Source organism: Rana temporaria, chromosome 2, assembly GCF_905171775.1.
Source record: "Rana temporaria chromosome 2, aRanTem1.1, whole genome shotgun sequence".
NCBI lineage: Eukaryota > Metazoa > Chordata > Amphibia > Anura > Ranidae > Rana > Rana temporaria.
The window spans coordinates 538,251,724-538,313,290 of NC_053490.1; the positions used below are offsets into that span (position 1 = coordinate 538,251,724).

Sequence of the window (61,567 nt, forward strand, 5' to 3'; positions counted from 1 at the left end):
TGGGGGCTGCAGAATGTAACCATACACATCCACATAGAGGGAGGAGTTGGGATCTGGGGATCCCCCTTTGTTAAAGATTCCGATAAGCCCCCTGCAGACCCCGACAACCACCGGCCAGGGTTGTGGGGAAGAGGCCCTTGTCCCTATCAACATTACAGCACCCTATCCCATGCTGCATGCTCGGATAAGGGTCTGGTATGGATTTTGGGACAACCCTTGAGACAGGTGGGGTCATGGCCAGGGGCGGACTGACAACTCATAGGGCCCCCGGGCAACAGGAGATTATGGGGCCCCCGGGAAATAGGAGATTATGGGGCCCCCGGGCAATAGGAGATTATGGCTCCCCCGGGCAATAGGAGATGATGGGGCCCCAGGGCCATAGGAGATGATGGGGCCCCCAGGCAATAGAAGATTAATGGGGCTCCTGGGCAATAGGAGATTTTGGGGCCCCCGGGCAATAGGAGATTATGGGGCCCCCGGGCAATAGGAGATTATGGGGCCCCCGGGCAATAGGAGATTATGGGGCCCCCGGGCAATAGGAAATTATGGGGCTCCCGGGCAATAGGAGATTATGGGGCTCCCGGGCAATAGGAGATTATGGGGCCTCCAGGCAATAGATTATGGGACCACACAGTATACACACACACACACACACACACACACACACATACAGTATACATACACAGTATACGGACACACAATATACACACACACACACACACACACACTGGTCAATAGGAGATTATGGGGCTCCTGGGCAATAGGAGATTATGGGGCCCCCGGGCAATAGGAGATTATGGGGCATCCGGGCAATAGGAGATTATGGGGCTCCCATTTTTTTAACACAATTTTTTACACACTGTCCCTAGTTTTACTGAGGCTGGCAACCCTGATGGGGCCCGCTAGTGGTATAGGGCCTTCGGGCAGTGCCCAAATGGTTAGTCCGCCCCTGGTCATGGATTAGTGCTGACTCCCACAGTGGGGTGCCAAACCCATAGTTATACTAAGCGCACCTCCTGGCCCCCTCCCGGGGAGGAAGAACCTTCCCCTGAGTCCATTAGGTGTCTAAATCTCCATATAGGAGAAGGCGCTCTGGTCCACCTAGCCAAAAGGCAGAAAAATAAATACTGTGGACCTAAAGAAATTGCAATGATGGCAATTTTATTCCCTATAATGTTTGGGGGTTAGAAGTAACTTTCTAGCAAAAAATACGGATTTTAACTTGCAAACCAAAAATTGCCAGGAAAGGGCCTGGTCTTCAAGTGGTTTATGGACTCCATGGCTTCTGTGGAGTACGGCTTGGGACCCAGTAAGACAGTAACTGCTATACATGTGCAATTCGTTTAGTTCCGAGTTAGTTTAACGAATTTTGACAAATTCGTTAATTCTGAAATCTCAGAATTTCCGAATTTTTCAATTTCTGAATTTTCTGATTACTCGAAATTTCAAATTTCGGAAATTTCAAATTTTCGGAAATTCGGAATTTCGGAAATTTGAAAATTCTACATTTTAAATTTTAAAACCCTAACCTTCGAAGATCTGAAATTTCAAATTTCCAAATTTTTGAATTTCCGAATTTTCGGAATTTCGGAAATTCGAAATTTTGGAATTTTGAAATTGGAATTTCGGAATATTTAAATTTCGGAAATTTGAAAATTCTAAATTAGGACATTTTGAAAATTCTAAATTAGAAAATCGGAGATTAGAAAATTCGGAAATTCAAGAATTTAAAAAAATCGGAAATTCAGAATTAGAAATTTCGGAAATTCGAGATTTTGGAAATTCTAAATTTCGGAAATTGGAATTTCAGAATATTAAAATTTTGGAAATTTCGGAAATTCGACATTTTAAATTTTAAAACCCCTAACCCGAATTTTTCAATTTCCGAAATTTCAAATTTCCACATTTTTGAATTTCTGAATTTTCGGAAACTCGAAAATTCAAAATTTAGGAAATTCAAGTTTTTGGAAATTTGAAATGTTGGAAATTGGAATTTTGGAATATTTAAATTTCGGAAATTTGGAAATTTGAAAATTCTAAATTAGGACATTTCGAAAATTCGAAATTCCAAAATTCAAAATTCAAGAATTTAAAAAAATCGGAAATTCAGAATTGGAAATTTCGGAAATTCGAGATTTTGGAAATTTGGAATTTCGGAATATTAAAATTTTGGAAATTGGAAAATTATTAAAATTAGGACATTTTGAAAATTAAAAATTCGAAAATCGAAGATTAGAAAATTCCAAATTCGGAAATTCGAGAGTTAAAAAAAATCGGAAATTCAGAATTAGAAAAATCGGAAATTCGAAAATCGGAAAATTTAGATTTTCGAATTTCCGAAATTCAGAATTTGCGCAATTCAGAAATTCTGAATCTTCGAATTTCCAGAAATTCCGAAAAATGCAAAAAAAACGAATGTAGCGGTAACAAACAGATAAAACATTTTCGGCAGTGCAGATGTCTAGTGACTGCGCCGATGATGGCCATAAAGCCCGGAACAGCTGTAGGCAATTTGGAACAAATGGCTCTATAAAATGTGGGGAATATTTTGCATTGTACACCATTGTCCTGGGTGTCCGTGTGGCTGATGGGGTGTAAAGTGATGGTTTCTACTCTCCCGGAAGGAGGAATATTCCTCTTATGTATTGGAATGAGACGAGCGTTCTCCTTCTTCAGGCTCTAAACTGGACGGTGAGGAAAGACTGGCGGAGTGCAAGGATGGAGAACGAGCCGCGGTGCTAAGCACATCACCAGATCAGGAGACAGGTGAGGGTATTATGGGGATTTCTGGTCATTGTGGAGCCCCTTAGTTGTATTGCATTTCTCTTAGGGTTCATATTGTGGTGGTGGGGGGAGGAGGTAAAACACTCAAATGAACCACGTTTTTACTGCCATCCAGTGCCGGAACAAGGACACCCAGAGCCCAGGGCAAACATGCCAAACTGCGCCCCCCCCCCAAGATGTATGACCAATATGTGTCAGCAAAAATCCCCCCCCCCACCAAAACTGAGCATGAATCTGAATGCCCCCCCTATCCCCAGTACAAATACACCCCCCTGCTGAAATCCCCCACTCCCAGCACAAATCTCTCCCCCCACCCATCCCCCCAGCTCAAATACCCCTCCACCCCTTTAAAAAAAATTACCCCTCCTAGCACAAATCCTCTACCCCTAAAATTTCCCCTCCTAGTACACATCTCCCCCCCCCACACACTTCAAATCTCCCCTCCCAGCACCAATCCCCCCCCCCCCAATCCCCCATCCTAGCGCAAAACTTCTTCCTACCATCCCTCCTCCTGACACAAATCTCCCTAAATCACCACCATGTATGACCAACATCTATCAGCAACCCCCCCCCCCCCAAAAAAACAGAGCACAAATCTGCATGCTTTCCCCCTCCCTGCACAAATCTTCCCCCCCCCTGCACAAATCTTCCCCCCCCTTTCCCCATCACAGATGCCCCTTTCCCCCTTAAAAAAAATCGCCCCCCCCCAGCACAGATCCTCTACCCCTAAAATTTCCCCTCCTAGTACACATCTCCCCCCCCACTCTCCAAATCCCCCCTCCCATCACAAACCCCCCCAATACCTCATCCTAGCGCAAAACTTCTTCCTACCATCCCTCTTCCTGACACAAATCTCCCTAAATCACCAGTCTTGGCACACCCCCCAGCCCAGGACGTACATGTCAAACTGTGCCCCCCCCCCCAAGATGTATGACCAACATCTGTCAGCAAACCCCCCCCCCCCAAAAAAAAAACGAGCACGAATCTGAATGCTTTCCCTCTATCCCCAGTACAAATCCACCCCCCGGCTGAAATCCCCCTCTCTGCACAAATTCCCCCCCCCCATTCTCCATCTCAGATGCCCCTTCCCCCCTTAAAAAAAATCAGCCCATCCCAGCACACATGTACTGCCCCTAAAATGTCCCCTCCTAGTACACATCTCCCCCCCCACCTCTCTAAGCCCCCCCTCCCAGCACAAATCCCCCCAATACCCCATCCTAGTGCAAAACTTCTTCCTACCATCCCTCCTCTTGACACAAATCTCCTTAAATCACAACTCTTAGCACACACCCCCCTAAATTTCCTTTCCTAGAACAATAATTGCCCCCTGTGCCCCCCAAATTTCCTGTTCCAACACAATCCCCTCCCCGTCCCCCAATATGTTTGCGGGACCCCCCACCTCACATGATACCACATGCCCAGGGCAGCCCACCCCTTGTCGTTGGCTGGTGGGAGGGGCCAGCAGGGGGCTGTACACAGTTTCCTAAAAACATCCCAGCCCCCGGCCTCAGTACTCCTCTTAGTCCTGATTCAAGCAGTGGGCGGGGTATTGGGAGGAGTTATGCAAATATCTAAACGCCTTGAAACATCCACAATGCTCTTTGTCCAGCCTTATGCCGTGTACACTCTACAGGTTTTTTTTTCTTTTTTGGGGGGGGTTTGCTCAAAAAAAAACTGACCGCTCCGGTCGGGAGCCACTGTACTCAGGGCCACCATCAGAAATTATGGGGCCCCTCACACAGCTTCAGGCATGGGCCACCTGGAGCAGAGAACCGGGAGGGGGGGTGCTGCCACCTCAAATTGAGAAGCGGGGAGGGTGCCACCGCTAATTGAGAAAATTGAGAAGCAAGGGGGGCCGTGAATTTAGAAGCGGGGGGTGCCACGAATTAGGGGGGGGGGGGCGGTTCCCTGGGGACCTCTGGGTCCCTTTTAAAAAAAAAAAAAAAAATGAATATATATATATATATATATAAAAAAATGGGGGGGGGGGTAGCCATCCGGGGCCCTGGAGACCTCTGGGCCCTTTAATAAAAATAAAAAGGAAAATATATATATATATATATAGGAAAAAAAACATGTTATAAAAATGCAGGGCCTTGGGGACCTCTGGACCCTTTGATAAAAAAATAATAATAAAAAAATATATTAAAAAAAAATTATAAAAAAAGTATTTTTATATAAAAAATATAAAAAAAGGGGAGTTGCCATCTGGGGCCCTGGGGACCTCGGGGGCCTTTAGTAAAAAGAAAAAATTTAAAAGAAAATTTATTTATTTTTTATAAAAAAAGGGGGGGTTGCCACCTCCGGGCCTCTGGGCCCTTTAATAAAAATAAAAAGGAAATAAAATAAAAAAATAAATAAATAAATATATATATATATGAAAGCAAAGAAGCAAGGCGGGCCGTGAATTGAGAAGCGGGGGGGTTGCACGAATTGGGGGGGGGGGGGGTCCTGGGACCTCTGGGCCCCTTACAAAAAAAAATGTATAATATGTTTTTGTTTCCCGACAATAATGACGATGATGATGGTGGGAATGTAAATGAAAGGAAAATGTCCACCTTAACCAAACGTACGTTTCGTCCTCCAGACGGGGTGAACTTTGTCTGGCCAGAGATGATCCCGCCTCCGACGTATCCCCCACCCAGCCGAAACCTGAATACGGATGTGACGGGGCGCCCCCGGAGGGAGAAAGTGAGACTACCCGCGTCCATCCTCAGCGGGAAACCGGCATCTGTACTGAATACCAAGGTGAGTGTAAGCTCCTCTGGTGACGGGCTCAGTGTCCTCTGTACAGCGCTGCGGTATATGTCAGAGCTATGTACAGTGGAACCTCGGATTGGCGAGTAACGCGTTTACTGAGCGTTTCGCAATACGAGACATTTTTAATTTTTTTTAATCCTGATTCGCTTTGCGAGGTTTGTCTCGTAAGATGAGTAGGATTCAAGCCACTGGGGTGTGCAGTACCGCATTTGGCCAGAGGTGCGGGGGCGCACTTGGAGTGTCTCAGAGCGTCACCAGCGCCCCCCGCACCTCTGGCCAAATGCGGTACTGCATAGACAAGCAGTGGCTGTGGAACGGATTATCTGAGTTTCCATTATTTCCTATGGGGAAACTCGCTTTGATATAAGAGCGCTTTGGATTACAAGCATTCTTCTGGAACGAATTGTCCTCGTAATCCAAGATATTACTGTAATGTGTGACTTTGGAGGGACATTAGAGTGTGAGCTCTTCTGGTACAGAGACTGGTATGCAGGGCCGGACTTACCATTGGCCTGGACTGGGCTCAAACCCATGGGCCCCGCCCAGCTACTGTGAACGTGCCGCAGCCTCCCCACTGCTCAACAACTATGGTCGGTCAGCGGCACAACCCCACCCGCCCCCCCCAACAACTTAGATTACTGTCGGTCTCGCCCCCCCCCAACAACTTAGATTACTGTCAGTCTCGCCGCCCCCCAACAACTTATATTACGGTGGGTCTCGCCCCCCCAATAACAATTTAGATTACGGTCAGTCTCGCCCCCCCCAATAACAATTTAGATTACGGTCGGTCTCGCCCCCCCCCCAACAACTTAGATTACGGTCGGTCTCGCCCCCCCCCAACAACTTAGATTACGGTGGGTCTCGCCCCCCCAACAATTTAGATTACGGTCAGTCTCGCCGCCCCCCAACAACTTAGATTACGGTCAGTCTCGCCCCCCCAATAACAATTTAGATTACGGTCGGTCTCGCCCCCCCCCCAACAACTTAGATTACGGTCGGTCTCGCCCCGCCCCCAACAACTTAGATTACGGTCAGTCTCGTCCCCCCCCCCAACAACTTATATTACGGTGGGTCTCGCCCCCCCCCCCCCAACAACTTAGATTACGGTCAGTCTCGCCCCCCCCAATAACAATTTAGATTACGGTCGGTCTCGCCCCCCCCCAACAACTTAGATTACGGTCGGTCTCGCCCCCCCCCAACAACTTAGATTACGGTGGGTCTCGCCCCCCCAACAATTTAGATTACGGTCAGTCTCGCCCCCCCCCAACAACTTAGATTACGGTCAGTCTCGCCCCCCCAATAACAATTTAGATTACGGTCGGTCTCGCCCCCCCCCCAACAACTTAGATTACGGTCAGTCTCGTCCCCCCCCCCAACAACTTATATTACGGTGGGTCTCGCCCCCCCCCCCCAACAACTTAGATTACGGTCGGTCTCGCCCACCCCCCCTACAATTTAGATTACGGTCGGTCTGCCCCCCCCCCCCCAACAATTTAGATTACGGTCAGTCTCGCCCCGCCCCCAACAACTTAGATTACGATCAGTCTCCCCCCCCCCAAAACTTAGATTATGGTCAGGCCCGCCCCCCCCCAACAACTTAGATTACGGTCGGTCTCGCCCCCCGGTCAACAACTTTGATCGTCCCCTGCTGAACAACTACGATCCCCCCCTTTTCTCGGCTCCAGGGGCCCCTTCAAGCAACACTCAAAGTCTAGGGGCCACCACCACCCTAAGTCCTGCCCTGCTGGTATGACTGGCTCAGTGATCTCTGTACAGCACTCACCGGCCACTTTATTAGGTACACCTGTTCAGTTGCTCGGTAACACAAATTGCTAATCAGCCAATCCCATGGCAGCAACTCAATGCATTTAGGCATCTAGACGTGGTGAAGACGACTTGCTGAAGTTCAGACTGAGCATCGGAATGGCGAAGAAAGGGGATCTCAGTGACTTTGAACGTGGCATGGTTGTTGGTGGCAGGCGGGCCGGTCTGAGTATTTCTGGGATTTTCACACAAAACCATCTCTCGGGATTACAGAGAATGGAGGGGGAAAGAGAAAATATCCAGTGAGTTGTGTGGAGGAAAATGTCTTGTTGAGGTCAGAGGAGAGTGGGCAGACTGTTTCCAGATGATAGAAAGGCAACAGTAACTCAAATAACCACTTGTCACACCCAAGGTATGCAGAATACCATCTCTAGCAAGGGGGCCCTAATAAAGGGGGTCCAATCCGCTACTAGCAAGGGGGCCCTAATAAAGGGGGTCCAATCCGCTACTAGCAAGGGGGCCCTAATAAAGGGGATCCAACCTGCTACTAGCAAGGGGGCCCTAATGAAGGGGGTCCAACCCGCTACTAGCAAGGGGGACCTAATAAAGGGGGTCCAACCCGCTACTAGCAAGGGGGCCCTAATAAAGGGGGTCCAACCCACTACTAGCAAGGGGGCCCTAATAAAGGGGGTCCAATCCGCTACTAGCAAGGGGGCCCTAATGAAGGGGGTCCAACCCGCTACTAGCAAGGGGGCCCTAATAAAGGGGGTCCAATCCGCTACTAGCAAGAAGGACCTAATAAAGGGGGTCCAACCCGGGACTAGCAAGAGGGACCTAATAAAGGGGGTCCAACCCGCTACTAGCAAGGGGGACCTAATAAAAGGGGTCCAAACCGGGACTAGCAAGGGGACCTAATAAAGTGTCCGGTGAGTGTATATAAATGTATAATAATAATAGTGTGTGACTATGGGGGGGACATTAGAGTGTAAGCTCCTCTTGCTGGAGGTGTTTGTGGTCCCCATACACATATGTTGAATCATTTTGTCTCCTCCAGTTTGCAGTGGTGGAAGATCCAGTGAGACGCGCAGTGCGCACTTCCTCCACCTCGCCTTCAAACAGCGCTGCGAAACGCGTCCCGCGAGGATTCCACCTCACCCCGGCGGTGGCGCTTTTCGGGGTGCTCAGAGAGGGGCACACGTACGCCCTGACAGTGATAATGAAGAATGTCGGAGTAGACTTCTGCAGGTAACCCCTCAATAATAGATGAATATTACTGACAAGAATGGAGTACGGGGTTTATAAACCCTTCACAGCCTGGGGGGGGGGAGGAGCAATAACAATTGTGTATAATAGTGTTATGTGTTAAGCTGAGTACAGATGATCAACATTTTGGGGGGTTCAGCAGTGCCAGTCAATTTTCGATATTTGTTTAGCCTTCCCTGTTAGTCCCCCTTCACAGCTGAGCAATGCGGCACGTTTTTTGTGCGTTTAACCCTTTGATCTCCCCTGATGTTAACCCCTTCCCTACCAGTGTCATTAGTACAGTGACAGTGCATAGTTACAGCACTAATCACTGTATTGGTGTCACTGGTCCCCAACAAAACTGTCAGGTGTTCAATTTGTCCACCGCAATGTCGCATTAAAATATCCCATAGTTTGTAGAGGCGATAACTTTTGCACAAACCAATCAATATACGCTTATTGGGATTTATTTTATTTTTTTAACAAAAATATATAGCAGAATACATATTGGCCTAAATTGATGAAGACATTTTTGATATGTGTGTGGATATATGTATATATATATATATATATATATATATATATATATATATATATATATATATATATATATAGATATCTATATATATAGATATATATATTTATATATATATTTTTTTAATAGTCAATCTTTTAAATTATATATAATATATTATATATATTTTTTATATTAAATATATATATATATTTAATATTTGTCAATCTTTTAAATTATATATATATATATATATATATATATATATATAATGTGTATATATATTTTTTAGTTGTCTGTCTTTTTGATTATATATTAAAAAATATAGATATATATGTATATATCTATTTTTTTTTAAATTGCCAGTCTTTTAAATTATATATTAAAAATATATATATATATAAATATTAATTATATATATATATATATATATATATATATATATATATATATATATATATATATATATATATATATATTAATTGTCAGTCTTTTAAAGGATACATTAAATATATATATATATTTTTATATTAAATATATATTTTTTTTACATTTTCAATCTTTTAAATTCTATATTAAAAATATATATATATATATATATATATATTTTTTTTAATTGTCAGTCTTTGAAATTATATATAAAAAAAATATATATATCTATATTTTTTTTAAATTGTCAGTCTTTTAAATTCTATATTAAAAAATATATATTTTATAAAAAAAAATTAATTGTCAGTCTTTTAAATTATATATTAAAAATATATATATTTTTTATATTAAATATATAAATATATTTTTTAAATTGTCAGTCTTGCATTAAGGTGAAAAAACTTCTGGCAGTGACCGGCCCCCCAGCCAACCCCCCCTCCCCACCTCACCTGAATATGTTCGTTCCCTCGCCGGAGATGCGCTCTTCCTCTCTACCCGGGGTTCTCGGCTCTTGATTGGATAGATTGATAGCCATTGGCTCCCGCTGATGTCAATCAAATCCAATGACGCGGACGCCGGGGGGCCGGCATTCTATGTCTATGGACGCAAATGCCGGACTCGGGAGCGCGCCTGCATGGTATCCCCCCTGGAGTGCGATTCTCCTAATGGGGTTTATGGATGCGGGGAGGAGCCACCAGCGCCACCGAGGGACCCCAGAAGACGAGGATAGGGGGACACTTCCGGACTGCCCACCGTCGTTGTACGTCGCTAATTTGAAGAGGAATACCGTTGTTATGGTGGCAGCTATCTATCATAACCCCGGTATGCTCTTCAAGAGCAGGCGGTCCGCTTTCAGATAAAAGTGGTCTCTGCGACAAATAACGTTTATTGGCCGCGGGAGAGGACCCCCCCCCACTCTTCAGTGCCCACCAGTGCCGATCCTGACCTCCCTGGGGCGTCGCTTTAACTGACAATTGCGCGGTCGTGCGACGTGGCTCCCAAACAAAATTGGCGTCCTTTTTTCCCCACAAGTAGAGCTTTCTTTTGGTGGTATTTGATCACCTCTGCGGTTTTTATTTTTTGCGCTATAAACAAAAATAGAGCGACAATTTTGAAAAAAAAACAATATTTTTTATTTTTTCCTATAACAAATATCCCCCCAAAAAGATATAAAAAAGTATTTTTTTTCCTCAGTTTAGGCCGATACGTATTCTTCTACATATTTTTGGTAAAAAAAATCGCAATAAGCGTTTATCGGTTGGTTTGCGCAAAATTTATAGCGTTTACAAAATAGGGGATAGTTTTATTGCATTTTTATTAATTATTTTTTTTTTTACTACTAATGGCGGCGATCCGCGATTTTTTTCATGACTGCGACATTATGGCGGACACATCGGACAATTTTGACACATTTTTGGGACCATTGTCATTTTCACAGCAAAAAATGCATTTAAATTGCATTGTTTATTGTGAAAATGACAGTTGCAGTTTGGGAGTTAACCACAGGGGGCGCTGAATGGGGTTATGTTTCACCTAATGTGTGTTTACAACTGTAGGGGGGTGTGGCTGTAGGACTGACGTCATCGATCGAGTCTCCCTATAAAAGGGATCACACGATCGATGCAGCCGCCCCAGTGAAGCACGGGGAAGCTGTGTTTACATACGGCTCTGCCCGTTCTTCAGTTCCGGGGACCGATCGCGGGACCCCAACGGCGATCGGGTCCGCGGGTCCCACAGTACCGGTCCCGAAGCTTCGGACTGGGTCGCAGGCGCGCGCCCGCGACCCACGGCTGGGTAGATGTACAGGACGTGCTGGTACGTCCATCTGCCCAGCCGTGCCATTCTGTGGACGTATATATACAGTGGGCGGTCTTTAAGTGGTTAAAGTGAGAAGCTGGCTTCTTACCTCTTCTCCCATGCAGCCAGCGAGTTGAGACACGGGTGAGGGGCTGAAAATGACTTCTCACCAGGCGGGCCTCTAGTAATTTGGGGGGCCCTCCGCAACTTTGCGGGGCCCTAAGCGGCTTGCATAGTGAGCATCTATAGGGCGGATCGGCCCTGGTGCCCACAGCCGCTTATCGGAGCGGCGGAGGTGATCAGATGCAGTCCCTGCCTGGGTATGGAGACGAGTGAGGGGGAAGATGTGGCCCCCACCCGTCTCCATATCACTGCAGGGCAGAAGCAACGCCAAAATGTCACTTCCGCCTTTTTTTTTTAGAATGACATAAAAAATATATATATTTTTTATTGCATTTTAGTGTAAATATGAGATGTGACGTCTTTTTACCCCCAGATCTCATATATAAGAGGACCTGTCATGCTTTTTTCTATTACAAGGGATGTCTACAGTCCTTGTAATAGGAATAAAAGTGACCCAATTTTTTTTTTAAAACCGTGTTAAAATAAAAAAATAGAGTCAAATAAATTAGAAAAAAAAAAATGTCAAGTGCCCTGTCTCGACGAACTTGTGCGTAGAAGCAAACGCCCGCATATGTGTTCAAACCACACATGTGAGGTGTCGCCGCAATCGTTAAAGCGAGAGCAATAATTCTAGCCCTAGTCCTCCTCTGTATCTCAAAACATGCAACCTGTAGACATTTTTTTAAACGTCGCCTATGGAGATTTTTAAGGTGTAAAAGTTTGTCGCCATTCCACGAGCGGGCGCAATTTTGAAGCGTGACATGTTGGGTATCAATTTACTCGGCGTAACATTATCTTTCACAATATAAAAAAAGTGGGATTTTTTTCAAAAAAAGTGCGTTTGTTAGACCGCTGCGCAAATACGATGTGAGAAAAAGTATTGCAATGACCGCCATTTTATTCTCTAGGGTGTTAGAAAAAAATATATATAATGTTTGGGGCTTCTAAGTAATTTTCTAGCAAAAAAAATAAATGTTTTTAACTTGTAAACCCAAACCACACAAGTGAGGTATCGCCGCGATCGTTAGAGTGAGAGCAATAATTCTAGCCCTAGACCTCCTCTGTAACTCAAAAGATGCAACCTGTAGAATTTTTTTTTTAAACGTCGCCTATGGATATTTTTAAGGGTAAAAGTTTGTCGCTATTCCACGAGCGGAGTGCAACTTTGAAGCGTGACATGTTGGGTATCAATTTACTCGGCGTAACATTATCTTTCACAATATATAAAAAAAAAATTGGGCTAACTTTACTGTTGTCTTATTTTTTAATTCAAAATGTGTTTTTTTTTTTTAAAGTGCGCTTGTAAGACCGCTGCGCAAATACGGTGTGACAAAAAGTATTTGCAACGACCCCCATGATATTCTCTAGGGTGTTAGAAAAAAATATATATATAATGTTTGGGGGTTCTAAGTAATTTTCTAGCAAAAAAAAAACAGTTTTTAAACTGTAAACAACAAGTTTGAAAAAGAGTCTCGGTTCTTAAGTGGTTAAGGACAAAAGTTTGTCGCCATTCCACGAGCGGGCGCAAATTTGAAGCGTGACATGTTGGGGTATCAATTTACTCGGCGTAACATTATCTTTCAAAAATTTGATTTTTTACCGAGAAAAAACGTTCTTTTCCTGATATTTTCTTGCAACAATGATTTATTTCTTTTCGCAATAAAATAAACAATTCGACAATAAAATGCAACAAAACGGAACAAAAATGTTGTCCAGTATTAAAAATAAATAGTGTTACTGAACATACGAGTGCATTTTATTCTCTAATTTATGGGCCGGTTCACATTAATTTGCTGCAAATCAAAATCGCATCCTATTCATGCAAACCGATTGCGGAATGTATGTTAACCACTTAAGGACCGCCTCCTGCACATATACGTCGGCAGAATGGCACAGCTGGGCACAAGCACGTACATGTACGTCCTCTTTAAGTGCCCAGCCGTGGGTCGCGCGTGACCGCGACCCGGTCCTAAGCTCCGTGACAGCGGGACCCGATCGCCGCTGGAGTCCCGCGATCGGTCCCCGGAGCTGAAGAACGGGGAGAGGTGAGTGTAAACACGGCTTCCCCGTTCTTCACTGTGGCGCTGTCACTGATCGTGTGTTTCCTGATATAGGGAAACACGATCAATGATGTCACACGTTCAGCCCCGCCCCCCTACAGTTAGAAACACAGATGAGGTCACACATAACCCCTTCAGCGCCCCCTGTGGTTAACTCCCAAACTGCAATTGTCATTTTCACAGTAATCAGCGCATTTTTAATGCATTTTTTGCTGTGAAAATGACAATGGTCCCAAAAATGTGTCAAAATTGTCCGAAGTGTCCGCCATAATGTCGCAGTCACGAAAAAAATTGCTGATCGCCGCCAATAGTAGTAAACAAAAATTTTTTTTTATAAAAATGCAATAAAACTATCCCCTATTTTGTTAACGCTATAAATTTTGCGCAAACCAATCGATAAACGCTTATTACGATTTTTTTTACCAAAAATATGTAGAATAATACGTATCGGCCTAAACTGAGGAAATTTTTTTTTTTATATATATATATATATATATATATTTTTTGGGGGGATATTTATTATCGCAAAAAGTAAAAAAAAATTATTTTTTTTCAAAATTGTCGCTCTATTTTTGTTTATAGCGCAAAAAATAAAAACAGCAGAGGTGATCAAATACCAGCAAAAGAAAGCTCTATTTGTGGGGAAAAAAGGACGCCAATTTTGTTTGGGAGCCACGTCGCACGACCGCGCAATTGTCAGTCAAAGCGACGCAGTGCCGAATCGCAAAAACTGGCCAGGTCCTTTACCTGCCTAAAGGTCCGGGTCTTAAGTGGTTAACTTAACGACACTCAACAATCAGTTTGCAAGTTGCAGCGCGATTTCCAGAATCGCATTGCATGGGTGTGTGAAGGAGTTTTGGTCTGAAGGCGATGCAAATCTGTATGGCTGAATTCGCATTCGCGTCAGTGCTGCGTTACGAAACGCGGCGTTCCCTCTCCTGCAGCTTCCAGATGAAGAGAATTCTGACATTTCTGATCTCTAATGTAAGCCGAAAGAATTGGGAGACATTCCCCCCCCCCCCCCCCCAAAAAAACTCATCCATATCCATGTGTCAGTGATGGCGGCAACCTCCCTTCCATCGCAGCAACCTCGCCGCCCTCTTGTGACCCGCCGACTGGAAATCATTAATGCGCTTCCCATGCATCTCAGCCAGAGCTCTATGGGAAGAGCGCAGTACAGGAGCTCCCCCTGGTGGCCGAACCTCAGCACTGCCACCCAGTTGGTGCTGTGCATAAGAAAAGTCCTAAAATAGCTTATATTTCCGTTCAATGTGTCTGATTTAAAGTTTAAGTTTAACCACTTAAGATCCGGACCTTTAGGCAGGTAAAGGACCCGGCCAGTTTTTGTTATTCGGCAATGCGCCGATTTAACTGACAATTGCGCGGTCGTGCGACGTGGCTCCCAAATAAAATTGGCACCCTTTTTTCCCCACAAATAGAGCTTTCTTTTGGTGGTATTTGATCACCTCTGCGTTTTTTTTTGCGATATAAACAAAAATAGAGCGACAATTTTGAAAAAAAAAACAATATTTTTTACTTTATGCTATAATAAATATCCCCCAAAAACATATAAAAAAAAACGTTTTTTTTCCTCAGTTTAGGCCGATACGCATTCTTCTACCTATTTTTGGTAAAAAACAATTGCAATAAGCGTTTATTGATTGGTTTGCGCAAAATTTATAGTGTTTACAAAATAGGGGATAGATTTATGGCATTTTTATTAATAATTTATTTTTTACTACTAATGGCGGCGATCAGCGATTTTTTTCGTGACTGCGACATTATGGCGGACACTTCGGACAATTTTGACACATTTTTGGGACCATTGTCATTTTCACAGCAAAAAATGCATTAAAAATACATTGTTTATTGTGAAAATGACAATTGCAGTTTGGGAGTTAACCACTAGGGGGCGCTGAAGGGGTTAAGTGTGACCTCATATGTGTTTCTAACTGTAGGGGGGTGGGGCTGGACATGTGACGTCATTGATCGTCTTTCCCTATAACAGGGAACACACGATCAATTACAGCGCCACAGTGAAGAACGGGGAAGGTGTGTTTACACACAGCTCTCCCCGTTCTTCAGCTCTGGGGACCGATCGCGGGACTCCAGCGGCGATCGGGTCCGCGGGGGGGGGCACTAATAGTCGGATGTTTTTTCACCTTAATACATAGGATGCATTAAGGTGAAAAAACATGAACCTTTTACAACCCCTTTAAGAGTACATTACTGCTGGTGGGCTGATCCCCAATGGCACCGTGATATACCCGTACATCGCGCTGCTCATGCGCGCTACACATCCCCCCATGGGCTGGGGATTGCATTGCTTGGTATCAGATCCAGGGCTGCTGTTAGAAACCATGGGGCCCCGCTCACTCGCTCAGACAAAATGACTCGGGGGCCCCATACAGACAAGAAGAAGCCGTGATTTATTTAAAGATTACGTTAATTGTTTTGTTTCACATGACATTTCTTCATTGGACAAAACAAATGTATACTTAATATGACATCACAGAGAACTTGTGTTTCTTCCGGCAGGTTCCGGGTGAAGTCTCCACCCCCCAGCAGTGGCCTGAGAGTCACCTACACCCCCGGGCCGGTAAGTGTCCCAGATGTCCTTCTGTAGGGCTAAGACTGGTATGAGCGTTCATCTGATACTGCGCCCCCCCCCCCCCCCCCCCCCCATGGTACAGATCCGATACATACAGATATTCATTTTCTTTCTCCAACTTTCTAATTTAATTTGTGTGTTTATTCGCTATTCTCCTACAATATAAAGGAGCTTCTGAAAACGACTTAAAGGCTGTGCCCATTATGAGGAGTTCCCACCATCCCTGTGCTGAGTTCCCGGGTCTGTACACCCGCTGTGCCCATTATGAGGGGTTCCCACCATCCCTGTGCTGAGCTCCTGAGTCTGTACACCCGCTGTGCCCATTATGAGGAGTTCCCACCATCCCTGTGCTGAGTTCCCGGGTCTGTACACCCGCTGTGCCCATTATGAGGGGTTCCCACCATCCCTGTGCTGAGTTCCCGGGTCTGTACACCCGCTGTGCCCATTATGAGGGGTTCCCACCATCCCTGTGCTGAGTTCCCGGGTCTGTACACCCGCTGTGCCCATTATGAGGGGTTCCCACCATCCCTGTGCTGAGCTCCTGAGTCTGTACACCCGCTGTGCCCATTATGAAGGGTTCACACCATCCCTGTGCTGAGTTCCCGGGTCTGTACACCCGCTGTGCCCATTATGAGGGGTTAATTTTGTTTATTGAAAAAATCTTACAAACAACAACGTACAGTGAGGAAAATAAGTATTTGAACACCCTGCTATTTTGCAAGTTCTCCCACTTGGAAATCATGGAGGGGTCTGAAATTGTCATCGTAGGTGCATGTCCACTGTGAGAGACATAATCAAAAAAAAAAAAAATCCAGAAATCACAATGTATGATTTTTTTAACTATTTATTTGTATGATACAGCTGCAAATAAGTATTTGAACACCTGAGAAAATCAATGTTAATATTTGGTACAGTAGCCTTTGTTTGCAATTACAGAGGTCAAACTTTTCTTGTAGTTTTTCACCAGCTTTGCACACACTGGAGGAGGGATTTTGGCCCACTCCTCCACACAGATCTTCTCTACATCAGTCAGGTTTCTGGGCTGTCGCTGAGAAACACAGAGTTTGAGCTCCCTCCAAAGATTCTCTATTGGGTTTAGGTCTGGAGACTGGCTAGGCCACGCCAGAACCTTGATATGCTTCTTACAGAGCCACTCCTTGGTTATCCTGGCTGTGTGCTTCGGGTCATTGTCATGTTGGAAGACCCAGCCTCGACCCATCTTCAAAGCTCTAACTGAGGGAAGGAGGTTGTTGCCCAAAATCTCGCAATACATGGCCCCGGTCATCCTCTCCTACAGTGCAGTCGCCCTGTCCCATGTGCAGAAAAACACCCCCAAAGCATGATGCTACCACCCCCATGCTTCACAGTAGGGATGGTGTTCTTGGGATGGTACTCATCATTCTTCTTCCTCCAAACACGGTTAGTGGAATTATGACCAAAAAGTTATATTTTGGTCTCATCTGACCACATGACTTTCTCCCATGACTCCTCTGAATCATCCAAATGGTCATTGGCAAACTTAAGACGGGCCTTGACATGTGCTGGTTTAAGCAGCGGAATCTTCCGTGCCATGCATGATTTCAAACAATGACGTCTTAATGTATTACCAACAGTAACCTTGGAAACGGTGGTCCCAGCTCTTTTCAGGTCATTGACCAGCTCCTCCCGTGTAGTCCTGGGCTGATTTCTCACCTTTCTTAGGATCATTGAGACCCCACGAGGTGAGATTTTGCATGGAGCCCCAGTCCGAGGGAGATTGACAGTCATGTTTAGCTTCTTCCATTTTCTAATGATTGCTCCAACAGTGGACCTTTTTTCACCAAGCTGCTTGGCAATTTCCCCGTAGCCCTTTCCAGCCTTGTGGAGGTGTACAATTTTGTCTCTAGTGTCTTTGGACAGCTCTTTGGTCTTGGCCATGTTAGTAGTTGGATTCTTACTGATTGTATGGGGTGGACAGGTGTCTTTATGCAGCTAATGACCTCAAACAGGTGCATCTAATTTAGGATAATAAATGGAGTGGAGGTGGACATTTTAAAGGCAGACTAACAGGTCTTTGAGGGTCAGAATTCTAGCTGATAGACAGGTGTTCAAATACTTATTTGCAGCTGTATCATACAAATAAATAGTTAAAAAATCATAAATTGTGATTTCTGGAATATTTTTTTTTGATTATGTCTCTCACAGTGGACATGCACCTACGATGACAATTTCAGACCCCTCCATGATTTCCAAGTGGGAGAACTTGCAAAATAGCAGGGTGTTCAAATACTTATTTTCCTCACTGTATATACAATAAAACAAAATAATTGAATATGAATATACAAAACAGAAACAAACACAAGAACATAATAAACGGTGCAAACCAAATTGCGCACAACATAATCCCTACGGGAGAGCCAGACTAAAGAGCATCACCATGCATGTCACCTTTTATATAAAGTGAGTGGGAACTGCCATTAAGGTGGCTGAGGCTGTTTCCCAGCCTGGCTCCTCCCTCTCCCTGGAGAACCAGCGCGCTTCGTTGCACCCTGGCACTCTTCATCCATAGAGGATGCAGAACTGAACGAGTCCCATTCATAGTCATCCTCAGACAGTACCGTAAATTTATTCGCCAAAGGCAAAACCTCAGGACTTAAGGTAACTGTACCTCCTTTTTTCCCCTTCTTTTTGCCTCTCCTCCTTTTATCCTCCAACCACTCCATATCATCCTTGGACAACCCGGAGTCAGCAGCCTCCCCACACCCTTCACCCCCCTCCCCCCCATACTCCCATCCCTTATCTACCCCCAGGCCAGCCTCTTCACCATCCTCCCCACTCCTCTGCACCCCACGATCCTTAACAGGAACCCTGCAGCATCGAGGGAGGGGGACTGGCACCGCACCTGATGCACCAGCCTCAGCACCTCTTGCTGCCTCTGCAATTTTAGAAGACACAGAAGGATTGGACACATTCTCTGCAACTGACACCTTACTTACAGACTGGGAAGACACTGACACATTGGGAATTGGCACAGTCTGGGGCACCACGGACACATTGGGAATTGGCACAGTCTGGGGCACCACGGACACATTGGGAATTGGCACAGACTCAGATGGACTCACAGGCCCTCCAGCTGTTGAGCTCCGAGCATCCTCCATGTCCAGGCGGAAGAACTCCCTCATGAGCTCAGGCTTATTGTGCATTGCCTCAGGACACTGACTATAAGGATGTCCCACCGCATTGCACAGATTGCACCTTATGATGTTACAATCCTTAGCCAGATGTCCTATACCCTGGCACAGAGAGCACTTCATCACTGGACAGGAGGACGCAAGGTGACTCTTGTCTCCACATTTATTGCAGAGCTTTGGCTGGCCTGGATAGAAGATGGTCAGCCTGTCCCTCCCCAGGAAAGCTGAGGATGGCAGATGCTGGACGACATTATCAATGACTTTTAGTTTCAACTGAGCAGACCATCCCCCCGTCCATATTCCCCGATCATCCAGAATCTTCTTTAGGGGGCCCAGGACGTCTCCATACCTCCTCAGCCATATACATAGATCCCCCGGTGGTATGGACTCATTACGGACCAGAATCGTGACCACTTTAATGAGTGGCTGGCGGGAGACAAGTTTGGGCATGAGCCCCTTCCAGTCCGGCAGGCCCCTACACACGTGTTCATATTTCTCCCAAAAAATGTCCAAAGACTCCGGGCGGAGAAAGGACAAATCATACTCATAGGAACCTGCCGGACTGATCAGGGCGAAGATATCTGCGGGCGTGAACCCCATCTGTAGAATCTTATCCACCACCGCCCTCCTATGTGGGGGGATTCCACCGCCTTCCCACCTCAGCTGCACAACATTCCTCCTTTTAAACAGGGAGGAAGACAACCCATTCCCATGCTCCTTCCCTGCTTGTTCCCCCTTCCCAGATCCTGCAGCAGCAACACCAGCATAGGATTTCCTTCCACCCCCAGCATTTGCAGTCCTGTCCTTAGACACAGTCACACCTGCCGGCAAAGCGTCTGATTTAGCTGGGATAGCAGAGGCAGGACCCACCCCCTCCCCCCGCTCTGTACACACAGCTCCAGTCCCGTCCAATGCAGACTTCTGCTGAGTTGTGGCACCACTGCACCCAGCATCTCCTCCATCATTCGCAGGTACAGCCGCTGTGCCTGGTCCAGGCAAAGTCACTGTATTGTCCATGGACCTCTCCGCAGACTGGCAGTTATCAGGTGTATGCTGTACATTGTCCATGGGCTGACTGCCTGCAGCACTACAACCCTCAGCAAGCTTATTGTCAATAATAAAGTTCCCACCACCATCTTGCACACACACTGTACCTGCTTGCTGGGTTGTCACCTGTGCGATTTTATGGCTGGGATCAGAGCTTCCCTCAGCTGCTGCAGACTCCATGGTGGATCTTGCTCTCTCCACAGGATTGGAAACTGCATCCATCTTGACATCACCATCCGGGGAAACCGCATCTGGAGGGGATTCCAACTTGGTTATGAAATCCAGCATGGCAGGACCTTCACCCTCCTGAGACATTCCACATTGCTGGGGTGTGAAGGGGGCAGAGGGCTCAGCGGATGTCTGAGGTGCCTGCACCTGCATCTCCTCGCTGGCTTCCCCATCCTCCATGCATGAAGCGGCTCCTCTTCTCATGCGATTAAATCGCTCCTCATTCTTATATATTTTTTTAAATATTCCGCTCTTCTCCTTCAGAGAATACAGCAAATCCTTCTGTTTCCTCACAGCTTGTTCCAGGTCCTTCAGCTCAGGCCTCAGAGCCGGTCTTTTCTTACTGTATACTTTAGCACAGATCTGTTTTTTCTTTCTGAACTCGGCCATCAAAACCATCAATTTCTCCTCCTCCTTCTCAATCCGCTTCAACTTACTGACAGTCCTCTGTCTGGAGGCTGACAGGGACTCATCTTTCCTTTGGGTAGGCCCAGAATCTTCCACAGGCCTATCCAGGGGGGCCCCGCCCGGCTCTTCCCCAGGATCCAGCATCCCTCCTGGGGCAGAGAAGCCACTCTAGCCCCTGGTCTCTGGAGCACAGGAGCAAAGGAACCAGCAACCACACCCTTCACTGACAAGGAGTGGAATGGCAGTTTCCCACCATCCCTGTGCTGAGTTCCCGGGTCTGTACACTTGCTGTGCCCATTATGAGGAGTTCCCACCATCCCTGTGCTGAGTTCCTGGGTCTGTACACCCGCTGTGCCCATTATGAGGGGTTTCCACCATCCCTGTGCTGAGTTCCCGGTTCTGTACACCCGCTGTGCCCATTATGAGGAGTTCCCACCATCCCTGTGCTGAGTTCCCGGGTCTGTCCACCCGCTGTGTCCATTATGAGGAGTTCCCACCATCCTTGTGCTGAGTTCCCGGGTCTGTACACCCGCTGTGCCCATTATGAGGGGTTCCCACCATCCCTGTGCTGAGTTCCTGGGTCTGTACACCCGCTGTGCCCATTATGAGGAGTTCCCACCATCCCTGTGCTGAGTTCCCGGGTCTGTCCACCCACTGTGCCCATTATGAGGGGTTCCCACCATCCCTGTGCTGAGTTCCCGGGTCTGTACACCCGCTGTGCCCATTATGAGGGGTTCCCACCATCCCTGTGCTGAGTTCCCGGGTCTGTACACCCGCTGTATCCATTATGAGGAGTTCCCACCATCCCTGTGCTGAGTTCCCGGGTCTGTACACCCGCTGTGCCCATTATGAGAGGTTCCCATCATCCCTGTGCTGAGTTCCCGGGTCTGTACACCCGCTGTGCCCATTATGAGGGGTTCCCACCATCCCTGTGCTGAGTTCCCAGGTCTGTACACCCGCTGTGCCCATTATGAGGGGGTTCCCACCATCCCTGTGCTGAGTTCCCGGGTCTGTACACCCACTGTGCCCATTATGAGGAGTTCCCACCATCCCTGTGCTGAGTTCCCGGGTCTGTACACCCGCTGTGCCCATTATGAGAGGTTCCCACCATCCCTGTGCTGAGTTCCCGGGTCTGTACACCCACTGTGCCCATTATGAGGGGTTCCCACCATCCCTATGCTGAGTTCCCGGGTCTGTACACTTGTTGTGCCTGTTATAAGGGGTTCCCACCATCCCTGTGCTGAGTTCCCAGGTCTGTACACTTGTTGTGCCTGTTATAAGGTGCTTCCACTAGGGATGAGCTTCATTTTCAGACCTAAATGGGGTGTTTTCCCACCCGCCAACTCTATATGTGACAGCTTCCCACTCAGACTGGTTGCTAGGGAGCTTATGACCGTCGGCTTCCTAGCAACCAGAGACGTATCCCCACCCTGGCTAGTCTTCCGGGATCACACCTTTGCTCTATAGATGAATAAAATTAGAACTACAATAAAATGACACATTGCTACATTGTATTTATGACACTTCCAGACGTGATGGATGGAAGCCATGTGTCCTCCTACGTTGTTGAAGCTCGAAGGACGGATCTCTTACATCCTCGGTAAGATTTGACTTCCATTTTTCTGGTCACTAAATCTTCACACAGATTTCTCCATCTCATGTCACATGTGCAGGTGGCGGCGGGAATGCAGACCAGGCTGGAAGTAGAATTGTTTGCTATGGCCATCGGATTGGAAGGTCCGGAGGGGGCCGCTGAATGTTCACATTGTATCGAGATCCAGAGTGAGGTGGAGACCCTCTTCCTACCGGTCACTGCAAATATCCTTTACTGGAGAGCAGAGTTACCTCCAAGCATCATCTGTTGTCACATGACCCGGTGTCCCCACCCGTCACACGACCCCGCGGTGTCCCCACCCGTCGTACGACCCCGCGGTGTCCCCACCCGTCGTACGACCCCGCGGTGTCCCCACCCGTCGTACGACCCCGCGGTGTCCCCACCCGTCGTACAACCCCGCGGTGTCCCCACCCGTCGTACAACCCCGCGGTGTCCCCACCCGTCGTACAACCCCGCGGTGTCCCCACCCGTCGTACAACCCCGCGGTGTCCCCACCCAATGTCCCCACCTGCCATACAACCCCACAGTGTCCCCACCCAATGTCCCCACCTGCCATACAACCCCACAGTGTCCCCACCCGTCATAAACCCCGCGGTGTCCCCACCCGTCATACAACCCCACGGTGTCCCCACCTGCCATACAACCCCACAGTGTCCCCACCCGTCATAAACCCCGCGGTGTCCCCACCCGTCATACAACCCCACGGTGTCCCCACCCGCCATACAACCCCACGGTGTCCCCACCCGTCATAAACCCCGCGGTGTCCCCACCCGTCATAAACCCCGCGGTGTCCCCACCCGTCATAAACCCCGCGGTGTCCCCACCCGTCATAAACCCCACAGTGTCCCCACCTGCCATACAACCCCACAGTGTCCCCACCTGCCATACAACCCCACAGTGTCCCCACCTGCCATACATCCCCACGGTGTCCCCACCCGTCACACAACCCCGCGGTGTCCCCACCCGTCACACAACCCCGCGGTGTCCCCACCCGTCACACAACCCCGCGGTGTCCCCACCCGTCACACAACCCCGCGGTGTCCCCACCCGTCACACAACCCCGCGGTGTCCCCACCCGTCACACAACCCCGCGGTGTCCCCACCCGTCACACAACCCCGCGGTGTCCCCACCCGTCACACAACCCCGCGGTGTCCCCACCCGTCATACAACCCCGCGGTGTCCCCACCCCAAAAATTTGGAATTCGTTAGAAAATTCACTAAATAAAATTCAACAAATTTAAAGCTAAACAAATTTGTAACCTTATGAATCTGAAGCTAAACAAATGTTTCCAGGGCTGTCTTAATGAGAGGGCACTGCCCAGGGGCCCCAGCTGCATGGAGGGCCCTACACTTTCCCCGAAGCAGCTGGTCCTTGTGCCGACACTGCCCTGAAATTGGGGGCCCCCATGATGACACTGATAGTGATAGATACACAGGGGAGGCAGTCTGCCTGATACCTACTTGATGTCTGTTTACTTGCATTGTCATCATTGTAGGGGCCCCAGAGCATTACTTTGCCCAGGGGCCCATGATGCTATTAAGACGGCCCTGAATGTTTCGTTCTGTACATCTAGTTTAGGAGCTGGAGCCAAGCACAGCGGCCACACTGATATCACCATCACAGTGTATACACAGTGTTGTATTACGATTGTTGTATCCTTAACCCCACCCCACCAGTCCTCACAGAGGGCGTGTACGAGAGCCGCATGGAGGGTGCAGAAAACAGAGATTTGGGGTCGGGAGTGAAGCTGATCAGTAGCAGCCTCCAGTCCAGACTGGAACTTCTCAGACCAAGGAAAATGACAGAAACAGGTATGTACCCTCCAGAAGGAGCAACTAATGGGGGGCGTTAAATCTGGGTGTCGCTGAGGTACCAGGCAGAGAATGGGTGGCACAGGATGGATAAGAGAATAACCAGCTCTACTGTAAAATTATATATTCATTTATTATAGATACCATTTGTAACGACACTCTGAGTATGTAAGGGGTTAAAGTCGTTTAGGACATTCCATTCCTGAACACAAAGACAGCTACCGACACTCCAATCAGCCGAACAAGAAACCCATACGAATAATTCTCCTCCTAATACGAGACGAGGCTCTGTGTTGAGGGCCAAGCAGGAATCAGATTTATTAGCACCACCAGACTACAAGTCTTAAATACAGTAGCAGAGGAGGTGTATACCTCCTGCTCATATTACTCTGAAAATACATCTGTGACCAGAAACCTAATTAACATGAGCTAATTAACTAATCCCTTTAAGCAGCCTGATCTGTGCAGCTGAGTTGCCATTCTTATCTGTGAAGCTCCCTGGTTGGAACTGCAACACATTAACCAGCTACACATTGCGCAGATCATATCGGTGTGTAAAGGAATCAGATTTCAGCTACAGTGTGTGCGGAGGAGATCTGCTTCACAGGTCAGAACTGCAACACAGTAACCATCTAAGCCAGGGTTGTCAAACTGAATTTCATTGTGGGCCACATTAGCATTATGATTGCCCTCAAACGGGCCAGGCTTGCTCATATTACTCTGAAAATACACCTCTGACCATAAACCTAACTAACATGAGCTAATTAACTAATCCCTTTAAGCAGCCTGGTCATTGTTATGACAAATCAGGATTTCAGTACAGCAAGTAGGGACTACATCTCCTCTGAATGGAGGAAACGATTGGCAGAGAGACTTCCTTGCTTTCAGAGGGTTTTTGGTGAAGTGTTTCCTGCTGGAGGAGATGCCTACCCCTCGGTCACGTGCTGTCCTGGGAGATGATTCAGGAAAAACACATTTTGGATTTAGAAGCGAGGAAGGGAGATGTCGATTCTAAACTTGTCATTTTGTTCTCTTCCAGGTCGATCTTCAGGACTCTGATTCACATTTATTACCACCATAGAAATTTCTAAAATCTATTTTGCTACCTTGTAATATTTAAATAAAGTTTAAGAATTATTGTTTTTGTCTGATCGATCACTTCAATGTGGGCCGAGACATTAGACTGAGATAGCACCAGCCAGGAATGTCGCATAAAGATGATCTACTGGGGTCTACTCAACCTCTCCATGGCCGGATCTAGGGGAGGTGCTGGGGTGGGCTGCGCTCCCCAGTTTTCAGTTGTGCCTCCCTTGCTGCTGTGCTGGCCATCTCCGATTCCCGGACCTTTCCCCCATCCTGAACACAGGCACGAAGATCTCCTCTTCCCCCTTACGTACCGCTATGATCTGTGCAGTGTGCAGCTGAGTTGCCATTCTGATCTTTGAAGCTGCCTGGTTGTAACACAGTAACCAGCTACACATTGTGCAGATCATAGCGGTGTGTAAAGGAATCAGATTTCAGCTACAGTGTGTGCAGAGGACATCTGCTTCACAGGTCAGAACTGCAACACAGTAACCAGCTACACCAGGGTTGTCAAACTCAAATTTCATTGTGGGCCCTCAAAAGGGCCGGTTGTATCTGTAAGATTAAATGTACAGCGCATCCCCTCCCCATATATTAGATGTCGAGAGCCACCCCACCATCAGAAGTTGAGTTCCCCACTCTCCCTTACATCACAGAACACCCCCCTTTCCTTATGCTGCTGCTGGATGCATTGCTTGAAAGCAGAAAGTAAGGGTCTGGAATAGGACCAGAGGGCTGGAGCTCTTCTGCAGTTGCAGGAGAGGTGCAAGGGCCACATGAAATGGCCTGGGGGGGAGGGGAATCAGATTTCAGCTACAGTGTGTGTGGAGATGTTAGTGCCTGTATCCTGTGCGGGGATGAAAAAAAAAAAAAAAAAAAAAAGAACAGTGGTGACCCTTGTCCTCAGCCTCACCGATTTCTTTACACTCCCCCACTCTGCTGATACCATCTACACTGCCCTAGCCTCTGCCACTGAGATTTTTTTACTGCACCCCCACCTTAGACAGGCAAGATGTGGCCCTAATCTCCTCCAGTCTAGTCTAAGTTCCTTGAATTGTATCCAACATCAGAGCTCCAGACGTTCCATCCAACATCTGTACATTATACACAACATCCTTACATTGTATCCATTGACAGAGCTCCAGACATTATACCCATCTATAGAGATCCTTACACTGCATCCGCAGAGATCCCCACTCTACGCGTCCGACCGCAGAGATCCCCACTCTACGCGTCCGACCGCAGAGATCCCCACTCTACGCGTCCGAGATCCCCACTCTACGCGTCCGAGATCCCCACTCTACGCGTCCGAGATCCCCACTCTACGCGTCCGAGATCCCCACTCTACGCGTCCGAGATCCCCACTCTACGCGTCCGAGATCCCCACTCTACGCGTCCGAGATCCCCACTCTACGCGTCCGAGATCCCCACTCTACGCGTCCGAGATCCCCACTCTACGCGTCCGAGATCCCCACTCTACGCGTCTGACCCCAGCCAGATACCCACTTGCCCTCAAGTCGGAATCCGATTGTTGGTTGAGGTGAAATAGCTCCACCTCTTTAGTACCGAGACACACCATTACACATATATTCAGGAAACGCCGAAATAGAACTTTGATGTAACACACGGCCTATGGGTGATGACCCTCATGCACAGGTTTTTATCTGAAATTGGGGGGGGGGGAGGGGTTAGGGACAAAGATTGTTTCTGCAGTAGGGCCCTTTAGGCCATTGCCCACCACTCCAAGGGGCCCATTCACATTTCAGGTTCCTTATGGTGTATTGGCTGACCGTTGCATAGAAGTAGGCCATGTTCTGGTCCACATGACAGTGAGCGAGCTCCCAACACCCACCCATCCCAGTCAAAACAGGTCCTAGGCCAGTGATGGGGAACCTTGGCACCCCAGATGTTTTGGAACTGCATTTCCCATGATGCTAATGCACTCTGCAGTGTAGTTGAGAATCATGGGAAATGTAGTTCCAAAACATCCGGGTTGCCAAGGTTCCCCATCACTGTCCTAGATGGCCCTTCTGGAGGGTCTGCACAAATGGTATGTCCACCGCTGGGCTCATGGTGTGGCCAAGCGCAATACTATCTTGTCCCTTTTCACTAAAATGATTGTATCAGATTCTCTCCATCCAGGAACAGCATCATCAGCCACACTTATAAAATATTTTTATTAAAATATGTTTTTCCAAAAGTGAGGTCTCTGTACATAGCAAGCAGGGCCTCCTGAATCTCCTCCCCCACACAATATGTGTGAATGGTATGGTCCAAGTCTCTACACTCAGAGTAGAACAGCCCTGACCAATCACAAAGTCTCTATTTCGGAAGCTCTCGAGGTGAATGGTGAGGCCGTGATTGGATGACACATAAGGGCAGGGGGGTTATCATGCTACGGTCAGCATCAGCTTCTCCTTTTTCTTCCGCTTCCTCCTCTTGTCCTCGAACTTCTCGGTGGCGTCGGCAAAGAACAGGACTTCCTCCTTGTCTTCAATTTCTCGCTTTAAGAAGTGCAGGGCGGCCATGTTTACCCCCATGACGTCCTAGAGGAATGGAGAGGCAACAAAAATCAGTATAGAGATGATTTGTGGGGAAAAAAGCCCCCCGATCATGTGACAATCACAGTGATCACATGATCGAGAAGTTCAATCAGAGAAATGGAGCTGCAAAGCAAGCAGCATCTACTGGCGATACCAATACTAAAAATGAAAAGTTCTTCACTGCACATCGCTACAAAGACCCGTGTGTGAAAAACAGCCTCAGCCCGGCTCCATCCGGGGCCACCGCCCCACCCACAGGGCCCAATCATGATCAATCCCTGTGGAAAGGGGTGGCCCCGGACGGAGCTGGGCTGAGACTTTTTCACACACGGGTCTTTGTAGTGAGGTGCAGTGAAGGACTTTAATATTGGTATCCACAGAGCTAGGACGAGCTTCATCCTCGCCGGCACTACCAGCGGTTTATCAAAAGAGAACCCGTTGGAAGCCTCGAGCAACACCCTCAGTTCAGTATTGGTTCACAGCATCCACTGTGATGTTTTAGGTAACCCATAGTGCTCTAGCCCAGCAGGCTCCAAACTGTGGCCCTTTGCCTGCCTTTATCTAGCCCTGGGGCACTATTCCTCCCACCGACGCCAATGATGGGACACTATTCCTCCCACCGACGCCAATGATAGGGCACTATTCCTCCCACCGACACCAATGATGGGACATTATTCCTCCCACCGACACCAATGATGGGACACTATTCCTCCCACCGACACCAATGATGGGACACTATTCCTCCCACCGACACCAATGATGGGACACTATTCCTCCCACCCACACCAATGATGGGACACTATTCCTCCCACTGATATCAATGATGGGACACTATTCTTCCCACTGACACCAATGATGGGACACTATTCCTCCCACTGACACCAATGATGGGACACTATTCCCCCCACTGACACCAATGATGGGACACTATTCCTTCCACAGCAGTGTATTTCAGAGTGTTTCTTACCCGAACCTCCGACACCCGGGAGATGGTGCAGTTCTTCAGGTCTTCCATGACACCCAGCAGCATCTGGTTGCTTGTGATTTGTCCAAAATGAATCCTGAATACAAGAGGAAGAGGGATCTCAGGTCACATGTGGGTGTTACCTAGGGAGGTCTACATGCAAATTCAGTCTATCAGGGGAACACCCACTCCTCTAGACTAACACCCACCCATTAAGGCATTTTAATATTTACATAACTCCTCCCAAGCACCCACCCACTGCTCCAGACCCCACCCATGAATGCTGTTTGATATTTGCATAACTCCTCCCAAGGGTCCGCCCACTGCTCCAGACACACCCACCCATAAGGGCACTTCAATATTTGCATAACTCCTCCCAAAAGCCAACTCACTGCTCCCGAGACCCACCTGTCAATGAATTTTGATATTTGTATAACTCCTCCCAAGGGCCTGCCCTCTGTTCCAGACACACCCATCAGGGCATTTCAATATTTGCATAACTCCTCCCACTGCTTGCATCAGGACCAAGTTGATTCCCTTACCTGAGCAGGAAGAAGAGGCAGCGGCAGATAAGCTCCACCTCCAGACTGCGGAGGATGTAATCCCTGAAGAGGGTCAGCAGGTCGGGGACGTAGGAGAACGGCAGGACAAGCAGCGACTCCTCCAACTCACTGCAACACAGACAACAATTCCAGGAAAAAATCAGTCCATATCCATCCCAAGACTGCCCTCCCCCACTCCCACACTGGCCCTCCCCCATTCCCACACTGTCCCTCCCCCATTCCCCGCTCTTATATTTTAGTGATATTCACTGTATGAGACGACTGCAGAAAGTCTACAAAACGCTGTTTGCCTCTGCAGCCAGAAGGTGTCGCTGTTCCAGCTGCTATGTATGAGCTGCGGCGTCAGACTGCTACAACAGTGACAGCGAGGTAGGCTGCACAGGGCCCTATGATTTCTAATGGGGAGGGGGACACACCTGTGAGGTAGGCTGCATGGGGCCCTATGATTTCTAATAGAGGGGGGGGGGGGGACACCTGCGAGGTATGCTGCATAGGGCCCTATGATTTCTAATGGGGGGGGGGGGGACACACACCTGTGAGGTAGGCTGCATAGGGCCCTATGATTTCTAATGGGGGGAGGGGGACACACCTGTGAGGTAGGCTGCATGGGGCCCTATGATTTCTAATGGGGAGGGGGACACACACACACCTGTGAGGTAGGCTGCATGGGGCCCTATGATTTCTAATGGGGGGAGGGGGACACACCTGTGAGGTAGGCTGCATGGGGCCCTATGATTTCCAATGGGGGGAGACACACACACCTGCGAGGTAGACAGCATGGGGCCCTATGATTTCTAATTGGGGGGGGACCACCTGGGAGGTAGGCTGCATGGGGCCCTATGATTTCTAATTGGGGGGGGGGACACCTGTGAGGTAGGCTGCATGGGGCCCTATGATTTCTAATGGAGGGGGGAATCTAGTATGTTTTTCCCGAGGAGGGAGTAATTATGTAATCCTGCACTCTGCATGCACAAAGCACAGAAATGGGAGGCAGGGGACCCTTTCTGTCCAAATCCCCCCCCCCCCATACATACAGATACACAACTCAGGAGGGGACACCTACCTGGATCTCACTTTCTTTACGACATCCAGAACATATTCCGAGGACTGCGGAGGAGACGGGAAGGTTAGTAACAGAAATGTACAGCTTGATATAAAACCTGATCATTTACCCTCTATGGGGGGGGGGGGGGGGGGGGGGTATAATAAAAATCTGCCCCCCCCCCAGGGTGGGAGAATTATCCCTTCTGCCCCTCCCTAGAAGAGTTTTTATACCGGTGATGATTTATAGAATGTTCCCAACTCTGGAAGCTTCAGAATCCGAAGAGATACAACGAAGTTCTTATAGAAATGGGGTAACAGCGCCATCTAGTGGTCATTACAGTGGCGGCGCTGGAATTTAGGTTTTCATTGACTGACAGCAACAATTCTGTAATACGCAAATACCGGGCGTTCCAGCGACACATCCGGGGGAACTCGGGGGAGGGGCCACCAGCTGATAGGTAGATGGACTGAACCCCCCCAGAGAAAGGTTTATTATTCCCCCCCACCCCTGTATATGACTTGGTCTCTCCCACACTTACCGAGATGTTCCCGTAAGCCTGCAGGACGGGGTGAATCCTCCGGGGGAGCTGCGAGTGAAGAACACAAGGTGGCAATTATTAGTCGTTCGGTATTTACCCCTCCCCCAATGTACCATGTGACTTGTCATTAACTCTACCCTTTAAAATAGTTTGTTTGGGCCAGCTTGGCCCGAACTATTTAAAAAAGGGGAGTTAGGCTTTAAGCCCCTCCTCCTCGCATTTTATAAACCACTTCAGCCCCGGTAGGATTTGGCTGCCCAATGACCAGGTCACTTTTTTTTTGCGATTCGGCACTGCGTCGCTTTAACTGACAATTGCGCGGTCGTGCGACGTGGCTCCCAAAACGAAATTGGCGTCCTTTTTTTCCCCCCACAAACAGAGGTTTCATTTGATCACCTCTGCGGTTTTTATTTTTTGCGCTATAAACAAAAATAGAGCGACAATAAAAAAAAAAAAAAAATGTATATTATATATATATAAAAAATTTTTTTGCTAGAATAAATACCCCCAAAAATACATTAAAAAAATAATTTTTTCCCTCAGTTTAGGTCGATTCGTATTCTTCTACATATTTTTGGTAAAAAAAAAAAAATTGCAATAAGCGTTTGATTGGCTTGCGCAAAAGTTATAGGGCCAGATTCACGTAAAATCGCGGCAGCGTAACGTATCTTAGATACGTTTTGATCATACCGTAGATACGTTACACCGCCGCAAGTTTTCATCGCAAGTGCCTGATTCACCAAGCACTTGCGTGAAAACTTACGCCGGCGGCCTCCGGCGTAAGCCCGCGTAATTCAAAGGGGCGTGTGCCATTTAAATTAGGCGCGCTCCCGCGCCGGACCTACTGCGCATGCTCCGTTTTGAAATTCCCGCCGTGCTTTGCGCGAAGTGACGTCATTTTTTTCGAACGGCGACGTGCGTAGCGTACTTTCGTATTCCCGGACGTCTTACGCAAGAAGAAAACATTTTTAAATTTCGACGCGGGAACGACAGCCATACTTTATACAGCACATACGTTTGCTGTGTAAAGTTAGGGCAGGTAAGACGACTAAAATTGCGACGGGAAACTAGACTAGCGACGACGTAGCGAACGCGAAAATCCGTCGGGAATCGCCGTAACTGCTAATTTGCATACCCGACGCTGGTTTACGACGCAAACTCCCCCCAGCGGCGGCCGCGGTATTGCACCCTAAGATCCGACAGTGTAAAACAATTACACCTGTTGGATCTTAGGGATATCTATGCGTAACTGGTTCTATGAATCCGCCGCATAGATAGAAACAGAGATACGACGGCGTATCTCTGCTGTGAATCTGGCCCATAGCATCTAGAAAATAGGGGGTATTTTTATGGCATTTTGATTAGTATATATTTTTTTTTCTACTAGTAATGGCGGCGATCAGCGATTTTTATCATGACTGCGACATTGTGGCGGACACATCGGACTCTTTCGGCGCTATTTTGGGACCATTGCCATTTATACAGCGATCGGTGCTATAAAAATGCACCGATTACTGTATAAATGTCATTTGCAGGGAAGGGGTTAACCACTAGGGGGGGGGGGCGATCAAGGGGTTTAGTGTGTCCTAGGGAGTGATTCTAACTGTGTGGGGGCGGGGATTACTGTGACACGACACTGATCACTGCTCCCGATCACAGAGAGCAGTAGATCAGTGTCCTGTCACTAGGCAGAACAGGGAACTGCCTGGTTTACATTGATATCTCCCCGTTCTGCCTCTCCATGAGACAATCGCGGGACATTGAGTCCGCGGGTCCCGCAGGCACGGCCACGGAGCTTGCGGCGGCCGCCCACACGGTGGGAATTTCAAAGAAACGTTGCTTTGCGCACACCAGCCATTCTGCCGACGTATATCTACTGGCGGCGGTCGGCAAGTGGTTAAAGCCCAACTCTACATTTTAACTTAAAATGGTTTGGCCCAAACCGCTCGCCGACCAGCCACCGTCATTATACTGCGGCAGGTTGGCACGACCGCGCGAATCGCCATAGGTGTACGTTGGCCGCTTTTTAGAGCGATAGGAGACGCGTGCGCGCCCGCTGCACCAATGAGCGTGGCCGCGATGTGGAAGGATTATTATCGGATTAGTTGTATTCTGTAGAACAGAAGTCGGGTTGTCGGCTCTCATCACCTCTTTCCCAGCCGCTCTGCACAGCGCCTCGTGTTCCCGCACTTTGGTGGTCTCCTCTCGGTGGAGCTCCACGGCCTCCATGATGCGCTCCGTCTGAAAGAGATAAAAAAAGGACGGTGAGATCCATACTGGGGAAAGGTGGGAACCCCGATGACTATCCTCCATTGCAGACAACTCGGGGGCAGGCAATGCACTTAGCAAAGCAGGAATGGCTAGGACTAAGCAATAGTTTCAGTGCGAAACGCGTCAGATGTCAGGTTTTATTTTATTTTGCTGTGACTTGTAGTGCTGTCCTTTTAATAAAAGGCTACAACTTGTTCAGAGTGCGGCTGTCCAGAGACAATCTTTGTTCCTGCTGAGATCCATACTGGTCACTTTTTTTTTTTTTACCTTTTTCTTAATTTTTTCTTACAAAAGTCAAAGTAAAAAAAAAAAAAAAAAAAAAAAAAAAACAACAAATAGAATTTTTTTTTTTATAAAAAAAACTTGTCTCTTTACCTTTTTTTTTTTTTATACTTGCAAAGTAAAGAACAAAGTTTGTATATTTTTTTAATTTTATTATATATATATATATACACACACACACACACATATACATATACACACATATATACATACACACACACACACACACACACACACACACATATACATACACACACATATATACATACACATACACACACACACACACACACACACACACAAACTGTTTTCTTTACTTTGCATGTATAAAAAAATTAAAATAAAAAGTAAAAAGAGAAAAGTTATATTTTTTTATTTTATTTGTACTTTTTTCTTTACTTTGCAAGTATAAAAAAAAAAAAAAAGAAGAAGTAAAAAAGAGAAAAGTTACTGTATTTATCGGCGTATACCGCGCACTTTTTTGCCCTGAAAGTCAGGGCAAAATCGTGGGTGCGCGATATATGCCGATACCCGCGCCGAGTTTGAACCACTGCGCCGGCATATACCGAGCGCAGTACACTTGGGTATAGTCGGGCAGGCTCGGCTCCTCTCGCGGTCACGTCCTGGACGCACAGGACGTGACCGCGAGAGGAGCCGAGCCTGCCCAACTATACGCGAGTGTACTGCGCAGTGTTTCAAACTAGCGCGGGAAGCTGGGATCGAGCGGGGAGGACGCCGCAGAAGGACGCCGGACCCGACGAGGACGACACCACCGAAGCCGCAGACGGACCCGACGAGGCCGCCGATGGACGCCGCGCAAGACACCAAAACTAAGTACTAAAATGTTTTTTTTTTTACAGGAATGCGGGTCTACTTTAGGGGTGCGCGCTAATTCGCCGGAGCGCGCAATATCCAGATAAATATGATATATTTTTTTATTATTTTTATTTTGTTTGTACTTTTTTCTTTACTATGTAAAAAATAAAGAGGAAAATAAAAAATATATACATTATTATTATTATTATTCTACACGATTCTTTACGCATCGCTTTACAATGTAGAAAGGGGGGCGGGGACAGCACAATTACAGTACAATACAGAAGGTACAGGAGGGCCCGACTCATAGAGCTTACATTCTAAAGGGAGGGGCTGGTGGTACAAAAGGTAATAGTTGCAGAGAATGATGATTTGAGGGGGGGGGGGGGGGGGACATATATTTATTATTTTACATACTGCCACCAGTCAGTGTCCCTGATCACCAACACCAGTCATATGCTGAAGCTGTACTGTGCTGGTGATAGGATGTAAAAAATAAATAAAAAATAAATAAAATAATTGTGACCAAAAAAATGAAAAAAACGCCAAAAAACGCCCCATGGCTCTTACTAAATACTTTGGGGACGTTTTTCTTTCCAAAAAAGGAGTGATTTGTCTTTTGTTTTTTTTACTGTCCTGGCATTTTCGGGTCTCAAGAAATTAGATCAGCCATCAGGATTGATAATGGGTTGTTATATATATATATATATATAAATATAATCAAAAGTAAAAAAAATAAAAAATAAGTACAATTATATTTATGGCATTTAAAGAAAAATGATAATAATAAATAAATTATATTATAATATATACATAAAAAAAATGCTTTTTTTTCAAATGACATAAACATAATTTTTTTTTGTTTTTTTTGCTTATTTTTTTTACAAAAGTTAAAGTGGAGTTCCACCCATAAATATAACCTTACGTCAGTAGTTTTAAAAAAATGTCATTAGTCCTTTACGAAAAAAAATTAGTTTTTAGATGCCTTCAAAGTGTTGTTGCTAGGCAGAATAGTTAATCTTCCCACTTCCTGCACCTAGGTGCTTAATGCTTCCTAAACTACACCGCACAGACTCCTGGGAATGTAGTGGGTGTAACTTTCCAGGAGTCTGTGCACTCCCCAGTCTCAAAGAATCATGTGACTTGGACAGCACAGGTGCTGAAACCTGATCTGACACTGCTTGTGCAGCACTGAGCATGTGCGAGATCTGCAAGGCTGAAATCCAGGAAGTCATACAGTCTGGCTTCATGATGCCCACACTTAAGATGGCCCCAGTCAATTTCTATTTTATAAAGTGTCTAAATGCTGTAACAACCTAACAAAACGGACCTTAGTTTACAGACTAACTTTACTAGAATACATTAAGCTTGTGTATTACAGGGGTATTTATATTTAAAAAGTGAAATTGTGGCCGGAACTCCACTTTAAGAAAAAAAGTAAAACACATATATATATAACTGTATAGGGAAACACAAGTACTGGGGCAGATGCTGTATGAGATTGGGGGGGATGGGCCAATAAAGAGGAGGAAACAGATTTCACTTACGGCTTTCACGGTCTCGATGGTCTTCTTTCCCGCCAGCCCCGTCTCTCCTTCCTTCTCTCCCGCCACCTGCCGAGAAAGGAACGCCATCATTATTATGGACCCAGTTTGGACCCTTCGTTACCACAAGGTGAGAAAACATGGACATCCAACTTACCACCGGCTGGTCTCCTTTCCCTACGCTCGCCTCAAACTCGGCTTCACGTTGCTGGAATGGGAGAAATACAAACAGTTATCAGCAATTCATCCATACAGAGAGCCCAGCCCACCAATCCTAACTGTGAGTGGTGGCGGTGGCACTCGCTCTACAATTATTTATGGCAAAACTATTCTGTGAGGGGGTGTGGCCTCACAGCACACATCTGAAACACTGCCGTCATTACCCACATGCTGGGGAAGGGCTCCGCACACAGCTGCCACACGGGGGCAGTGCAGAGGTGGGTATTAACAGCTACCTTCACACATGAGGCCTCGCCTCTCCTCCCGTAGCACAGGCCTCGCCTCTCCTCCCGTCACGCAGCAGGGGCCTCGCCTCTCCTCCCGTCCCGCAGCAGGGGCCTCGCCTCTCCTCCCGTCCCGCAGCACAGGCCTCGCCTCTCCTCCCGTCCCGCAGCACAGGCCTCGCCTCTCCTCCCGTCCCGCAGCACAGGCCTCGCCTCTCCTCCCGTCCCGCAGCACAGGCCTCGCCTCTCCTCCCGTCCCGCAGCACAGGCCTCGCCTCTCCTCCCGCAGCACAGGCCTCGCCTCTCCTCCCGTCCCGCAGCACAGGCCTCGCCTCGCCTCCCGTCCCGCAGCACAGGCCTCGCCTCTCCTCCCGTCCCGCAGCACAGGCCTCGCCTCTCCTCCCGTCCCGCAGCACAGGCCTCGCCTCTCCTCCCGTCCCGCAGCACAGGCCTCGCCTCTCCTCCCGCCCCGCAGCACAGGCCTCGCCTCTCCTCCCGCAGCAGAGGCCTCGCCTCTCCTCCCGCCCCGCAGCAGAGGCCTCGCCTCTCCTCCCGCAGCAGAGGCCTCGCCTCTCCTCCCGTCACACAGCAGAGGCCTCGCCTCTCCTCCCGCCACACAGCAGAGGCCCCGTCTCTCCTCCCGTCACACAGCAGAGGCCCCGTCTCTCCTCCCGTCACACAGCAGAGGCCCCGTCTCTCCTCCCGTCACACAGCAGAGGCCCCGTCTCTCCTCCCGTCACACAGCAGAGGCCCCGTCTCTCCTCCCGTCACACAGCAGAGGCCTCGTCTCTCCTCCCGTCACACAGCAGAGGCCTCGTCGCTCCTCCCATCCCATCACACAGCAGAGGCCTCGTCTCTCCTCCCATCCCATCACACAGCAGAGGCCTCGTCTCTCCTCCCGTCCCGCAGCAGAGGCCCCGCCTCTCCTCCCGTCCCGCAGCTGAGGCCTCGCCTCTCCTCCCGTCTCACAGCTGAGGCCTCGTCTCTCCTCCCGTCTCACAGCTGAGGCCTCGCCTCTCCTCCCGTCTCACAGCAGAGGGCTCGTCTCTCCTCCCACCACACAGCAGAGGGCTCGTCTCTCCTCCCACCACACAGCAGAGGCCTCGTCTCTCCTCCCGCCACACAGCAGAGTCCCCCACCCCCCATTACAAGCCTCATTATGCCTACTTCATCTCTTTCTCCTCAGTAGTAGTTCCTCTGTCCCCAAACCATAACCAACTAAGCTTTGTTTAGCAATACAAACCTGAAAGAGGGGCCCCTGTGAACCCTCCATGGCACAGGGCCCCCATCACATAACCTGGGGCCCCCCCCCCCCTCTCACCATCTCTTGCTCCTCCTCCAGGATGAGCGGATCCCTCGTCCGTTCCCACAGCCGCAGCGACTTGTCATGCGACGACGAGACAATGTGGTCACCATTGGGACTGATGGCCAAACACCAAACTTCTCCATGGTGGCCCTGAGGGACCAAAAAAAAGGGGAGGAGACATTTTCATTCGCCGATTCGGACGTATTGACCGACAAACATATGGAAAGCAAATGTTACTTGATATGAAGGGTCAGACTTCACTCACCTCCAGAGTCTGAATCTGCTGGAAGTGATCGGCGTCCCATTGTTTCACCTTCCGATCCTTCCCGCCGCTGAAGAACAAATGCGTCTTCGGAACAAACTGCAGAAACATGACGCTGCAAGGAGGAGGAGGAAATACTTAGAGAGACCCCGGCGAGAGATCTTTTATTTTAACAATCTTCCCGAAAAGATTATGTGTGCGTTTAACCCCTTGCCGACTGCCCAACGTAGGATATGCGTTGGCAGAATGGCACGGGCAGGCAAAGCCACGTACAGGTACGTAGCTTTGAATCTGCCGCCTAGCAGGCGACCGCGGGACCCGATGTCCGCCGGTGACCTGTGATCGTGTCACGGAGAGGCAGAACGGGGGGATGCCGTTGTAAACAAGGCATTTCCCTGTTCTGCCTAGTGACAGGACACTGATCTACTGTTCCCCGTCATCGTGATCAGTGTCGTGTCACATGTAGCCACGCCCCCCCCCCCCCACAGTTAGAATCACTCCCTAGGACACACTAAAAGCGGTGTTCCAGCCACAAACACTGTAGCTGCTGACTTCTAATAAGGACACTTACCTGTCCTGGGTGCCCACGATGTCGCCCCCCCCCCCCCAAAGGCCGATCCGTCCTACGGATCGTGTGCCTGCACCGTCATCTTCACTGCGCGAGTTGTGAGGTGCTTTGTGAACGGGTGACTGTCTTCTGGGACACACACAGGTCGCAGAAGACGGCTCGCCCCCACAGAAGACAACGCGAGGAGGAGAAGAATGAAGACTACCGCTGTATAGGAAGTGGCAGATTAGGATGATCTGCCTAGCAACAGCCATTTTTTTTCATTACATTTTTTTAAAGAGCATGTTTATGTAATTTTTTTAGGGTAGACCTCTGCTTTAACCCCTTCCCTGCCCCCTAGTGGTTAACCCTCTCACTGCAATTTACACAGTAATCAGTGCATTTTTATAGCACTGATCGCTGTATAAATGACAATGGTCCCAAAAATAGTTTTAAACGTGTCCGAGGTGTCCGCCATAATGTCGCAGTCACAAAAAAATAAAAAAATAAATCGCAGATCGCCATTTATAATAATAATAATATTATTATTATTAATAATAATAATAAAAATTATAAGAATGCCAAAAAAATATCCCTCATTTTGTAGACGCTATAACTTTCGCGCAAACCAATCAATATTGCGATTTTTACCAAAAATATGTCGAAGAATATGTATCGGCCTAAACTGAGGGAAAACATTTTTTTTATATATATTTGCTGGGGATATTATAGCAAAAAGTTAAAAAATATTATTTTTTTTTCTTAAAAAATTTCGCTCTTTTTTTTATAGCCCACAAAAAAAAAAAAAAAAAAAAAAAGAGGCAGAAATGATCAAATACCACAAAAGAAAGCTCTATTTCTGGGGGGAAAAAAATGACGTCAATTTTGTTTGGGAGCTACGTCGCACGACCGCTCAATTGTCAGTTAGGCTCCATTCACACCTAGGCGTTTTAATGCCTAAAGCCCGACGCTATTGCAGCCTAAAAAACGCTGGAGGGGTGATTTAACATTGTTCTCTATGAAGATGGTTCACATCTCCACGCCGAACGCCGTACGCCTAAAGCTCAAAACAAGTCCCTGACCCTTTTTTTCAGGCGGCTTCGGCGTTCGGCATAGCCGACAATGTGTAATCACCCCTAGCGAAAACAAGGTTAAAAAACGACGCGTTTTGTCGCAGCAAATCGCGGTACAAAACGCCGCGCTAAGGTGTGAATGCAGCCTTAAAGCGACGCAGCGCTGAATCGCAAAAAAAAAATGGCCCGGTCATTGGGCAGACAAATCCTCCGGGGCTGAAGTGGTTAAAGATTATGGGCCAGATTCTCAAAAAAGAGTTACGACGGTGTATCTCAGGATACTCCATCGTATATCTGTTTTTTGGCCCCGGGTATCTATGCGAGTGATTCCTAGAATCATTTTCGCATAGATACGGCCAAGATCCGACAGGTGTAAGTCACTTACACTGTCGGATCTTAAATGTAATTCGCCGCCGGCCGCTAGGTGGCGTTTACGTTCTTGAATACGACTTTACGTCAATGACGCACACGTCGGCGTCATTGACGTTTTCCGTCGTGAGCTGGAGCATGCGCACTGGGCTATTTTTCAGCCCGGCGCATGCGCAGTTCGATCGGCACGGGGGCGCGCTTAATTTAAATACAAGCCGCCCCCTTTGAATTACGCGTGGATACGCCGGGCCTTTTACACTACGCCGCCGCAAACTACGGAGCAAGTGCTTGAGGAATACGGCACTTGCTCCAGTAAGTTGCGGCGGCGTAGTGTAAATGGCTTACGCTACGCCCGCCGCAAAAGTACGAGAATCTGGCCCTATATGTGCGTTGAATGTATTTTATGGATATTTGCCTGTAAAATTCCCGCTTGTGTAGACAGCCAAAGGTCTGCTGCCAGGTGCCGCCATCTTGGATGTGATGTCAGCAGCCCCAGCAGACTCAAAGTTGTCACAAGTGACCCTCTAATATTCCCTTTTGCTCCTTGTGAAGAAAGGTGAGGGGGAGGAGCTTGGGCAGTTTTATCCCTTGTTAGACACTTTTGTACCGTGAAACCCCCCTCCCCCCACAGCGGAGAAGGTGCGCCGCAATCACCTGTCATCGTGGGCGAAGAGCGAGCGGTGACAGTCCCCAAAGTCCAGACCCCAGATCTTTATATTCCGATCGGCAGAGCCGGTGACAATGATAGCGCTGTCCTGCAAAGATTAATAATAAACAGGATTTATTTGGCGCCAACAATTTGCACAGAGCTCTACAATAGAAGGGGAGGCGGTACAATTGCAATACAGAAGCACTACGAGGGCCCCGATCATGAAGCTTACAATCTAAAAGGGAGGGGGGGAGGTGATACAAAAAAAAAAAAATAATAGCTGCAGAGGATGATCGGATGGAGGTGGCCCAAGTGCAGTTTTTAGGTGGAGTAGGCTTCCCTGAATAAATTCGTTTTCAAGGAGTGCCTGAAGGCGGATGGGGGGGGACGGTGCTTCAATGGTGGGGGGGGAAACCTGTGCTTCAAAGGTGGGGGGGGCTGTGCTTCAATGGTGGGGGAGGGGGACGACTGTGCTTCAATGGTGGGGGAGGGGGACGACTGTGCTTCAATGGTGGGGACGGGGGACGACTGTGCTTCAATGGTGGGGACGGGGGACGACTGTGCTTCAATGGTGGGGACGGGGGACGACTGTGCTTCAATGGTGGGGACGGGGGGCGACTGTGCTTCAATGGTGGGGACGGGGGACGACTGTGCTTCAATGGTGGGGACGGGGGACGACTGTGCTTCAATGGTGGGGACGGGGGACGACTGTGCTTCAATGGTGGGGACGGGGGACGACTGTGCTTCAATGGTGGGGACGGGGGACGACTGTGCTTCAATGGTGGGGACGGGGGACGACTGTGCTTCAATGGTGGGGACGGGGGACGACTGTGCTTCAATGGTGGGGACGGGGGACGACTGTGCTTCAATGGTGGGGACGGGGGACGACTGTGCTTCAATGGTGGGGACGGGGGACGACTGTGCTTCAATGGTGGGGACGGGGGACGACTGTGCTTCAATGGTGGGGACGGGGGACGACTGTGCTTCAATGGTGGGGACGGGGGACGACTGTGCTTCAATGGTGGGGACGACGAATGTGCTTCAATGGGGGGGGGACGACGACTGTGCTTCAATGGTGGGGACGACGACTGTGCTTCAATGGTGGGGGGGGGACGGTGCTTCAATGGTGGGGGGGGACTGTGCTTCAAATATTGGGGTAGGGAGTTCCATAGGATGGGAGAGGTTTTAGAAAAGTCCTGGGAGCCGAGTATGAGAGGAGATAACAAGGAAGAGATTCTGATAAGTCCCCCACCCACAGATCCCCACAACCACCAGCCAGGGTGGTCCAGGCCAAAGCATATGCCCCCCCAAAGCATGTTGGGGGGCATATGACCTGGTATGGTTCGGCAAGGAGGGGGCCTCCCTCACAACCCCCCCCCTTCCTGAAGTGAAAAGTCTGCTTTCAGTAGTTCTAAAGGGAAAAAACCTTCATATATCTGTATGACCTTTGGGGGGGGGCTGTAATTTAAAGATGGGGGATGATGACTGACATAAGGTAGGGAACCACGTTGTAAAGGGAAGGCTGTGATATAAAGATGAGGGACTACGTTGAAGAGGGGGGGGCCTGTGATATAAAGATAGGGGACTGAGATGCAAAGTGGGGGGAGGTTATATAAAGATGGGGAAACTGATATAAAGATAGGGGGGGGGGAGATGCAAAGATGGGGGGACTATGTTGAAAGAAGGGCCTGTATTATAAAGATGGGGGACCGAGATCTAAAAGGGGGAATTGTGATGCAAAAGGGGGGGGTGTGATATAAAGATGGGGACGACATTGAAAGGGGGGGGGGGGGGGGAACCTGTGATATAAAAATGGGGGACTACGTTGAAAAGGGGCGACTGATATAAAGATGGGGGACGTTGAAGGGGAGAAACTGATATCTGCCTCCTACATTTGGGGCACTATATAATTTGCCCCTTTCCCCCCCCCCCCCCCCGATACTTACATAGGAGATGTCCATACACAGGACGGGCAGCTTGTGTCCATACAAAGCCAGGAAGAACTGCAGAGACACAAGGAGATTGTTAGAGTGAGAATTACAATGCGACGGCCTGGAATCATTCCTCGGGGGCCGGCTTTACCTTCAATGTGTCCACAAAGAAGATTTTCACTGTGCAATCCAGCAGAGACACGGCGAGGAGACGGCCGTCCGGACTATAACGCACGCACAGCACATCCTCGTCCATCTGCAACACGCGAGCCGGCTTCACCGACAGGCGGCGGCTGGAGAGGGGGTGGAAATTATTAATTCGTTCATGGGGGGGGGGGAACGACGACGACACAGCACAGCTCCATGGATTACTGAATTCCGTTCTCCACCAATCCTTATCTACCAAATTGTCTGCAGGATGAACTAATCCTCCAACCAATTACATCTTCCCAAATGATGGGTGAAGGAAGACTCTAGTCTGGTACAACCCTATACATCGACATATAAAGCCAAACTCCTGTTACTTTCTTTGGTGCTCTTCCTACTAGGATAGGGCATACACCCCTGAGGTCTGCCAATACAGAAGATCTATTCTCTTAGGAGAGGCAACACCTCTGAGGTTTGCTATTACAAAATATCTATTCTCATAGTAAAAGGGAACACCCCTGAGGTCCTCCACTGTCCTAGGAGAATAGATCTGCTGTATTGGAGGACCTCAGGGGTGTTCCCTTTACTATGAGAATAGATCTTCTGTATTAGCAGACCTCAGGGGTGTTGTTCACTGTCCTAGGAGAATAGATCTGCTGTATTGAACGACACCCCTGAGGTCTTCTAATACAGAAGATCTATTCTCCTAGGAGAGGGAACACCCCTGAGGTCTGCTAATACAGAAGATCTATTCTCATAGTAAAGGGAACACCCCTGAGGTCTGCCGATACAAAAGATCCATTCTTTTAGGAAAGGAAACACCCCTGATGTCTGCCGACAGAGGAGATCTATTCCCCTAGGACAGGGAACACCCCCGAGGTCTGCTAAGACAGATCTATTCCCCTAGGACAGGGAACACCCCCGAGGTCTGCTAATACAGATCTATTCCCCTAGAACAGGGAACACCCCCGAGGTCTGCTAATACAGAAGATCTATTCTCCTAGGACAGGGAACACCCCAGAGTTCTGCTAATACAGAAGATCTATTCTCCTAGGACAGGGAACACCCCCGAGGTCTGCTAAGACAGATCTATTCCCCTAGGACAGGGAACACCCCCGAGGTCTGCTAATACAGATCTATTCCCCTAGAACAGGGAACACCCCCGAGGTCTGCTAATACAGATCTATTCTCCTAGGACAGGGAACACCCCCGAGGTCTGCTAATACAGATCTATTCTCCTAGGACAGGGAACACCCCCGAGGTCTGCTAATACAGATCTATTCTCCTAGGACAGGGAACACCCCCGAGGTCTGCTAATACAGATCTATTCTCCTAGGACAGGGAACACCCCCGAGGTCTGCTAATACAGATCTATTCTCCTAGGACAGGGAACACCCCCGAGGTCTGCTAATACAGATCTATTCTCCTAGGACAGGGAACACCCCCGAGGTCTGCTAATACAGATCTATTCTCCTAGGACAGGGAACACCCCCGAGGTCTGCTAATACAGATCTATTCTCCTAGGACAGGGAACACCCCCGAGGTCTGCTAATACAGATCTATTCTCCTAGGACAGGGAACACCCCCGAGGTCTGCTAATACAGATCTATTCTCCTAGGACAGGGAACACCCCCGAGGTCTGCCAATACAGATCTATTCTCCTAGGACAGGGAACACCGCCCGAGGTCTGCTAATACAGAAGATCTGTTCTCCAAGGACAGACTCCTTTGAGGTCTGCTAATACAGAAGATCTGTTCTCCTAGGACATGGCATACACCCCTGAGGTCTGCTAATACAGATCTATTCTCCTATGACAGGGAACACCCCCGAAGTCTGCTAATACAGAAGATCTGTTCTCCTAGGAAAGGGAACACCCCTGAGGTCTGCTAATACAGAAGATCTGTTCTCCAAGGACAGACTCCTTTGAGGTCTGCTGATACAATAGATCCATTCTCCTAGGACATGGCATACACCCCTGAGGTCTGCTAATACAGATATCCATGAAGGACGCTTACAATGCAAAAAAAAATAAAAAATCTGTAAAGTTGGGAAGGGTTAGACCAGACATAGTCAACCCCTGGCAGAGGGGCTGGACAGGACACCTATGCCCTCCGCCCGCAGATAAACACTACAACACCCCGTGCACCGGATCTAAACCCCCAGGGCCTGAATCTTAGATTTTCTCATCACCTCCTGTAGATACCTTCCATACAACCCACGGCCAGGATTCTCACCTGCTTTGAGCCTCAGAGTCATCATTGACCAATTCAAACTCCCAGAACTTCACAGCTTTATCAGCGCCTCCGGTCACAAATCCTCTCTGAAAATAGAACAGGAGAGATGATCATAAAATATCCGACTGGTGACATGGGGCGACCCCAGTTCCTGCCTCCTCTACCCCAACACATTACCTGGTCAGGTGACAGGGAAATGGACCACAACGCCCCTTCGTGGGCGGGTATCGAGTCCATCTCATTCCCAGAGGACAAATCAAACAGCTGCAGCTTCCCAGACTGAAAAACACAAAAAGACAAAATGTTTTATACAAGAAAAGCGTGACGAGGCATTGCGTACACACACACACACACACACACACACACACACACACACACACACACACAGTCCTATTTAACAGGGCTTCCGTTTTATCTGAACCGCCCTGACGCAGAGGAAAGAAAGATGTTTTTTTTTTTTTATTTCAATCTTTCTAGCCTGAAATAGAGATGGGGGGGGGGGATGTTTAAAAAAAAATGTAAAGAGAAAAAGGTGTAAAACTTTATTTTAAAGTAAAATAAAACAAAAAAAGCCTGCATATGTAAAAAGCGTCGCATTTGTGAGGTATCGCTGCGTGCGTTAAGAGCGAGAGCAATAATTCTAGCACTAGACCTCCTCTAACTCAAAACTGGTAACCTGTAAAAAAAAAAAAAAAATGTAAGCGTCGACTATGGAGACTTATAGGTAGATTCAGGTACCTTGACCTAACTTTGCGGCGGCGTAGCTTAAGGAATTTAAGCTACGCCGCCATAAGTTAGCGAGGCAAGTACATGATTCTCAATGTACTTGCCTGCTAATATACGGCGGCGTAGCTTAAATCGGGCGGGCGTAAGGGCGGCGGATTCAAATGTCTAGGAGGGAGGCGTGTTGTATGGTAATGAGGCTTGACCTCACGTTTTTTGGCTACTGCGCATGCGCCTACATTTCCCAGTGCGCATTGCGGCTAAGTACGCCGTACGGGCCTATTGATTTCGACGTGGACGTAATTCCCGATTTGCGGACGACTTACGCAAACGTTGTAAAAAATTCGAACCTCGCGGCGGGAACGGCGGCCATACTTTAACATTGTTATTCCACCTAATAGGTGGAATAACTTTAGGCCGCCTAAGGCCTTACGGAAACGGCGTAAATCGACTGCGGCGGCCGGGCGTACGTTCGTGAATCGGCGTATCTTCTCATTTACATATTCTACGTCGACCGCAATGGAAGCGCCACCTAGCGGCCATCCGGAAAATTGCAATCTAAGATAGGACGGCGTAAGCCGTTGTGCCTTAGATATGTTTAAGCGTATCTCTGTTTGAGCATATGCTTAAACTTAGGTCGGCGTAGATTCTGAGTTAGGTCGGCTTATCTACTGATAAGCCGGCCTAACTCTTACTGAATCTACCTATTAGAACTACCAAAGTTTGGCGCCATTTCACAAGTGTGCGCAATTTTAAAAGAGTGATAAGTTGGGTGTCTATTTACTCGGCGTAACATAATCTTTCACATTATGCAAAGAAAATTGGGCTAACTTTGCTGTTTTGTTATATTTTTTTAATCCATGAAAAAAAAAAAAAACATGCGTTTGAAAAATTGCTGTGCAAATAATGTGGAACATAAAAAAGTAGCAACGACAGCCATTTTATTCCTCGGGGGTCTCTGCTAAAAAAAAAAAATATATACAATGTTTGGGGGGTCCTAAGTAATTTTCTAGCAAAAGAAAAATGATGATTTTTTTACATGTAGGAGAGAAGTGTCAGCATAGGCCCGGTATGGAGGTGGGTAATAGAAAAAAAAAAAAAAAAAAAAGTTAACCACTTGCCGCCCGCCAATGACAAATTGACGTCGGCAAAGTGGTTGTAGAATCCTGAGTGGACGTCATATGACGTCCTCAGGATTCTGAGCCGCTGCGCTCCCCCGGGGGTGCGCATCGCAGCGATCGTTGTTGCAGGGTGTCAGTCTGACCCCCCGCAACACCGATCAAGGTAAAGAGTCTCTCACGGAGACTCTTTACCACGTGATCAGCCGTGTCCAATCACGGCTGATCACAATGTAAACAGGAAGAGCCGTTGATGGCTCTTCCTCACTCGCGTCTGACAGACATGAGTAGAGGAGAGCCGATCGGCGGCTCTCCTGACAGGGGGGGTTCGCGCTGATTGTTTATCAGCGCAGCCCCCCCTCGGATCGCCACACTGGACCACCAGGGAAGCCCACCCTGGACCAGGGAAAGGCAAAAAAAAAAAAAAAAAGATGCCAATCAGTGCCCACAAATGGGCACTGACTGGCAACATGGGTAAATCAGTGCCACCCCACAGTGTCCACCAGTGCCACCCCACAGTGTCCACCAGTGCCACCCCACAGTGTCCACCAGTGCCACCCCACAGTGTCCACCAGTGCCACCCCACAGTGTCCACCAGTGCCACCCCACAGTGTCCACCAGTGCCGCCCATGAGTGCCCATCAGTGCCGCCTATGTGTGCCCATCATTCCCGCCTATCTGTGCCTGTCAGTACTACCTCATTGATGTCCATCAGTGCCATCTCATCGGTGCCCATCAGTGCCGCCATATCAGTGCCCATAATTGAAAGAGAAAACTTACTTATTTACAAAAAAATTAACAGAAAAAAATAAAAACGTATATTTTTTTCAAAATTTTCAGTCTTTTTTTTTTTTTTTTTGCGCAACAACTAAAAAAACGCAGAGGTGATCAAATACCACCAAAAGAAAGCTCTATCTGTGGGGAAAAAAGGAAGCCAATTTTGTTTGGGTACAGTGTAGCACGACCGCGCAATTGCCATTCAAAGTGCGACAGCGCTGAAAGCTGAAAATTGGTTTGGGCAGGAAGGTGCGTAAGTGCCCCCCGGTATGGAAGTGGTTAAACAACAAGTGCAGCATACTTCTCACACAGAGCAGTGAGTGTAGAGAAAATGCTGCAAAGAGCGCCTCCAAGAGAAATCTGTATATATAAAGCTTGGCATGCCGTGAACAGAGGACGGAACGTGACATGGGGGGGGCGACATGGCGGACTCACCTTGGTCCCCACAATGACGTGCCGGTCTCCCGGTACAAAGAGCGAGCAGAGGGCGTATTCGCACATCATCGTCCGGATGCACTGCAATGTTGATCTACAGAAAGAGAAAATACAAATGACGTCACCGCCATACTTTGTGACATCAGAAGCAGCCAATCGTGAAAAGAAATGAATATCAGTTGGATTCAAGCGACCGTACTGATCCTAGACGGTGGGGGGTAATAAAGCACAACCGGGGAATAACCAATAAAAAAATATAAATAAAATGACCCCCTATGAAAGGCGACTTTTACCTGTTCCAGACTTTGGCAGACTCGGCGGACGCCGAAAGCACGGCGATATTATCCGAGCTGAACGTCAGAGTGCGCACGTCGCTGCGATGACCCCCGAGGGTGAGCCGGGCGCTCTTGTTGCACTCGATGGGGCCGGGCTGGGACGGGTCCGCCGGGAGCGTGAAACACTCCACGCTGTTGTTCTGGAGCAAGACCACCACCTTCAGCTCCGCCGTGCCGCATGTCAGCAGGTCACATGATCTGCGGGAGAAGAAAATGGCGCAAAACGTCATTCAGATGTTACACCGAAAGGAGCAAAAACACAATACTAGGGGGTGCATTTATGAAAACAAAAAATAAAAAAAATGACCTAGCGATTTGTCCAGCGACATTACATGTACGTTCATTCTGTGTGAAAGAACTAAAGGTTGTAAAAAAAAAAAAAATATGTCGTAATCAAATGTTCTTAGGCTATTCCCTCTTGTGGTCGAATGTTCTTTACATTTTCAGTTATCGCTTTACTGCTAGAGTGTGGGGTGGGGGTGCAGAATTACATATTATATACACACACACACATTATATATTATACACACACCACTCGGCTCTCCCGGGTAGGGGGCGTGCGTGTGCGCCGCTTCTGCTGTGATTAGTTACAGCAGAAGCCGATGAGCGAGTGCCGGGCAATGGATGACCGCCGGTGTTCCGTCAGATTAGGCAACCCGTCAGATTTTGTAACTGAAGTGACGTTATTTATTTTTTCGCTTAGCTAGTTTCCTGCAGTCTATTAGCACCTATTTCTCTGTTATAGGTTTAATATAATTTTTTTTATTATTTTTTTTTATTATACATTTATTCAAAAACAATTTTTTCTCACTCAGCTAGTCTCCTGCAGTCTATTAGCACCTATTTCCCTCCTACATTATTTTTTTTTCTCCTGGCTAGTTTCTTGCAGTCTATTAGCACCCATTTCTCTCGTTATTATAAATTATAAAAATGTATTGATTTTTATTTTTTCATTTTTTTAAGCTAGTTTCCTGCAGTCTATTCGCACTTATTTCTCTCCTAAAATTTTTTTATTTTTTATTCTCTTTTAGCTAGTTTCCTGCAGTCTATTAGCACCCATTTCTCTTGTTTTTATATTTATAATAATTTATTTTTATTTATTTATTATCTCATCTTTTTTAGCTAGTTTCCTGCATTCTATTCGCACCTCCTAATTTTTTATTCATTTATTTATATTTTCTTCTCTCTTGTCTAGTTTCCTTTAGTCCATTGGCACAAATTTCTACGCTATATGTTTATTATATATTTTTTTATTCTTATACATTTATTCAAAATGTATTTATTTTTTTCTCGCTCGTCTATTTTTCTGCAGTCTATTTCGCTCCTACATTAAAAAATGTTATTAATTTTTTCTTCTCTCTTGGCTAGTTTCCTGCAGTCTATTAGCACCCATTTATCTTGTTTTTATATTTATAATAATTTATTGATTTATTGTTATTTATTTTTAATCTCATCTTTTTTAGCTAGTTTCCTGCAGTCTATTCACACCTCCTAATTTTATTTTTTTTAATTCATTTATTTATATTTTCTTCTCTCTTGTCTAGTTTCCTGCAGTCTATTGGCACCTATTTCTCCGTTATATGTTTATTACATTTTTTATTTTATTCTTATACATTTATTCAAAATGTATTTATTTTTTCTCTCTCGTCTTTTTTTCTGCAGTCTATTTCTCTCCTACATTAAAAACGTTAATTTTTTCTTCTCTCTTGGCTAGTTTCCTGCAGTCTATTTGCACCTATTTCTCTTGTTTTTATATTTATAATAATTTATTTTTATTTATTTATTATCTCATCTTTTTTAGCTAGTTTCCTGCAGTCTATTCGCACCTCCTAATTTTTTTTTTTTTTATTTTTTTTTTTAATTCATTTATTTATATATTTTCTTCTCTCTTGTCTAGTTTCCTGCAGTCTATTTCTCTCCTACATTAAAAAATGTTATTCATTTTTTTTTCTCCTGGCTAGTTTCCTGCAGTCTATTTGCACCCATTTCTCTCTTACAAAATTACTTTTATTTTTTTAATAAATTTTTTCTTCTCTCTGGTCTAGTTTCCTGCAGTCTATTAGCACCAATTTCTCTGTTATATGTTTATTATTTTTTATTTTATTCTTATACATTTATTCAAAATGTTTTTATAATTATATTTATTTTTATTGATTTATTTTTAATCTCATCTTTTTTAGCTAGTTTTCTGCAGTCTATTCGCACTTATTTCTCTCCTAAAAAAATGTTTTTTATTCATTTATTTATTTATATTTTCTTCTCTTTTGGCTAGTTTCCTGCAGTCTATTAGCACCAACTTCTCTGTGCTATGTTTATTATTTTTTATTCTTATACATTTATTCAAAATGTTTTTATATTTATAATAATTTATTTATTTATTTTTATTTATTTATTTATTATCTCATCTTTTTTAGCTAGTTTCCTGCAGTCTATTAGCACCTATTTCTACGTTATATGTTTATTATATATTTTTTTATTCTTATACATTTATTAAAAATGTATTTTTTTTTTCTCTCGTCTATTTTTCTGCAGTCTATTTCTCTCCTACATTAAAAAAATGCCCAGGCCAGGTTTTGCGATTCGGCACTGCGTCGCTTTAACTGACAATTGCGCGGTCGTGCGACGTGGCTCCCAAACAAAATTGGCGTCCTTTTTTCCCCACAAATAGAGCTTTCTTTTGGTGGTATTTGATCACCTCTGCGGTTTTTATTTTTTGCGCTATAAACAAAAATAGAGCGACAATTTTGAAAAAAATTCAATATTTTTTACTAATTATATTACTAAGTAAATAGTCGTGCGGCGGGTGTTAAGTGGTTAATCTCATCTTTTTTAGCTAGTTTCCCGCAGTCTATTAGCACCTATTTCTCTCCTATATATTTATACATTTTATTTTTATTTTATTTATGGACGCTCTCCCTATAGCGTTTTATTTTACACAGAACGAATGGACAGTACACGCAGCTTTGCAAATAATTACACCATTTTTTTTAAACCCCCTTTGCGTCTTCTTACTTGATTTTTGAGGAGGCCTTGACGTTGGTGAGCTTCTGAATTTCGTCTTGGAGCGTCCTCTCCACCGTCACCTCTTCTGGCTCCTCCCCTTCCTTCGGTCTGAAAAATTCAAAAACATTACTGTCTACACACACTGGGCCAGATTCACGAATATCTACGGCGGCGTAACGTATCCCCTTTACGTTACGCCGCCGCAAGTTTTCGGCGTAAGTGCGTGATTCACAAAGCACTTGCCTGTAAACTTGCGGCGGCGTAGCGTAAAGCCGTCCGGCAGCAAGCCCGCCTAAATCAAATGGGGCGTGTACCATTTAAATTAGGCGCGTTCCCGCGCCGAACGTTCTGCGCATGCTCCGTTAGGAAATTTCCCGCCGTGCCTTGCGCGAAATTACGGCGCCCTGACGTGTTTTTTAAACGGCAACGTGCGTAACGTACTTTCGTATTCCCGGACGTCTTACGCAAAAAATAAAATAAAAATAAATAAATTTAAAAATTCGACGCAGGAACGACGGCCATACTTTAACATGGATGGTGTAATTTTACACCATCTAAATAGCACTGTTAACTTTACGATGGGAAAAGCCGACTAGCGACGACGTAAGAGATTGCGACGAACGCGCGTATCTTCGTGGATCGCCGTAATCAGCTAATTTGCACACCCGACGCTGGAAAACGACGCAAACTCCACCCAGCGGCCGCCGGAAAATTACACCTAAGATCCGAAGCCGTACGCCTGTCGGATCTTAGCCAAAAGCCGTCGTATCTTTGTTTGTGAATGACAAATAAAGATACGACGCGGCAAATTTGAAAGTACGCCGGAGTATCAGCAGATACTCCGGCGTACTTCTTCTGTGAATCTGGCCCATTGTGTACGCTCATTAATACTACCAGGTGTCTAATTTATATAAAAAGAAGAGACAGCCAATCATAGGTCAGCTGTCATTTTCTAACTGTACCGGATAAAAGACAGCTGCTGTCCGATTGGCTGCTAGAAGGACCTCCCTGACTTTGCTGCAGCCACATTTCCCGGGCTCATCCTTCTATACCGGTAACAATTTATGTCTCCACAATCTGTAAAAATTATTTTCCTTCAGAGTCACCGATTGTCACAGCAGCCAGAGGACGTCGCCTTACTGTGCACGTCCAGACCCCTCCCCCAAATTTACTCCCAAGCGTCCTTCTCCCTCAAAATCACGGCCTGACATTTTTGTTCTACTTTTACTTTATCCCTGCAGTGAGAAACCGCTCTTATTACTCCTCTTGCCGCAGGAGCGGCTGCATGGAGGCACGCCCCCAGAACTACGCCACCCGAGAGCCATTGCCCCGTATACAGTGTGCGTGTGTGGGCTGCTGGGAGTTAATGCAGAAGCATGATTTTGCTGGGAAAGAAAATTAATGCATTTATGGGGCGAGAGATGGGAGGAGTTATGCAGAGAGACGGAAGATGGGAGGAGCTATGTAGGGGAACAGAGGGGCAGGGGATGGGAGGAGTTATGTACAGGGATATGGGATGGTAGGAGTTATGTAGAGGGACAGAGAGGGGCGGAAGATGGGAGGAGCTATGAAGGGGAACAGAGAGGGGCGGAAAGATAGGAGTTATGTAGAGGGACAGAGAGGGGCAGGGTATGGGAGGAGTTATGTAGAGGGACCGAAAGGGGAGGAGTTATGCAGAGGGGCAGAGAGAGGCAGGGGATGGAAGGAGTTATGTAGAGGGGGCCAGAGAAGGGAGGAGTTATGTAGAGGGAGACAGACAGGGGATGGGAGGAGTTAGGTAGGGAGACAGACAGGGGATGGGAGGAGTTAGGTAGGGAGACAGACAGGGGATGGGGAGGAGTTAGGTAGCGAGACAGACAGACAGGGGATGGGGAGGAGTTAGGTAGCGAGACAGACAGACAGGGGATGGGGAAGAGTTAGGTAGCGAGACAGACAGACAGGGGATGGGGAGGAGTTAGGTAGCGAGACAGACAGACAGGGGATGGGGAGGAGTTAGGTAGCGAGACAGACAGACAGGGGATGGGGAGGAGTTAGGTAGCGAGACAGACAGACAGGGGATGGGGAGGAGTTAGGTAGGGAGACAGACAGACAGGGGATGGGGAGGAGTTAGGTAGCGAGACAGACAGACAGGGGATAGGGAGGAGTTAGGTAGCGAGACAGACAGACAGGGGATGGGGAGGAGTTAGGTAGCGAGACAGACAGACAGGGGATGGGGAGGAGTTAGGTAGCGAGACAGACAGACAGGGGATGGGGAGGAGTTAGGTAGCGAGACAGACAGACAGGGGATGGGGAGGAGTTAGGTAGCGAGACAGACAGACAGGGGATGGGGAGGAGTTAGGTAGCGAGACAGACAGACAGGGGATGGGGAGGAGTTAGGTAGCGAGACAGACAGACAGGGGATGGGGAGGAGTTAGGTAGCGAGACAGACAGACAGGGGATGGGGAGGAGTTAGGTAGCGAGACAGACAGACAGGGGATAGGGAGGAGTTAGGTAGCGAGACAGACAGACAGGGGATAGGGAGGAGTTAGGTAGGGAGGCAGACAGGGGAGGAGTTAGGTAGGGAGACAGAGAGGGGAGGAGTTGGGTAGGGAGACAGAGAGGGGAGGAGTTGGGTAGGGAGACAGAGAGAGGCAGGGGATAGAGAAGGGAGGAGTTATGTAGAGGGGGACAGGGGATGGGAGGAGTTATGTAGGGGACAGAGTGGCAGAAATTTGAGAAATTCTGTAGATAGAGAGGGCAGGGATGGGAGGAGTTATGTAGAGGGCAAGAGAGGGGCGGGATGGGAGGAGTTATGTAGGCTGACAACACTGCTTGGCATTATAGGGCAGCAGAGGCAGCGTTGTCGGCTCACTACAGGAACTGGGAGCTCACAGGATTTCCGGCAGATCGCCGGGTATTATTTTAGTACTTGTAGAATTTAGAGGGGAATGAGTTCTAGTTCTCATTAGAATGAAATCAGAGAGCCTCTTTTCTGCCCCTCCTCCGCACTCCTGTACTACACCACAGCCGTGGCACCCAACACTGATTCTCCACCAGCACGGCGGCTCCCCCACCCCCCACCGCACCGGATGGCTCCTCCCAGCATTGAACCTTTATAGTCGGTCTCCCTCCCGCCGACACTTACTTCACTTTCTTCTTGGCCCGTTTCAGCTTCTTCTCCATCTTCTTGCCAATCTCATTCTCATTCAGAACACAGAAGATCTCCAGCTGGGAGTCGTTGCCCTGCACACAGACAATGGGAGGAGTCAGTCTGGAGAAGTGGGCGTTTCCTAGGCAGGCTGTATTTGCATAGCCAACGCCCACATGCGATGCTGAGCCTCCATGATTGAAAAAAACGGACATAAAAAGAATAAAAGGGGCGAAACGCTCCTTATGACGTCAGACGATACCACAGCTCCGCCCATTTTCAGAGGCGTCGGGAACTCACATGACAAGCCAGGAACCTTCTAGTACGGTCGGTCCCCAGAGTCACCACTCGGTCCCTCCCTTCCCTCATGATGGATCCGTAGCGCCGGCAGGTCAGGATGCGCTGAAAACAGAAGCAGATGATGATTGGCTATAGAATTCTGCGAAGATGGACAGTTCCCAGGGGCCCCGGGCCCTTCACTTACCTCCTCTGTCGCCTCCTCCTTCCCTTCCTCCTCATCATCTTCCACCTCTGCAGAAGGAACTTTAGATTTTTTCACCTGAGGCTCCTCTGAGTTTTCATGCTGTGTGGACAGAATGGAGGAAACCATCAACACACATAATGGGGGGGGGATCAGAGCAGAAGAGAAAAGGCGAAAGCAGAAGCAAGAGTAATACATACTCCCATCTTCCTTTGTGACCTGAAGTGTGCCCTCAGCGCAGCCTGCCCCCGACCTGTGCGCCTCAACGCAGCCTGCCCCGACATGTGCGCCTCAACGCAGCCTGCCCCGACATGTGCCCTCAATGCTCGCTGTCCTCAAGGTTGCCTACTCCGACCTATGCCCTAAATGCTACATTCCTAGTCAAGCGGGCGGTGGTGCCCGTCAGGGGGGCGCTGGTTAGCGCTCATGGGCTGGCCAGTGTTTGGGCGCCGTTTAGGGGGACAGCCAGGGCTTAGGGGTGGCCAGCTCTTGGGTGCCCAGGGTCACTTACACCCCCCCCCATCTACACAGGACAGTCCAGGGTCACTTACACCCCCCCCCCATCTACACAGGACAGTCCAGGGTCACTTACACCCCCCCCCATCTACACAGGACAGTCCAGGGTCACTTACACCCCCCCCCATCTACACAGGACAGTCCAGGGTCACTTACCCCCCCCCCCCATCTACACAGGACAGTCCAGGGTCACTTACCCCCCCCCCATCTACACAGGACAGTCCAGGGTCACTTACCCCCCCCCCATCTACACAGGACAGTCCAGGGTCACTTACCCCCCCCCATCTACACAGGACAGTCCAGGGTCACTTACCCCCCCCCCCCCATCTACACAGGACAGTCCAGGGTCACTTACCCCCCCCCCCATCTACACAGGACAGTCCAGGGTCACTTACCCCCCCCCATCTACACAGGACAGTCCAGGGTCACTTACCCCCCCCCCCCCCATCTACACAGGACAGTCCAGGGTCACTTACCCCCCCCCCCCATCTACACAGGACAGTCCAGGGTCACTTACCCCCCCCCCCATCTACACAGGACAGTCCAGGGTCACTTACCCCCCCCCCCCCATCTACACAGGACAGTCCAGGGTCACTTACCCCCCCCCCCCATCTACACAGGACAGTCCAGGGTCACTTACCCCCCCCCCCCCCCATCTACACAGGACAGTCCAGGGTCACTTACCCCCCCATCTACACAGGACAGTCCAGGGTCACTTACCCCCCCCCCATCTACACAGGACAGTCCAGGGTCACTTACCCCCCCCCCCCATCTACACAGGACAGTCCAGGGTCACTTACCCCCCCCCCCATCTACACAGGACAGTCCAGGGTCACTTACCCCCCCCCCCCCCATCTACACAGGACAGTCCAGGGTCACTTACCCCCCCCCCCCCCATCTACACAGAACAGTCCAGGGTCACTTACCCTCCCCATCTACACAGGACAGTCCAGGGTCACTTACCCCCCCCCCCATCTACACAGAACAGTCCAGGGTCACTTACCCTCCCCATCTACACAGGACAGTCCAGGGGGTCACTTACCCCCCCCCATCTACACAGGACAGTCCAGGGGGTCACTTCCCCCCCCCCCATCTACACAGGACAGTCCAGGGGGTCACTTACCCCCCCCCCCATCTACACAGGACAGTCCAGGGGGTCACTTACCCCCCCCCCCCCATCTACACAGGACAGTCCAGGGGGTCACTTACCCCCCCCCCCCCATCTACACAGGACAGTCCAGGGGGTCACTTACCCCCCCCCCATCTACACAGGACAGTCCAGGGGGTCACTTACCCCCCCCCCATCTACACAGGACAGTCCAGGGGGTCACTTACCCCCCCCATCTACACAGGACAGTCCAGGGGGTCACTTACCCCCCCCCCATCTACACAGGACAGTCCAGGGGGTCACTTACCCCCCCATCTACACAGGACAGTCCAGGGGGTCACTTACCCCCCCCATCTACACAGGACAGTCCAGGGGGTCACTTACCCCCCCCCATCTACACAGGACAGTCCAGGGGGTCACTTACCCCCCCCCCCCCCCATCTACACAGGACAGTCCAGGGGGTCACTTACCCCCCCCCATCTACACAGGACAGTCCAGGGGGTCACTTACCCCCCCCCATCTACACAGGACAGTCCAGGGGGTCACTTACCCCCCATCTACACAGGACAGTCCAGGGGGTCACTTACCCCCCCATCTACACAGGACAGTCCAGGGGGTCACTTACCCCCCCCCATCTACACAGGACAGTCCAGGGGGTCACTTACCCCCCATCTACACAGGACAGTCCAGGGGGTCACTTACCCCCCATCTACACAGGACAGTCCAGGGGGTCACTTACCCCCCCCATCTACACAGGACAGTCCAGGGGGTCACTTACCCCCCCCCATCTACACAGGACAGTCCAGGGGGGTCACTTACCCCCCCATCTACACAGGACAGTCCAGGGGGTCACTTACCCCCCCCCCATCTACACAGGACAGTCCAGGGGGGTCACTTACCCCCCCCCCCATCTACACAGGACAGTCCAGGGTCACTTACCCCATCTACATAGGAGATGTTCCACGCCCTCAGCTCGCTGTCTGCTGAGCCGGTGAGAAGTCGAGTCTCCTCTGAAAGAACCGTCAGACCCCAAACCTAACAAGGGCAGCAAACGGCAGTTAGACATATATAGTATTTTACATTATATATATTACATTATACAGCTTCTCTCATTTTAGCCTCTCCTTAAAGCAGAGCTCCTGGCATTAAATAAAGTTTTACTTCAGGATGATTCAAGACTACTCCATAGTCCTCCCACATGCCACCACCAGAATGTGGGCGGGGCCTCTACATCACAAGGTAAGAATGCAGGACCTGCTGTGGTCTGGGTCCTGCATCGTACATGATGACATCATTGAGAGGGGCGGAGACAAGACCAGGAAGTAGAGCCACTTTGGAGGAACGGTCATCATAGAAAAGAACTGATGGGGGTGGGACTGTGGAAGACTACGGAACTGTGAAGTTCTAGGAGTTCCAGTACAGGATCTAACCACAAGAGCTCACACTCTAGAACCCTTCCACCTACCTCCGTGCGATGGCCCACCATGGTCTGGAAGCAGTGCTGAGTGTCCAGGTCCCACCATTTCACCAACGTGTCTTTACCACTACAGAGGGGAGAAAACAAGGATGTAAAAAAAATAAAAAAAATTTGATACAAAGTATTCACATTTCTTTAATTTCCATAAGTGAGTTACAAGAGTGGGGACAAAGCACCGAACACTGCCGAGGTGCTTACAATGATCAGTTTTTATTCATACGGTTTAAACCTTTTATCGAAAAAAGAAAAACAAATGGTGTGGAAGCAGTGGGCTCTCTGCAGTGGTCAGATGCCCCCTGCAGAGTCAAATCGATAGCTCTGCAATCAGCAAAGCTCCTGCCCCATGCTGATTAAAGAGTCTAAAGAGTTGACTCTGTGCAGAAGGGATGTGGAGGGGGTGGGGGGTAGGTTGATTAGGGAACAGATTAAGGGTTCTTCTCTACAAGGCCACTGCTTCCACACAGAGCGCAAGGGGTCTTCTCTACAAAGAGACCACTGCTTCCACACAAAATACCAAGGGATCTTCTCTACAAAGAAGCCACTGCTTCCATATAGAGCAAGGGATCTCCTATACAAGAGACCACTGCTTCCACACAGAGAGCAAGGGGTCTTCTCTGCAAAGAGGCCTCTGCTTCCACACAAAGACCAAGGGATCGTCTCTACAAAGAGGCCACTGCTTCCACACAGAGAGCAAGGACTCTTCTCTAGAGAGACCACTGCTTCCACAGAGAGCAAGGGATCTTCTCTACAAAAGAGACCAAGGGATCATCTCTACAAAAGAGACAACTGCTTCCACACAGAGAGCAAGGACTCTTCTCTAGAGAGACCACTGCTTCCACACAGAGACCAAGGCATCGTCTCTACAAAGAGGCCACTGCTTCCACACAGAGAGCAAGGACTCTTCTCTAGAGAGACCACTGCTTCCACAGAGAGCAAGGGATCTTCTCTACAAAAGAGACCAAGGGATCGTCTCTACAAAGAGGCCACTGCTTCCACACAGAGAGCAAGGGGTCTTCTCTGCAAAGAGGCCTCTGCTTCCACACAAAGACCAAGGGATCGTCTCTACAAAGAGACCACTGCTTCCACACAGAGAGCAAGGGGTCTTCTCTGCAAAGAGGCCTCTGCTTCCACACAAAGACCAAGGGATCGTCTCTACAAAGAGGCCACTGCTTCCACACAGAGAGCAAGGACTCTTCTCTAGAGAGACCACTGCTTCCACAGAGAGCAAGGGATCTTCTCTACAAAAGAGACCAAGGGATCGTCTCTATAAAGAGGCCACTGCTTCCACACACAAATACCAAGGGATCTTCTCTGCAAAGAAGTCACTGCTTCCACAGAGAGCAAGGGATCGTCTCTACAAAGAGACCACTGCTTCCACACAAATACCAAGGGATCGTCTCTACAAGAGGCCACTGCTTCCACACAGAGACCAAGGGATCGTCTCTACAAAAGAGACCAAGGGATCATCTCTACAAAAGAGACAACTGCTTCCACACAGAGAGCAAGGACTCTTCTCTAGAGAGACCACTGCTTCCACACAGAGACCAAGGCATCGTCTCTACAAAGAGGCCACTGCTTCCACACAGGGACCAAAGGGATTGTCTCTACAAAGAGGACACCGCTTCCACACAGAGACCAAAGGGATCTTCTCTACAAAGAGACCACCGCTTCCACAGAGACCAAGGGGTCTGCTCTACAAAGAGGACACTGCTTCCACAAAGACCAATGGATCGTCTCTACAAAGAGGCCAATGCTTCTATACAGAGACCAATGGATCTTCTCTGTAAAGAGACCACTGCTTCCTTAGAGAGACCAAGGGTTCTTCTCTTCAAAGAAGCCCCTGCTTCCATAGAGAGCAAGGGATCTCTTCTACAAGAGACCACTGCTTCCACACAGAGACCAAGGACTCTTCTCTAGAGAGACCACTGCTTCCACACAAATACCAAGGGATATTCTCTACAAAGAAGCCACTGCTTCCACAGAGAGCAAGGGATCTTCTCTACAAAAAAAAGAGACCACTGCTTCTACAAAAGAGACCAAGGGATCATCTCTACAAAGAGGCCACTGCTTCCACACAAATACCAAGGGATCGTCTCTACAAAGAGGCCACTGCTTCCAGACAGACCAAGGGTCTTCTCTATGAAGAGACTACTGCTTCCACACAGAGAGCAAAGAGTCTTCTCTACATAAAGAGACCACTGCTTCTACACAGAGAGAAAGTTTTCTTCTCTGCAAAGAGACCACTGCTTCTAAACAGAGACCAAGGGATCTTCTCTGCAAAGAGGCCACTGCTTCCACACAGAGGCCAAGGGTTCTTCTTTGCAGAGACTTTTCTACTTGGGCTGTAGCCGATTACCAAATGTAAGATATTGAACACCTTTACCCCACGTGTCTGGAGTTGGACTGTGGGGCCCCCGGTGTGAATGTAGTGTGGCGTTTTCGGGTACCTGGTGATGAGAAGGTTCCGCTCCTTCAGGAACAAAGCTTGGGTGACGGCGTCCTTGTGTCCTCGTAGGCGGTACAATCCGCTCTCATTAATGACGTCCCACACTATGACATCAGTGTCCTAGGGGAGGAGCAAGAGAGGAACGGTCATTTCCCATGATGCAACTTTTTGACAACACAAAGGAGAACCACACACTGTACATACCACACACAGCATTCCGTTACATTAGTCCTGACTGATCTTCTGAAAATACCATTTCCCTGGCTGCTGTGCCAATTCAATGTCTTCAGTTTATTTCTGAGTACATAGACCTAGAACATATTGAAGCCAGAGGATGAGCACAACAGCCAGGCAACCAACATCCTAATAGGTGGTATAGTGACGCCAGCAGAGGTTTCCTTTAAGCGCCTGTTGGGGACCGCCCACCGTACATGTACTGCGGCAGGGCAGCCGCTCGGCGCCAGATCACGTACCTAGTGCGTGACCTGACACTTCCGGGCCACTGTGATTATACACAGGGGGAGCCCAGCGGCGGGTACCACGGACTTGATGTCTGGCGGCACCCGCTGATTACACAGGACACAGGCAGAACGACAATCTATGTAAACAAGGCAGATTGTCGTTCTGTCAGAGGGGGGAAGGTAGTGATCCTGTGTCTCTGCTAAGCAGGAACACCAATCTTTGCCTTCCACCTAGTCAAAGCACCTCCCCCCACAATAAGTAAGCACAACCTAGGCACACATTTAAACCTCTTTCCTTCCCCCCCCCCCCCGATGTTAACCACTTAAGGACCGGAAGGATTTGCCCCCTTAATGACCAGGCCATTTTTTGCTATACGGCGCTGTGTCGCTTTAACTGACAATTGCGCGATTGTGCGACGTGGCACCCAAACAAAATTGGCGTCCTTTTTTTTCTCCACAAATAGAGATTTCTTTTGGTGGTATTTGATCACCTCTGCGGTTTTTATTTTTTGCGCTATAAACAAAAAATAGAGCGACAATTTTGAAATTCAAAAACTATTTTTTTTTAGCTTTCGCTATAATAAAT

The 61,567-nt window shown here is 48.1% G+C and overlaps 2 protein-coding genes across 2 annotated transcripts in view; one reads left to right on the top strand and one right to left on the bottom strand.

Moving 5' to 3' along the window:
* SPAG17 (sperm associated antigen 17) overlaps window positions 1-25,502 on the top strand; it is a 229,726-nt gene extending 204,224 nt beyond the window's left edge. The window contains exons 41-47 of the mRNA XM_040339490.1: window positions 2,677-2,766; window positions 5,372-5,532; window positions 8,363-8,553; window positions 16,012-16,072; window positions 22,611-22,755; window positions 24,228-24,365; window positions 25,405-25,502. Of these exons, the coding sequence (XP_040195424.1) occupies window positions 2,677-2,766; window positions 5,372-5,532; window positions 8,363-8,553; window positions 16,012-16,072; window positions 22,611-22,755; window positions 24,228-24,365; window positions 25,405-25,424 (806 nt within the window). The 3' untranslated portion in view covers window positions 25,425-25,502. The remainder of the gene's footprint in view (window positions 1-2,676; window positions 2,767-5,371; window positions 5,533-8,362; window positions 8,554-16,011; window positions 16,073-22,610; window positions 22,756-24,227; window positions 24,366-25,404) is intronic.
* A 2,104-nt stretch (window positions 25,503-27,606) lies between these two features.
* On the bottom strand, window positions 27,607-60,640 carry WDR3 (WD repeat domain 3; the record flags this gene model as incomplete). The annotated part of the gene is given in 24 exon segments (XM_040339223.1): window positions 27,607-27,994; window positions 28,959-29,052; window positions 29,498-29,626; window positions 30,582-30,625; window positions 31,102-31,149; window positions 33,250-33,342; window positions 36,018-36,083; window positions 36,172-36,222; window positions 37,779-37,913; window positions 38,029-38,140; window positions 40,669-40,769; window positions 42,610-42,666; window positions 42,746-42,887; window positions 44,976-45,061; window positions 45,153-45,254; window positions 48,028-48,121; window positions 48,321-48,560; window positions 51,375-51,473; window positions 54,490-54,587; window positions 54,793-54,894; window positions 54,977-55,075; window positions 57,537-57,632; window positions 58,063-58,141; window positions 60,522-60,640. Coding segments are annotated over 24 exon segments (2,442 nt in total), but the record flags the coding sequence as incomplete, so codon positions are not given.
* Between the last annotated feature and the right edge of the window lie 927 nt (window positions 60,641-61,567).